This window comes from Monocercomonoides exilis, assembly GCF_001643675.1.
Source record: "Monocercomonoides exilis strain PA203 chromosome Unknown scaffold3-2548433, whole genome shotgun sequence".
Lineage (NCBI taxonomy): Eukaryota > Preaxostyla > Oxymonadida > Polymastigidae > Monocercomonoides > Monocercomonoides exilis.
Genome location: NW_027150548.1, coordinates 14253 through 85090, shown reverse-complemented (window position 1 = coordinate 85090; position 70838 = coordinate 14253). Strand labels below are relative to the sequence as shown.

General features: G+C 36.3%; 10 protein-coding genes across 10 annotated transcripts in view; 8 read left to right on the top strand and 2 right to left on the bottom strand.

Annotated features, from left to right (window-relative positions):
* MONOS_10739 (alpha-amylase catalictic domain containing protein) overlaps positions 1-1782 on the top strand; it is a 2157-nt gene extending 375 nt beyond the window's left edge. The window contains exon 1 of the mRNA XM_067863214.1: positions 1-1782. This exon is cut by the window's left edge and continues 375 nt beyond it. Within this exon, the coding sequence (XP_067735000.1) occupies positions 1-1061 (1061 nt within the window). The 3' untranslated portion in view covers positions 1062-1782.
* A 2795-nt stretch (positions 1783-4577) lies between these two features.
* MONOS_10740 (Ca2+:Cation Antiporter (CaCA) Family Protein) lies at positions 4578-5378 on the top strand (the record flags this gene model as incomplete). The annotated part of the gene is made up of 1 exon (XM_067863216.1): positions 4578-5378. One exon carries the CDS (start codon positions 4578-4580, stop codon positions 5376-5378), a length of 801 nt encoding a protein of 266 aa, XP_067734999.1.
* Positions 5379-5860: 482 nt separating this feature from the next.
* Positions 5861-14776, top strand: MONOS_10741 (uncharacterized protein; the record flags this gene model as incomplete). The annotated part of the gene is made up of 4 exons (XM_067863217.1): positions 5861-5952; positions 6007-6037; positions 6102-6232; positions 6301-14776. The coding sequence occupies 4 exons, from the start codon at positions 5861-5863 to the stop codon at positions 13772-13774; spliced, it is 7728 nt and encodes a 2575-aa protein (XP_067734998.1). The 3' UTR covers positions 13775-14776.
* A 19-nt stretch (positions 14777-14795) lies between these two features.
* On the bottom strand, positions 14796-22804 carry MONOS_10742 (uncharacterized protein; the record flags this gene model as incomplete). Its single annotated transcript, XM_067863218.1, has 2 exons — positions 14796-22298; positions 22369-22804. 2 exons carry the CDS (start codon positions 22802-22804, stop codon positions 15652-15654), a joined length of 7083 nt encoding a protein of 2360 aa, XP_067734997.1. The 3' UTR covers positions 14796-15651.
* A 3801-nt stretch (positions 22805-26605) lies between these two features.
* On the bottom strand, positions 26606-32292 carry MONOS_10743 (uncharacterized protein; the record flags this gene model as incomplete). The annotated part of the gene is made up of 1 exon (XM_067863219.1): positions 26606-32292. The coding sequence occupies one exon, from the start codon at positions 32290-32292 to the stop codon at positions 27040-27042; it is 5253 nt and encodes a 1750-aa protein (XP_067734996.1). The 3' UTR covers positions 26606-27039.
* Positions 32293-35263: 2971 nt separating this feature from the next.
* On the top strand, positions 35264-40676 carry MONOS_10744 (putative Multidrug Resistance Associated Protein (MRP)). Its single transcript, XM_067863220.1, has 3 exons — positions 35264-35809; positions 35868-35969; positions 36023-40676. Exons 1-3 carry the CDS (start codon positions 35319-35321, stop codon positions 40284-40286), a joined length of 4857 nt encoding a protein of 1618 aa, XP_067734995.1. The 5' UTR covers positions 35264-35318; the 3' UTR covers positions 40287-40676.
* Positions 40677-47757: 7081 nt separating this feature from the next.
* MONOS_15651 (putative DDE superfamily endonuclease) lies at positions 47758-49299 on the top strand (the record flags this gene model as incomplete). Its single annotated transcript, XM_067868543.1, has 2 exons — positions 47758-48036; positions 48088-49299. The coding sequence occupies 2 exons, from the start codon at positions 47758-47760 to the stop codon at positions 49297-49299; spliced, it is 1491 nt and encodes a 496-aa protein (XP_067734994.1).
* Positions 49300-53282: 3983 nt separating this feature from the next.
* Positions 53283-54071, top strand: MONOS_15650 (uncharacterized protein; the record flags this gene model as incomplete). The annotated part of the gene is made up of 1 exon (XM_067868542.1): positions 53283-54071. One exon carries the CDS (start codon positions 53283-53285, stop codon positions 54069-54071), a length of 789 nt encoding a protein of 262 aa, XP_067734993.1.
* Positions 54072-54110: 39 nt separating this feature from the next.
* On the top strand, positions 54111-54536 carry MONOS_15649 (uncharacterized protein; the record flags this gene model as incomplete). Its single annotated transcript, XM_067868540.1, has 1 exon — positions 54111-54536. One exon carries the CDS (start codon positions 54111-54113, stop codon positions 54534-54536), a length of 426 nt encoding a protein of 141 aa, XP_067734992.1.
* Positions 54537-58084: 3548 nt separating this feature from the next.
* On the top strand, positions 58085-58741 carry MONOS_15648 (putative Uncharacterized transposase-like protein; the record flags this gene model as incomplete). The annotated part of the gene is made up of 1 exon (XM_067868539.1): positions 58085-58741. One exon carries the CDS (start codon positions 58085-58087, stop codon positions 58739-58741), a length of 657 nt encoding a protein of 218 aa, XP_067734991.1.
* Between the last annotated feature and the right edge of the window lie 12097 nt (positions 58742-70838).

The following is a 70838-nucleotide window of genomic DNA, read 5'->3' as shown; positions in this document are numbered from 1 at the left end:
ACTACGGAAATGAAAGTGAATTCCGTGAATTTTTGAGAGAATGCAAAAAACGTGATATTTGGGTGATGGTTGATTTGGTATTCAATCATGCTGGTCCAGTTGGAACAGATTTTTCAAAAATTTATCCATTCAACAAAGCTGAACATTATCACGACTGGTGTGATGTTTCAGACTGGCACAATCAGTGGCAGGTTGAAAATTGCCGCATTGCAGGACTTCCTGACTTGAAACAAGAAAATACCTATGTCAAGGATGAATTGATTAAGTGGTGCAAATGGATAATCAGCAACTATTCATTAGATGGAATTAGAATCGATACAATTAAACATGTTCCAGTTTGGTTCTGGAAAGAGTTGGAGCAGAAAGTTCCTGGAATTTACAAACTGGGAGAGGTGTTTGACGGAAGCGTTCAATATCTGAAGCCTTATGCTGATGCATTTCCAGGACATTTGTCTTATCCAATGTATTATACACTTATGAACGTTTATGCATATCGTCAATCATGCTATCAGATAAGACAGCGCTTTGAAGAATATGCAAACGCAAATATTGATGTGACACTGTTGGGAGGATTTGTGGATAATCACGATAACAAACGTTGGCTGAACATTAATGGCGATTGGAAATCACTGAAAAATGCGCTTGCGTTTAATATCTTGAGCGCTTCAATTCCTCTTGTATATTATGGTTCAGACCAAGGATTCAAAGGAGGAGACGATCCCCAGAACAGAGAACCATTGTGGGCAGCTGGCTGGAACAAGAATCACGAACTGTACAAATTTATTGCAGTTGCAGCAAAACAAAGACAAAAAATAAATCCAAAGGATCCTCACGTTGAACGATTTGTTGATGATGTCTTTTATGCATTCTCCCGCGGAAGCACACTTGTTTGCACAACAAACCAATATAACACTCAATTTTCTCGAAATGTTACATATTTGCCATTTAAAGCTGGAGATAAGATCAGAGAGCTGTATTCAGGTGCCACACAAACAGTTCTCAACACAGGAATAACAATCACTATGCGCAATGGTCAACCTCAGATTTGGATAAAAGTTTAAATTTATATCAACGCTCTTTTCTGCTTGCAAAAGCAGAAAATTAAATTTATATTAATACAACCTCTACAATCGAGTTATAGAAATTTTTTTTATATTTTAAAAATTTGATTTATTGGATAGACATGTTTGAGAGGATAATGAAATATTTATTCTTTATTTTCTTTAATTTCTTTATTTTCTTTCTTTCTTTCTATTTTTTTTTAAATGTGGATTGTTTGGTTCTTGTTGATCTAAATTAACTCATTCTTTACTGTGGATAACAAACTTTTGCAAAAGAAAATGAATTGACAATAAGCATATTTGAATCAATATATTTCATTGGAAGTATTTTTGCTTCTTTTCATTTCTTTCTATCTTCTCTTTTAGACATTTATGCTTGAATTTTGTTCTGGAGAAAAACTTCAGTTTTCTTATGAGTTGATTACAAAGAACCTGAAGGAGTGTTTTTTATTTTATGAAATTTCCTCATCCACATTTCAATTTTGACAAATATATTTTATTTATCAGAGTAAGTATTTGTTGAAGAGCATTATTTTTTCGATGATATTTGGAATGTTTTTTTTTTTAAAAATTTAAAGTTTGATACAAATGAAAATTATTGAACTGAAAAGAACCGAAAAGGTTGTGATTGGGAAAAATGCTTTTGTTCAAAAAGGATTTGAAGTAGCACACGGAATGCTTTGGCTGTGACGTGTTGCTCACCATCAGCAAAAAAAAAAAAGACTCAAAGCAGGCTCCTCACTGTTCTGAACGCCAATCCATAGAAAGGCTTGCAATGAAGCACAAACAACACAAAAACGAAAAGTTTTGAATTTCAAACTGCCACAAGCATAACATCAGAACAAAATAATGAAATAGACATCTTGTCATAAAAACACAAAAAGTCAAATTTCATCAAAAGAGAAAAAGAATACTGCAAATGCACAATGTTCGATTTTTCACATCACAGAGGCTCATTTGTCTGATATTTCCCATCATCAGGCATTTTCTCTGAGCAGATTCATTTCCCCAAAAAAGTTCATCTCATGCTCCTCCCAAGCATCCAGACGCATAAAGAAGTGCATCCCCTATTTCTGTTTCACATTGCATTCCTTTTCTCTCTTCTGCAATCATATCCCCCAAAGTCATCTTTAATGTGCTCCTTTTCCATCAATGCTTTCGTCTTTTTCTCTTCTCTCTTCACCACACGCATCCAAACTGCCATCACCTCCTCACACATCTCCACAACCCCAGAATCAATATCTTCAACGCACTTTTTTCTTTTTAAATCAAATCTTCCTTCGCACATGGCGAACTCAACTTCACTCACTCAACATTGATTGTCAACTCTCCCCACAAGTGCCTCAGAGCTTTCGCCTCCAAAAATAACTGCTCTTCCACACACAGCCCAGCAGCGCTTCTGCCAAAACCCACCCCACTCCCCACAAAAAATGTTTTTCCAAAGAGATGACCCATCGCTTTCAGTGAAGTGTGAATCACGAAACCTCACTTTCTGAGCACTCAGCTTGAACTTTGCTGCTCCATCGGCTTCCCAAAAACCAGCCAATCAACGGAGCGTCTCCAGCTCCACCTTCCATCGTCCCTTTCCTCACAGCAATTGCAGGCACACTGCCTCACATTCCCGTTGAAGGAACCATGCGAAGCTTGCATTTGCAAAATCATAAAAAAAAATCAAGCATCTTCTGCCTGGTCCTTTGCAGTGATGTTTCCCTCCGCTCACTTTCAAAACATCCATCTAATTTCATATCTCTAATATCTTTCCAACATTTCCCCAGCGGCATCGCCTCCTCTTCTGCGTGATTTTCATGTTTTGTGTGCTCCTCTTCATCCAGCAGCTCGAACCCCCTTCTCACCTTGCTTTACAAAAGTCTCTCTTTAAGCTGTGCAGTTCCATGCGAGAACGTGAATCCTGAATCAGAGCCGAGAAGGTTGAAAAAACAGAGTTTTTTTTAAAATTTGTGAGAGCTGCCCATAACAAAGTTGGCGATATCTGGCTGTTTGGTATGTTGTTTCTGGCGTGAGGGGTGTTGGTAGGCGGTGCAGGTGAGGAGGAATGCCTGCATTTGCCTGCAGGTGTTTCTCGAATTTTTGTGTTTTTGAGCATTATTTTAGTCTTTGCGCTCGTCTTTGCAAGATTTTCATTGTTTTTTCGATTGTCTCCTCTGGGGATGTTTTGTGTTTGTTTTGCTGCGATGCGCAGCCACAGGATACGCTTTGCGAGGTATTGCGTTGCGCACAGCAGATATGGCGATGAAAGCTTGGAAGAGAAATGCTTCAAACGCAAAGTCGAAAGCCCAGCAAAGCGCTGGGATGTGCACTCCGTCGTGCAGGTTTTGGCCGGTGCTTTTCCGGGTGCTCCTGTTTGTTGGGGTTGTGTGCATGCTCGGGGCAGCGCACTGGCTGGTTCCAGTTCGGAACGTGCAGGGCAAATACGAGGCGATGGCGCAGCGGGAGGCGCGGGAGGCTGCGAGGAGGCAGCGGCAGGCGGACGAGGCGAACGCCACGCGCGGGGTGAACGGGACGTTTGGGGGGCAGCAGCGCCCGGAGATCAGCGAGGACGACGAGGAGGACGACGAAGACACATGCATCATCCCGAAGGAGGCGGGGCTGGACAAGTGCGGGTTTGTGAAGGAGAACTGCAGCGAGTTTGGGGGCGATGCGTTTGTGCCGTACATCGAGCTGTACTACTGCGGGTTTGGGCGAGGGCCCGGGTGGTTCTATGTGGTGCTGCTGTGTGTGATGGGGTATCTGTTTGTGCTGCTGGGGAGCACAGCAGACACGTATTTTGTGCCGTCGCTGATCCACATCAGCGATGCGATCGGGCTGAGCGAGGCGGTGGCGGGGATGACGCTGCTGTCGTTTGGGAACGGGGCGCCGGACCTGTTCTCGCAGCTGGCGGGGGCGTCGAACGGGAGCCTGACGATCAGCATGGGGGAGGCGCTGGGGAGCGGGCTGTTCACAGTGACGCTGCTGGTGGCGGTGATCACGCTGATGCGGCCGTTCCGGATGGAGGCGAAGGTGCTGTACAAGGATGCGCCGGCGTATGTGGTGAGTGTGCTGCTGGTGGTGGTGGCGCTGGCAGCGAAGAAGATGTCTGTGGGGATGACGGTGGTGTTCTTTGTGATGTATGGGGTGTATGTGGGGTTCTCTGTGGTGCTGGAGCAGGTGGAGAAGCGGGTGAGGAGGAGGAGGGGAAGGATAGTGGGGAACGGAGGAGAGGAGGGGAAGCAACGGCAGGGATCAATCAACAGTGGGGAAGGAAAAGAGGCGGAAGGGTTTGGGGCAGGGGCCGAGGCGAGCACGAGGCTGCTGGGTGGGGAGGAGCGGCTGAGTGGATACGGGCTGGAGGAGAAGGCAGGTGCGATGGCGATCAACGGGGAAGATGGGAGCGGAGGCGAGAAGGAAGAGAAGGAAGAGGAGAAGGAGGAAGAAGATTTTAGCTGGGAGTCTATTGATGGGTCGGGGGGTTTTTGGCGGAAGTTGGGGGTATATTGTGTGAAGTGTGTGAAGGGGTGGATGGAGTGGGAGGGGCGGAGCTGGGTGTCGAAGGGAGTTGCGATTGCAGAGTTTCCGTTCACAGTGCTGCGTGTGGCGACGCACCCGAAGGTGGGGCGGAACAACGTGGTGCGGCTGGTGGTGGTGTCTGTGTGCTCGCCGCTGTGCATCCTATTGCTGACGCACAGCTGGGGGAGCGAGGTGGCAGGGGGCTTTGTGGCGTGGCATGTGGGGCTGATTGTGGGGGTGGTGGTGGTGGCGCCGGTGGCGGTGGCGGTGAACTCGGCAGCAGTGCGGGAGAAGGTGGGGCATGTGGATGCGGTGTTTGCGGTGTGGGAGGTGAGCATGGCGGTGATCTGGATGAATGCGATCGCGAACGAGCTGGTGGCGACGATCCAGATGCTGGGGCACCTGCTGTCGATCTCGAACGGGGTGATGAGCGCGACGATCCTGAGCTGGGGGGATGCGCTGGGGGATGTGGTGGCGAACATCGGGATTGCGCGGGCAGGGCGGCCGACGATGGCGGTGTCGGCGTGCTACTCGGGCCCGCTGCTGAACACGCTGCTGGGGATTGGGATCTCGTCGGTGGCGATCTTTGTGCGGCAGGGGCGGGGCAAGAAAGGGGGCGGGGCGATTCCGGTGAGCTTCAGCGGGGACAAGATTGTGCTTGTGGCGTCGATCTTCGGGAGCGTGGCGTGCTCTGTTGTGTGCGGGGCGGTGCGGAGGCGGCAGTTTGAGCGGTGGCTGGGGCTGGTGCTGATCGGGTGCTATGTGGTGTTTGCAGTGTTTGTGGTGCTGGTGGAGGTGGGCGTTATCAAATGAGCACACACACACACACTCTCTCTCTTTCTTCCTCTCTTTCTTTTGGTTTTGTGATGAACATTGTTGCTCTCAACTCACATCATCATCGCCTTTGTGTTTGAATGCATGAGTGTTTTTTGTAGTGATTTTCATTCATTCTTTGCTTTGTCTTTTTTTTTTTGAATAAGTTTGTTATTCAAAAATAGTATTTTTTTTTCTTTTGCTTTCGAGTGATTCACAAATATTGCTTGGAAAAGAGAGAATTTTTTGTTCAGATGCACTTCATTTTTTCTCATTGTTTATTCAATATTTTATAAAACTTTAAAGAAAAATTCAATTTAGATTATTTATTTTTCACACCGGAAACAGATGAAAAATGACCAGTAGATAAATTAAACCAAAAATTTTTAATATATTTTGACTATTATCAAGTGATTACTAACTGGCTCAACCATAACAAATTATTCTCAAAACGAACAAATCGAGGCAAAGGTATTTTTCGCATGCATGAAGTAGATACACAGTCAGTCGGTTCAAGAAGAGTTGATTGCAGCAGCAACATGCCTTATACACGATTTGGAACAGTTGAGGATTTGTATGAACTAAATTATTAAAAAATTTCTTTTTTTAACTTAATTTTGAAAATCAGGCTATTTACTTGCCTTTACACATTCAAACACGTTTGCCTTTATTAATATTATTTTTTCATATTAAAAAATACATTCATTTATTTTTTCCATTCAGAAAGCACTTCAAATAGGGTCATTTTTTACAATTTTAATTTGTTGCCTTGAAGTGTTCCAGCTAATGTTTTTACCATTTAAAAGCGGTTCTGCAATATCTAGTGGAATTGGTGAAGTGATTCGAGTGATTGGGTTTGATTACTAAATTTTTATATGGAAATAGAGCACAAATATTTAACTCTTTCAAATATTTTTATAAGGATGTACATTGATCCATCATTTTACACTCCTAGCTTAGTAAATTTGATTGTGTTTTCGTCGCTTTTTATATTGAGCATTGTTTTGACAATTGTTGGAATCATCATTTTTTGTGTTCTTTTTCGTCATGAAAGGAAAATACATTCAATATTACTGGTTAACACACAGTTTTTAGGGTTGATTATTAGTCACATCGGAAGAACACCTTTTTTAGTTACGCTTTCAAAGCCTGTTGAATGCCTCATTGAAGTTACAGATTCAAATAAACAATATTGCGACTTTTCAGGCACAATTGCATTTGTGATAATAAATGCAATTTTTGCAGCTGTACTTATTGCATTTAATGTGCTTTATCATTTTTTTGTGTTTCAGCCAAATGGAAGAACTGGACAGTTATTCTCACAACGACGAGGAACAATTTTATCTGGTTTTATTTTTGTTATAAATGTTGATGTAGTTGTTGTAACAGTCCTTCAACGTTCATATCCCCTTATAAGCTGTGTTATTCACGCATCTGTGTTTCTTATATTGACAGTGTTATTTGTGCTTTCGTGTCCATTCCACAGACTGCGAGCCAACTGCATTGCTTCTGCTGGCCTGGGTGTTGTTTTTGGAGCTGGAGTGATGTCTGTTCTTGGTTGTGCTATGGACTTGTGGCAGCAGGGAGAATCACCTCCGCCTGTTTTTGCGCCAATCCTGCTGTTTTGGATAGGAATGATATTGCTTCCTGTTTTAGGAGGTGTTTCAGCTGCATGTGCTGCTATGTATCTGTTTAAGAGGAAACTGATTATTTTGCCGGCATTTTATAAAATAAGCGAGAAAATTGATCTGTTGCACCAAGAAACGAAGAAAACAAAAGAAAAAGAACAGAAACTGATGATCCACCGACTGAAAGAGAAGAAAGCTAAAAGAGGCGTATGCTCTGCTTTCATACGCAATGGAAAGAATGTCATTGAGCAGTCACTGTTCTCTTCGAAATATGAAACATTCTCTGAAATTCCGCAAGGCCAAATTTGTTCGCAATCAATCCTTTCTTCATTGCATGCCTTCTCTTCATCTTTATCTTTGTCTTCTTCATCTCCTTCTGCTAGATTTCCTCTTCTTTCTCGCGCAGACCAATCACATGCATATCTCCAAAAGACATTCCCCAACTCTTCTTTGCCTTCTCCCTCGCCTTCTCCTTTCTCTCAGCCATTTTCACCCCAAGTGCCTTCTTCAGCCACTCCTTCTTCCTCTTCCAACATTCTGCTTCTGTCTGATATGTCGCCCCAGCTTCTACCTCAGCCTCAGATTCAGCCTCAATTGCAGAGCTCTCTGCGCCTGTCTACCTCAAAACAGAACATCAACTCATCGCTGCCTTTTTCTGGTCTTTCAGCAACACCGTCTTCTGCCTCCTCTTTTGCTCCAATGATGCCATCTCCCCATCAAACATCAGTCAGCTCTCTTTCACCCACAGCACAGTATCCCTTTTCGTCCTATTCCAACTTTACCCCACCTGCGCGCATCGCTGTCCAAACAGCCGCAGCTGCACATTCAACGAACCTGCCGACGAACAAAACCACATCAACTGCTTCTTTGGCTTCTTCTCCTTCATATTCTTCTGCGTCCTCTACCCCAACCGTGCCAGGCACTTTGCGTGCATCTCCGTTTTTCTCTCAGAATGTTCCGTTTTCGTATACAGCGCCTTCCTGTTCCTCATCATCTTCCTCTGCTTGTTCTGCTTTCTCTCCTCCTTCTCTCGAAGAATGCTCTCCTCCGGATATCCCAGCCATTCACCCGTCTTTGGTCAAATCTATTGTCAAAACACTCGAAACACCCGAAGAAGTCGAGCAAAGCATCCGCTTTTTGTATGACGAGTCCCTCGAAACAGCCACTTGCCCTGTCAAACGAGCCACTCATCCGCTCAACTCGCCTTCTTCAAATGAATCTCCAGCATTTACTGCCATCGTCGAGTTCACTGAGTCAATTCTCCACGAAGCAATCAGAAAAGAGCGCTTTTCTGGCTCAGCAGATCTGCGGGTGACGTATGCGCTGTTTGTGGAAGAGTTCTGCAACCGCCCGCTGCGAATGGGCACTCAGCTGCAGCGGGCGATGGACATGCACCCGGGCTGGACGAACCGCTGGGTGTGCTTTGCGAAGATGAAAGAGATGGAGCGCATTATGAGCGAAGGACGAGGAGCAAGATGTGGCGGGAGCGGATCGCAAGGCCATTTGGACGACTTTGGAGATGAGAAGATTGGCGGAGAAGAGAGAGACACAGATGCACAGGGTGGACTGAGCTCGTCGTACAACATTCACGTGCAGATGCAGCAGGCAGAGCGGCTGTATCAGACCGCAAAGGCGCATCTGATAAGAGCATTTGCACTCATTTCGCGTCGACTGGTGGATGTGCAGCAGGTGATGGGCCACACGCTGAAGGCGCTGGAGAACGGGATGAGCTCACAGAAGATCTACATCAGCCTGTTGGAATCTCATCCAAACTCGCCAAATGTCATGAGGGCATTTTCACTTTTGTTGCGGGACGTGTTTTTCGATGAGGCAGCAGCTATATCGCTGTTGCAGGAGGCAGATGCGTTTGAGGAAGAAACCGTGCTGACGTCGATGCTGTCGTATGAAAACGCTGCTGGAGACAACTACATCTCACAGCTGGGCTATGGTGATCCAGAAGAGCAGCAGAATGTTGCGTTCAATGCGAACGGTGGAGTTGGAGTCTTCTCATCAGCTGGCATCGCATCGACATCATCTCTGATATCAAAGGCGTCAAGTGTGCACACATATGATCAGCATAACATGCTCAGTCAGTACAGTCTCAACGACAATTCACCACTTCCTCATACACCTTCAATGTATTCACCGAATTCTGTTCATAATCAACGCAAACAAAAGAAGAAGAAAGCAAAGAAAGAAGCTCGCTCATCCAACAGACACAAGCTCAACCTGACCGACGAGATGTTAGGTGCCAAAAAGGGAACAGGAACAGGATGGCGCATAACTTTGCCGCTGGTTGTGGCTCTGACAACAGTCTTTGGGCTGTTCCTGTTCTCGTTTCTGTTGGTGAGACAGCATTTTTCAGTGGCAATTGTATACACAGAGAATGAAAGAGATGCCATTGCGATCAGTCAGAATGTGAACTACGTGGTGGATCTGCTTCAGCATGCGATGTATGTTGTGAAGTACAACAGCACAGACTTCGACGACATGGCTGACTATTACATCGATGAAGACAAGGGCCTTGTGCTGGAGACTGTGGAAGAATGCGCTGAGCAGTTTGAGAGACTCTACACCACATCTGCTTCGTTGAGCTCATGGAAAAACGTTGATTACACGTGGGTTGAACCGAAAATGGTGAAATTGGTGACAAACGATTACGGAAGTGGAACATATGAAGAACAACTTTCAGAAGAAGAACAGGAAGGCTTGCAACAAAACAACAGCAAAAGACAAGCTGAAGAAGAAAACAAGCAAAAAAGTAAAATTCAAACAGAAAAGCAAACCAAAAAAAGAAGAAACGTTAGTCCTGCGCTTATACCTACGAAATGGCGATTGGCTGCTCTTAACCAAAAAAAAGTGAATTTATTGGATTTGATGGAGTGGAATGTGGATGTTGGGATGGAAGCATCATTCGACTCGCTGATTGCTGTTGATGACAAGAATGAGACAGACACGGAGAATGTGCCTGATGCAGAAGGCGGAGGAGAAGGAGATGCAGAGGAGCAAGCAAGAAGGTATACAGCCAACCTTGTATTTGACAGGTTGGATACAGGAAACTGTTCCAAAATATCAGACGATTTTCGAATGCTGGGTGAAATAGACAAATGCAACGAGTTTGATACAAATGCTGCAAGGAGCACAAATCCAATCAACGCAATTGATCGAACATCATTAATTAGCGAACAATTCAGTTCTCAAAATCCTTTGAGTGATAATTACGCTTTAAACAGCTTTACGAGTATTTCTGATTCTTCTGGTGATGTTAAACCAACATCACGTTGCAAAGAATCACATGGCTTTAGAAAGCCATCGGAACACGATTCTGTCAATCTGAATCGCAATAGCAATAATCCTAACATCGAGCAGACTGACAATTCAAAAGGAGACAATTTGTCAGATCAAAAATCAAAGTCTTTATTTGCATTTCAAACATTTGAGCCTGAGTTCTGTAAAAGCGATCATGCTGATGACGATTCTGCTGGTAATTTATTTTCTTTGTTTCATCGTATTTTCAGCCGAAAGTCAGCAGCATGTGCTAATACAGAAAGGGCTCGCTATTCTTCTTCCTCTTCAAGACCTTCTTCTCTTTCTCGCAAACTTCACCATTTAAAAGAGAAGCGGAGTGAATCTCCAAAAAATTATTTTCGAGGGAGAACAAATCATTCCATCGCAAGATCCTCTTTTTCTTCATCTCCATCTCAACATTTACACCATTCACATTCTTCATTGCAGAATGAAATTAACGACGTCTTCGCATCAGATGTTTCTGTGTTCCACCGTGGAATGGCTGCGCTTATCCTCAACACGCCATTTGTGTTGACTGAAGAGCTGAAAAATATCTTTTTGACTGCAAACATTGGAGTTGAGGATAATGTGCAGTCTGCGTTTATTTCAGTTATCGTTTGCCTGGTGATTGGAATGGTCATTCTTGGCATCTCGACCATCCTGCCTATCTCGCTATTTATTCGACAGCTGATCATCGAAAGGAAGGAGAAGCTTTCGCTGCTGTGCACCATCAGCATTGAGGATGCGCAGCAGATGCTGGAGAAGATAGAGAAAGGTGGAGCGAATGGGAAGTCTTCCACAAAAACGAATTCGGCCACAAGAACAACGACATCGTCGTTGGATGTGGAATCTGAGCGGAATGAAGACATAACATCAGAAGGTGATGGAGGAAGTATTAATTCAGGAGAAAAGGCAATTAAAGTGAAGATCAACAGCGAACTTTCATCGACAAATGGAGGAAGCAGTGCAAAGTTTAATAAGAACGAGAACGAGAACGATGAGGATGATGAAGATGAGAAGAATAGCAGCAATCACGGAAAGAGGAGCAGAAGATTAAAACGCAAACAAAAGCAGAAGAGAAGCAAGAAGTACAATAATAGCAGCGAGGAAGGAGATGACGATGATGATAATAACACAGCTGGTGGAGAAGAGGATGAAATGCATGAGAATTCAATAAACTCCAGGAGAAGTGATAACACTGACGAAGAATCGAATGACACGAAAATGGCGTTCAGAGACAGTTCAGATGAGCTTTATGGAACAGATGCTGGAGATGAGGATGACTATGATGACGAAACGGATTTTGGAAAAATAAATAAAGGAAAGAAAAAGAATTTAACATCAAATACTAAAAAGAAGGATGCATATGATAAAAAGAGCAAAAATCGAGGAAGAAATTCTAAAAGCCAGAAAAAATACGATGACAGCAACGAAAGTGACGAATCAAAAGAGGAATCAACAAGTAGCGATGAAAATGAAAGCAGTCATCATCGTAAATCGAGAAAGAAGAACAAAACAAAAGCGAAAGAGACAGAAATGGAAGAGCTGATTGAAGAGGACGAGGAAATAGAGATTGATAGAATCGTCCAGCGGAGGCAGGATGATGTGGAGCAGAAGCTGCAGTCCATTCACTCGATTGTGCCAAAAGGGCTGAAGGTGAGGATTATCGTGGGGATTGTTCTGATTATGTTTCTTGTTGAGTCTTATTTTGTGATTATTATGATATTTATGAGTGAAATCACCTCACGTGCTGCTTCTATTGCAATAAACGAGTACCGAAGAGTAATCGTTGTACAGATCTCCCAGTTTTCTACGATGTTCGTAGGAAACAACGTATTTCCGGAGTATGATTATGTTTCGCCTATATCCTCAAATGCAAATAATTCTTCATTTACTGAAAATTCGTCTGGCTCGTTTCCTTTTTCCAATGATTTTTATGGAAGCACAGAAACAGGTGGAAATTCCGTTGTGTATCGCTCGGACCGCTACACATCTCCAGTTATTCGCAACACATCTTTCATTACAAGCAGAAAGAACGTCCGACCAATCATTGCTGGACTTGGAAATCTCCTCATCACACTCACTATGCGATTCATGCAAGGTGCCAAAGCAGGCTCATCTACATATTTGACAGGAGATGACATGTTGGACGCTATTTCAGTGCCAAAAGTGCAAGGAAAAGACGATTTTGTGACTTGGATAATGAAAAATCCAACCGACTGTCTTGTTTTGGATGAGCAGGAGTGTTCTGAGCTGCGAACACCAGGTATTGTGGGGTTGTACAATGGATTGGAGGAGCTGCTGATGCGATATCAAGAGACAACAACAGCGCTATCAGAGACTCCGGAGGAACTTATTGACGATGAAGGAGATGATTTCAGCTTTATCATGCTGGCATCAGAGGCAGACATCCAATGGGGCATGATGCGAATAGGCGATCATCTTCTAGCGCAGATGGAGACTTATGCAGAGACATCTGAGACGGTCATCTTGTCTGTGTTTGTCACAGTGCTTGTGTTGATGTTTGTGGTAGCTTTGCTTCTATTCATGCCAATCCCTTCGGCTTTGAAAGAGATTTCACTTCTTTCTAATGCAATTGGCGATTTGGCTCATGTTCATCGGCCTCAGATAGCGCTGGAAGAAGACGGCGAAACAGGAATTGCTATTCTGGACGACGCACACAGAACAGTAATTGAGTCAATTGCAGATGTGGCTGACGCGCTGACGAACATCAAGTTAAAAAGAAGAAAGAAAACAGGCACAGGCAAAGGAAAAGACAAAGAGAATAATGAAAAGGAGAAAGAGAAAGATAGAAATAGGAAAGAAAGAGAGAGAAGAAAAGAGAAACAAGGCGGATCAAAGAAAGCAGATTCTGATTTTGAGGCGAGTGCATATAAAGAGCCGCGAGATGAGATGGATGAGCTAATTCAGGAAGAGCGAAGTTCTGTTGTGAAAATGATGATAACAATGCTGAATCATTTCACATTGGAAGAAAGCCTGATGGATAAGTATGAGTTCCCGATGAGACCGAAGATGGAGCATTATGCGGTACATATTAATCTGCTGAAGAAAGCTGAGGAAATATTCTGGAAGTTTGTGGACAGCTGGGACGATGAGGACATTGCACATTTGATTGGGAAAAGGCACAAGAGGAAGAAAAGAAGCTCGAACAAGAGGAAAGCGAATGAAGGAGAGAACAAAAGGAAAGAAGTGAATGTGAGCGAGTCAGACTTGGCGTTGCTTGCATCAACAATCATCAACAAGGACATTCAGCAGTGTGATAGTGAGCTTTCTCTATTTCTTGGGATGCGAATGGATACAGCCGAAAGTTACGGAGAGGATAAAGATGAAGAGCTGGACATGTTTGTGCCATCTGTTCCACCATCTGCAATTCGTCATTTGAATGGTGAAAATGCATCGATGAAGGAGAAACAGCAGTTTGAGGACATGATGAAGATATTGGCACTATCAAATTCGTGATATGCTTTTGAATCCAATTAAAAGATTAATTTGGTATGCCAGTTATCAAATGTGATAAGAGCAAGCGAATTATTTTTAATTCTTTCCGATTTACACCTTTGATTAGAATTTTATTTAATTTACAGAATTTCCATTAGGTTTTTTTATTTGAATTTTGTGTGCGATGCACAATGATAGAAATCAAGAATTATAATTAGCTTATGACATGTTTGATTTTCTCCAATCGTTTCATTTCATCTTTGATAGCATTTGATTTGCTAACATCGTTTTATCATTCTTTTCTTTGGCAATTCTTTATTTTTGCTGTTGTTAGTGTGATACTTTTTGTTTCAATAAAAATAATTTGTTCTTCAAATCAGTTCATTTATTTTTGCTTTGAAATGTTGGAAATTACCTTTCTTTTTGAACACCTTTCTTTTAATGAGCAACTTTTAATTTTTACAAAGTTGATGCACTAAAAGTCCGACATTTTTTCTGATAATTTGCGAAATGTGAAATTTGAGTGCTTTAATTTTGTTTTTGCTTCTTATTTTCCATCAGCGTTTACATTGTTCGTACTTTTAATGCGCTTATATTTTCTCAGTTCTTTTGTTGGACGGTGTTTTATTGTCTTTAAACGCGGAAATCAAAACATTTCAATTTTATTTTTCATTCCACTTCAATAACAACAAAGAATTTGAAGTTTTTATTCAATTTACGAAAGAGGAAGAGGAAAAAGAGGAAGAGGAGAGGAGGATGATTTTTGTGTTTCTTTTGTGTTTCACGAATGCTTTATTGATAAGTATTTTTTTCTCCACTTATGAAATATTATTTGGAAAGAACATTTTCATTTTCTTCACAGAAGTTTTCATTCAAGAATGACCGTTGTTTTTTGCGCAATCAATATTTGTTGTTCTATCTGTGATAAATTAAATCACAATATTTCTTGTTATTCATTGAAAGAGAATCAAATTTCTGATGCATCTTATTTTATCATACCAAATTAATTTCTGGAAAATAAAATTTAATTTCTTTTGAAGAATTGATCTCATCATTCGTACTTTATTTGAATTTTTCATAAATCAGGGGAAGAAAACATAACACAATATAACGCAAATTGAAATATAAAACAAAGAAAACAAAATTCTAAGTGAATATGATATGAAAAGAAATACGAATGGAAAATAAATAAGCAAATACTCTTATAAAAATTTGTTTTTTACTTGAAAAATAGATACGCAAATTTGGTACAATCACAGAAAAGATATCACAAAGAAACGAATGAAAAGAATAAATTAATGTTTGTAAAAAGGGAAAATGTAGAAAAGATTGTTTAAAGAAAAAAAAACGATCAAAATAATGAATTTCTATAAAAAATTGTTCACTTTCTCAATCAACTTCTCAAAAAGAAAAATAAACATCTAATAAATGCTGGGCTCATACAACAAGAATAAAATTTCTGAATCGTCAAATTAAATAATATGTAGTTAAACAAAAATGGCATCATATGGAAAGAAACAACAATGAAGCAAAACAGATCTTTTGGCTTAACTTCAAAATAAAGTCAGCAAAAAAGAACTGAAATTGCGTGAAAATGAAAAATACAACAATGATACAGTGAATATAACAACAAAGCATTCAATTATTTGAACAAGCATTTCCTAATAGCAATGATGATGATGATGATGACAATTGCAATCAACCTATCTGAAACTCTCATATTTCGACAATTGAAAACACTTTCCGAAAAAATAATTAAAATATAATGATTAAACAAGAAACGAATTAATTTGTTCATAAAACAACAGGATTGGGATGGTTCACACAACATCTGGACTCAATTCTTCATTTTTTTTTAAAACAACACTATCAATGTTGTTCATTCAATCATGCTCTTCTTATAAACGATCAGCAATCAGCACAAGAATAGCACGCGAGGTGCCTTTCACCTTTCCATTCTGATGGAATACCAACGACGTGACTAAGTCTCTTATTCCGTCTTCTTCCATCTGCCTTTCCACTTCTGCATCTGCAACATCTATCTCACGAACACCCACATCGCAACAACTGCAACTGGAAGACTCTTCTTTAACTTTTCTTTTCTTTGTCTTTCTGCTGCTTCTGCTTGTTTTGCTATTCGAACTCTTCGAATAGTTTATGTCGCTGAAGTTGTCAAATTCAAATTCTCTGCTCTTTTCAGCCTCAATTTCATAATATTCTCCTTCAAACAACATAATCTCTTCATCATCATCGACATTTCTTCCTTTCATATCTCTTTCTTTCTCTCTACCAACAATATGATCCTCTTCTTCATCTTCTATCTCTTCCTCATCCTCCTCTCCACTCTCTTCTTCGTTCTCGTTCACGTGCTTCCAAGCGAGCTTCTTCGTCTTCCTTAAAAGTGAATACACCGCATTCAGTGCTGGTAGCAACACAACCTCCACACACTCACAATTTGCCACTGACAGAATAGACACACAGCCTGATGTATGTACAAACAGAGAAAGCTGCTCGACAGTTGAAAAGAACACAAAGTTGTACAAACAGTTGATGCTCCACCTTCTCCACTCGAGTGGCGCATCAGGATGGCAGCAGGTGGAGATGCGGTCGAACCAGCCTCTCATTTGAAATATGCGCTGCAGCACAGCCGGCGAGCAAGAGAGGGAGAACACCAAATGCAGGATGTTCGAGACAGACTCAATGCACACGTCACTCAATGATGAATAAGGTGTGTTCTTTCGCAGAGTGTGCTGGCTCTGGTGCTCGATGAACGGGTTGTTCTGCACAAGAAGCCGTTTGGATTGGATGTTGCTTTTCTCGCTGTTCTCCTCTGCCTCTTCATCAATTTTGTCTTTTTCTTCTTCTTTATTGTCTTCATTTCCTTCATCCTCTTCTTTTCTATCGTCCTTCTTCGATTGCTTCAACAGCGATGAGAGGGAGAAAGAAAAGCGGTGCTGCTTTTGTGGCTGCAGCTGAGCAACAAGAAGAGGAGAAAGAGGAAGAACAAAAGGAGAAGGAGGAAGAAGGAAAGGATACATTGGCTCAGACACAGCTTGATTGTTGTCTGCATGTGGATGAGAGAGATTGAGATTGGATGGGTTGTTTGTTGTGCGAATGGGTTCTGCAGAAGAAGAAATGCAAACTGGCTTTGATGAAGAAGAAGAAGAAGGTGGTGGATGAGGAGGAAGAGGAAGAGGAGTGGTGGCAGAAGTAGTTGCAGTTGATTCTTTTCTATTTTGCAATTGCAATTGATAAACATCTGTTTGTTTGAAAGCAGGTGAATGTTGGGCAGAAGGTGAAGAAGACAAAGAAAGAGGAGTTTTGAGAGTTGTTTGAGTGATGACTACGCTGGAGACAGTAGGCAACATGTATTTCTTTGCCTTCTTTGTGTTCTTTTTGAGCTGAGGAGAAGAAGGCGGGGTGTCAATTGTGGAAGAGGCAGATGGATGGACAGCAGGAAGAGAAGGGGGAGTGGAAGAGCGGAGGAAGGAAAGAGGAGAGTGGGAAGAAGGAGAAGAGGAAGACGAGAATGAAAACAGAGGCGAATTGGAAGACGGAGAGAGTTTGGAAGAAGAAAGCGGGCGGAAAGGAGGGAAAGCAGCCGAAGACGAATTTGAGGGAGGCAAAGAAGAAAAAGAGGAGGAAGCAGACAGAGTGAGAGCAGAGGAGGATGTTGTTGTTGAGGCAGTTGACGAAGCAGCTGCGGTTGAGATGACATGCAGAGGAGACGGAACAGCCGGCGAAGAGTTCGTCTTTGGCTTCACAAAATATGCAGGAAAAGCATCAGAAAGAAGATTGTCTGTTGGCTTTGGTGGGATGGGGAATGTGAGGCGATCGAGTTTGGAGAGAGAATACCTTCTTTCTTTGTGCTGAGAGGCAGAACGAGGAGGAGGAGAAGAAGAAGAAGGATGAGCCTTTTTGTCATTCGCTTTTGTGTTGCTGTTTTTGCTGATGCATTTGCTGGAAAGAGCAGATGATGAAGATGAAGGAGATGTTGGTGAAGAAGGAGAATGAGGAGAATGTGAGTGATGATGATGATGATGATGATGATTGTGACTGTGAGTGTGATGATTGTAACGACATTGTTCATAATCATTTTGATTGTCGTGATGATGTTCATGTTCATGTTCATATTTTTGTTTTTGTTGATGTTGCGTGTTTGGCTGTTGTTGAGGAGCAGCAGAAACAGAACGGGCGATGCAAAGAGAGGAAGGAGACGGAGGAGAAGTTAACTTGTGGAAGAGTGCAGATGAGTTGATGACACGAGAAGAAAGAGGAGATGAGGGAGAAGAAGGAGAAGAGGTAAATGCAGAGGAAGAGGAAGATGTTTGTGGAATAACTTTGTTGATTGCAGGAGAAGCTGAATGACTCTTCGAATATGACATTTTTGAATGAGAAGAAGAAGAGGAGGTAGAAGTAGAAAAAGATTCCTTGTTTGGCAGAGCAGGTGAGACAGTTCTCTTTTCATTTGGTGTGTTGCGGTAAGAAGAGAAGCGGCGTCTGGACATTCGACTTCTGTTGATCAGAATTTGAGAGCGCAACGAAGCGATTTGTGGAGAGATGGTGACGAGAAAAGGTTCAGGCGATGTGGAAGGTGTGGAAGGAGAGGAAGGAGAAGGAAGAGGAGGGGTGTGGGGGATGTTTGGGGTGGAGGAGAGGGAAGACGGAGGAGTGGAAGAGAAGGAACGGGTGGGAGAGGAAGGAAGAGAGGAATAAAAGGAAGAGGTGGAAGAAGAAGAAGAAGATGATGATGATGATGAAGCAGATGGAGAAGGAGAAGAAGATGATGTGCTGGAGAAAGAGGAAGAAAGAGGAGAGGATTGAGGGGGTGTTGGCGTGTGAAAAGAGACAGAAGAGGAAAGAGAGGCATTTGATTGTGGAGTGAGCATAGAAGGAGAGGAAAGAAGGAAAGAAGAAGAGGAAGAAGGAGGCAGAGGAGACGAATGAGACAAAGAAGACAACTTTTGATTGTCATCTTTTGTTGAAGGAGGACAACTTGAAGCATCCAAATGATTGTTTGATGCAATTTCAGCAGAGTTGCCGTTGATGTTTGTGTCACAATTGGAAGGAGAAGGAGGCTGTTGAGGAGGAGGGAGAGAAGCTACAACTGTGCCTGGGGCAGAAGGAGGGAGGGAAGTTGGGATGAAGTCGAAGGGAAACACAGGCTGAGCAGCTGTCAAGTGGATGGTGTGGGCGAAGGAGGCAGCGATGGCAGCAGCAGACGCAGCAGAAGGAGTGGAAGACAAGGAGTTGGAGCGAATGTGCTGGCGACGATGCAAAGTGGAAGAGGAAGAGGAAGAAGAAGAAGAGAATGATGATGATGATGTGGCTTTGGCAGTAGAAGAAGAAGGAGAAGAAGAAGTCATCTCGTTTTGGTGTTTGCTTTTGCACTTTGTGAGATGGCTGGGTGAATGAAGGGGGCTGTTTGATGAGGAAGAGGCGAATGGAGAAGAAGGATATGAAGAGATTACATTGCAATTGGCAGAAGAAGAAGAAGAGGAGGAGGAAGAGGAAGATGATGATGAAGAATAAGGAAGAGGCTGAGTTGAATAAGCAAATGTTTGAGGAGAATGGATGATGGGGTGGATGGGAGAAGGCGTATGGAGCATTGGGAGTTTTGTGTCAATAGTTGCACTTTGGGAGTCATCTTGATATGGTCTGGTAAACAGAATAGAAGAAGAGGAAGAGGAAGAGGAAGAGGAAGATAAAGAAGATGATGATTGAGCAATGGCAGAGAGTCGAAGAGGAGATGAAGTGGAAGAAGAAGAAGAAGAAGAGGAAGGAAGCACATCAGCATTTGGCAAGAAATGAAGATTGAAAGAAGAAGAAGAAGAAGAAGAAGAAGGAAGCTTGGAGCTGTTGAGATGGTGCATAGATTGAGACAGTCTGAGAAGAGAAGGGAAATGAGATTGATTGGCAGAGGCTGTTGCATCTGATTGTGTTGCAGAGGAAGAAGACTCAAGCGATTGGAAATGATAGGCAGAGTTGGCGATATTGGGGGAATGGTTGGACAGAAGAGCAGGAGAAAACAAAGAGACTGAAGGAATATCAGCCACGCCAGAAGAAGAAGAAGAAGAAGAGGATGAAGAGGAAGATGCAGATGCTGATGATGATATTGGAACAGCAGCAGAAGTAGTAGAAGTAGAAGAAGCAGAAGAAGCAGAAGGGGTGTTCTGATTCTGAGTGTTTGTTGTTGTGATTGCACCAGCAGAAGGAGACAAGCCAAGTTCAGCCTGTCTTTTCTCGCAGTTCTCTTTCCATTGCATCTCTTTGGCCACTTCATATTTCATCTCTGCCTCACAATAGACATCCCAATGTTTCACCATCAGCTTCTCAATCTTGTCGCACTTGTACACAATCTCTTCCTCGACTATATCGTCTTCCTCTTCCACTTCCTCTTCTTCCTCTTCTTCTTCATCTCCACCACCGCTTCCTCCAACTCCTCCTCCTCCTCCTCCTCCTTTTTCTTCCTCCTTTTTGTCAACTGAAATGTTCCCTCCTCCTTCAGCTGGCTTCTTGATGACTTTTTCTCTGTTTAAATGTGTTTTCTTTGAAGGCACTTTCAAAGCCATCTTTTCTTTCTCTTTGAGTCTTTGAATAAAGTTCAGAATTTTCTGTTCTTTCAGTTTGTCTGCCTTCATCTTTCTCTCCTTCTCTTTCTCTTTCATCTTCTCCCTCAGCCTCTTTCTCTCTTTCTCTCTCTCTTTCTTCCGCTTTTCTGCTTTTCGCTGCTCTTTCAATGCGTAGCTGTCCAATGGATTGCTCTTCGTCAGCTGAAATGGCTCAAAAACATGTGATTGCGGATAAAATCCCTTCTCATTCAACATCTTGTGCTTTTTGCTTTGCTCATTTGTTCTTTCTTTTTTTCTCTTTTCTCTTGTCTTTTCTTTCTCTTTCTCCCTTTCTCTTTCTCTTGTTTTCCTTCTTTTCTCTTCTTTGCCATCTTCTCCAGCCAAACTGCCTTCTTCTTTTGCTGATCCACTTCTGTGCTTCCATTTCCCCTTTTCCTTTTCCTTCTTCTTTTTCTTCTTCTTCTTGTTCATCATCTCCCTTTCGTTTCCCCTGTCATTCTTCTCCTCTTTCCTCTTTTTGCTGCTTGAGTGTGCTTGCGAATGCTCTTCAGGTCGTATCACTTCGTCTTTGATGACAATTTTAGAGGCAATCAGCCATCGTCTTATGGAAGGAAAGCGCGAGAGAACAGACGAAGGCACAGAAAGAGACAAAACGAAGTTGTCATAAGAAGAAAAAGAGGAAGAAGAAAAAGAAGAGGAGGAAAAAGAAGAGGAAGAAGAGGAAGAAAAAGAGGAAGAAGAGGAAGACAAAGAAGGCAGCAACCTCTTGTTTGTCTGTATTGCCAGGTTGTTGTGTGTCATTGGGGGTGAAGGGGTGGAAGGAGGGGTGAGGGCGTCTGAGAGGGAATCGTCTGAATGGAGTGTCGGCAGATACGAAAGAGAAGTGACAGCAGCTGTTGTTGGAGGGCAGACACTTTCAGAAGGAAGAGGGGGAAGAAGAGGAAGGGCAGCTTGATCTGCTTGAGAGGGGTCGTTTTGCTGAGTGCTGGAGTCAGAGAGAGAAAGCAGAGAAGAGGTGGTGTGGGCAGAGAGGGAAGTGTTGAGCACAGAAGAGGCTGGGAGAAGACTGTGGAGAAGAGGAACGTCAGATGAAGATGGATATACGAAAGGAGAGATTGAAGAAGAAGAAGAAGATGATGATGATGATGATGGTGATGAAGATGAAGAAGAGGAAGAAACAAGTGCAGTTCCATCTGAGGGTGTTTGTTTGTTTTGAGGCAGAATTTCATCAGGAATATTGACTGAAAGTGGACGAGGCAGAAAAGGCTGCAGTCGAGTCGGAAAGGAGAGCACAAAGGAGAGTGTGAGAGGGCCGGGGAATTTGTGATGGGGATGTTTTTTGTTGCGAATGTCAGGCGCTTTCGAAGGGACGAACATTTTCTTTGCCAACTGCGAAAACTGATAGAGCTTTGTGGACATACCACTTTGGATGCTCAAGTCTCTTGTGCTGTCTTTGTGTGTCCCATTGACTGCTTCCTCTTTTGCATCGTCGTATTTCATTTTCTTTCGTCTTTTCCTCTTTTTCTTTCTGATTTCAGAGCTGCTGTGTGTATCAGCAGCATCTCCGCTCTTTCCATCTTCTTCTTCTTCTATTGCTTCGAAAGTGTTTGAATTGCATGCTGCTATCAATCTGGCATTTTCTATTCTTCTTCTTCTTTCTCTTTCTCTTTTGTCTTCTCTTACTCCTCCATCGTCTTTCTCCTCTGAATCGCTCTCTTCTTCTCCACAAAACGCAAAAGTTGCATCAGCTGGTGCTACCAACCTTCCGCTCGCTGGATTCAGAATTGGAAGCAAATAATACATCAGATGAAGAATATGCTCATGTTCCACAAGATCTGTCACTTTTTCGGGTGATCCATAACACAGCTCTGACGCGGCACACACAGCAGAAAGCGACACAGGAACACACGGATGATGCAAATATAGCCTAACGAGCGAAAATACCCCTCTGATTGTCATAAGAACATGATGTTCTGGAAGAAGTAATTTATATATATTTTGAAGGAAAAATGAAAATTTTTTCAAATATTTTGTGTTGCAAACCTCCGCGATTCGCAAGAATTGAAAGAAGATACAACGATGCAGTTAATTTAGGGATTCTGCTTGATAATGAAGGAATAGGTTGTAGATCTTCGATTATAAAATCAAGAATTCCGTTCAAAAGATCTAGATTTATCACCTTTCCTTGCATAAAAAGGACGTAGCAGTGCACAGATAGAATACGTACGTTGTAACTTTTTGTGACATCAATGATAATTGCCTCAAGATCAGAAAGAATGTTTGTGAAAAGAGCCATCTCAAAAAAAGCATTTCCAGAAGCAATCCAAGAATGCTGAACTCCTCTTCGGGCATACATGTATATAATGTTCAATGCTAAATTTTGAATAGCAGTTTTTTCCTTCTTTAGAATAATTCCCAATCTTTCAAATATACTAACGGTTACAGGAAGTTCTTTTCCTGAAAGAAGTTTTTCTCTCATTTTTTTGGAAACAAATCGAAGAAAATTTCTTCTTTGAACAGTTTCTTGAGTCAAAAGAGCTATGATTTCTATTTTTTTATTAAAGTGCAAACCAACCGAAAAATTCGAAAAATCAGGAAAATCAAAAAGCAAAAAAAAACCTGTTACTGTTCCTTCGTCAAGAAATGAACTTTGAGTCTTTTTCAAAGAAGATGATGAAACGTGCCCCATCAGAGAGAAATCAACGTTTATAAGGCAACAATAAAAAAGGAAAACATAAATGAATTGCTGGATTTGTCTTTGATCATAGACTTATAACAAAAATAAATTGAATAAAAAAGTGTGTAATCGATGAAACATATACAAAAAAACATAAATAATAAAATGCTAAACATATCTAATAACAATAAAAATAATAAAAGCAATGATGTTAGAAATTAACATGAAGCAAAAAATAGAAATTTTTCTATTCCATTCTATTAACAAAATTAAAAATCTGCGAACAAAAAGCTATTTTAAAGAAATTAATTGTAACAGCTATCAGCTAAAAATGATTTCAATTTGTCTGGAGATATATTTATAGACAAATGGTGGTATATCATCCGAAGCTGACTGCTTTTTTTGATTTAATACAAAAAGCAATTATTCCGCAAAAAATAATAATTATGCAACTAAAAATGTCAAAAATCAAAGGTATGACTTTATACACCTTTTGAAAATGGCAATTTTAAAAAAGTTATGAACGTTTCACATAATATTTTTTGAAAAAAAGCAAACCACTTTCCTGTGAAACAAAACGAGAACAAAGAAAATCGATGATATCCCCAAAAAGACGGATAAAAGAAGAATGAATAAATTGTGAGAACTGGAAATTTAATAATTTTGCAAATTTTATAAAATATAGAAGAAAAATATCCAAACGTCAAATCTCCTTCATTGGTCAAACGATTAAATAAAAAAAAGCAAATCGCTGCTCAAGCAATAAACATTAAAGCAAATAAACTCCACCAACTGTGATTAATTGCACAACCGGCAATTGAAAAAGCAGGCCCACTTAAGGTTTAATTCAAATAAAGCAATAAAAAAACAAAGATGTACCCACCATGATAAGATTAGAGCAAGTCCAACAAGTTTAAACGCTGATCGCATGTCATGAATCTAATTTTAATTTTTGTGATACTTTTTTCTGGAAAAATTTGTCCATTATTAATTTTTTTCAATGGAAAAGTTTTGGTTCAATCCCAATACAGTCTGTCCCAAAAAAATGTTGATCTGTCCGTTTTTAATGTCGATCATCCCGTTAAGTGAAATTGTCTGAAAAATCCGATTCTTTAAAATACAGATCAAAGAATAATGAACGAAGACAATGTTTTCATCCTGGATGCGCGAACAAAAGAAAAAAAAGAACAAATATCAAGAGATGTGCCTCCTCTGTCCGAATATAGAGCAAAACCAATCATTTGCCCTGTGATTCATCCTTTGGAAGAACAACTTCACCAAATAATACGGATGAAAGCCCAAATAAAGGAAAAAGAAGAGAGAGAGAGAAAAATAGAGGAGCTGTGAAATGTTGAATCCAGTGGAAAACAAAAAAAGAAAAATTCTTACACACCTGCAACTCTTGACAAAAGAATGAAACTTGCTTCTCTTTACAGGAAATTTGGTCAAGAAAAATCAGAATCATGGTACGCTAGCGAATGTACATTGACCACAATAACTACATCACGATATCTTGCTAGGTTAAGAAGCGGAATTGACATTTCCTAACCGTTAAATCAAAAAGGAAGAAAGCAAAAAGCATTCAATCAACAATTCAATGAGATGATCAGAGAAAAACTTCGAAAAGATCCTCTAACGACTTTAAGGAAATTGTCAAAAGAGATGTCAATTGCAGGAAGAACAATAGGAAGAACAACAATTCATCGCATGCTTACAGAAAAAAACGAAAATACTCACAAATATCCACTATTTTCATTCAAAAGAATAACGGTTAGACCCACATCTGGAAATACAGAGGAAAATAAATCAATTCGAATTGCTTTTTTGGAAAAGCTTTTCGAATATCAAAGAGATGGAGCTATGATATTCTTCATTGACGAAACGTCCTGGAATATTGAATGCATTCGGAAATATGGATGGTCACAAAGGGGTGAAAATGTGTTGATTCCGCCACCTCCTATTCATCAATGTTTGACAGCTATCACGTCAATATCAACAAAAGGAATGGGCTTCACAGAAATTGTGAGAGGAGTAGTGAACCATGAGTTATTTGAGGCCTGCATTAAAAAATTTCTTCTATCAATCAAAGAAAATGATTCGTCTGTTATTGTATTAGATAACGCAACAATTCATCACATTCATACAGATGAAATTGTGAAGGAGGCTGGCCATCAAATTTTATTTAATGCAGCCTATTCCCCAATTCTGAATCCGATTGAGAATGTTTTCGGTTTTTGGAAAAAGAGAGTGGAGGAACAATCTCTTTGTTGGGAAGGTGAAAACCACTTTATTTTCACTCTTCTTCAAACTTTCAAAGAGATTTCTCCAAGAGAGTTCAGAAGAACAATTTCTCATGTCGAAAATGTTATCTGGCCTCAAGTTTTGGAAAGAAAAAACTTGTGAATGTTTTTTTCATATCGTTTAATTGTCATTGACTTTTTTTCGAAAATAAACAATAGAAATCTTATCCATTTCAACATGTTTTTCTTTTTTCGAATTTTTCTGAATTAAATATAATCAGAAGGATGAATGATTAATGAAAATGTTTTGAATGTTTATATGATTGATGAAGAAAATATATAAAATGTTCCAGATTTGTTGGTGATAAGCATTAAAATGATAAAAACCAATGAAAAACAAAAATAAGATCTGATGGTATTTAAAAAAATGAAAAAAATGAAAAGTTCAAAATATCCCAATAACAGTCATTCATTATTCTCTAACTGATAAAACATAAAGGAGTATTCGTTAATTGCGTGTTATTGACATTTTAAACCAACAAACCTCATCAAACATGATTTCTTTTGATATTTTAACTGTAAATGGGCACTTATTTGATTATCAAAGGTTCGAAAGTTCGTAAAAATGAAATACTGCGTAACTCCTCGCTTTTGTCCTTGCAATTTGCAAAACGCTGAACAAGAAGAAAAAATATTGTGTAAAAATCCTTAGACAGTGACAAGAACAATAACAAAATGAATAATCAGATAAAAAGCGTATTCAATCCATAAGCTCTTACTCATTTTTGTTGTTTGTAAAATAAAAAGGCATATATATGAAAAAAGAAGCGAAAACAAAAAAATTACAAATAATACACAAATCAATAATGGTATCCAATAAATATTTCAACTTGAGGCATGATCGACATTAAAAACGGACAGATCAACATTTTTTTGGGACAGACTGTAGGTGGACAAAACCCTAAATAGTTATTTTTAAGATTATAATTTTCTTAATAAAAACCCTAAAAACCTAAATAAACCTAATGAAACAGCTTAATGCAAACATGAACAAATAATATTGTTCTTCAGTTGCACTTTTATCAACTCAAACCCTAAGATATTTTCATTTTAAAGATCACTGAATTGAAAAGCATCAAAAAATACTTAACATATTGTAAATAGCTCTCATAATCACTTTGTTAAGCAGTTTGTGAACCAATTTTTTATTTATAATTTTTATGATTTACACAGAAAAATATGTTTATTAAGGGTTATGTCCACCTATTGGGAAAGTACTAAAGTTTTTTTCTGGTTGTGTGATTAAATTTAAAAAATTTTTCCTTTGCATTATTCAAGAATGGGAAAAAAGTGAAAAAAAAAATAAATTTCTTTTTTCTTTCTTTTCATTTTTTATGTAACTGAAAAAAATCTTTGAAAAGAAAAATAATTTAAAAAAATAAAATAAAGTAAAGTAAAGTAAATAAAATTGAAAACAAAATATAAAATCAAAAATAAAGCTTTGTAATATTGTAAATTTGATTGGAAGTACAAATTCCGAGACACAAAAATCATACAACAAAAGTTGAATTTTCAACAAACTAGCAATGAACATAATTCCAAAAAAATACGTTTGACTTTCATTTAAAGAAAAAAAGAACAAATGTTCGAAAACCAAAAATTAGTTTGAGATCTAATGACAATAAAAAGCTAATAAATAAGGTTGCTATAGAGAAGATAATTGTAACAACATAATTGAAATTAAAAGAAAAAGAAATCTCTTTTTTCATTGCTTGTAACAATTATAAAATATGAAACTTAAATCAAAAACCTACATCTTTTCTTTGCATTATCAATAGCCGTTTCAAAAAGCACTTTTTCTTTCATTGGGGCTTGATCGCTATCGAGCCACACTTCAATTGAGCCAGGCATCTCGAAATGGCTCAAGTCAATTGCTCCATTAAGATCATTCTGGTCTCCCTTTTGTAGCAAGAACAAAGACAATTCAGCATCAAGTGACTGAATGTGATTGACAATCCACGTTGAGCTGAAGAGCACAACTTCTGTCAGCGGCACATGGTGCGTGTTCATTCGGTCAAGGAAGGTGACCAGCTTGCGGAGCAGCTGGATGTGTGCCATCAGATGCTCGTTTCTCAGCTTCGTTGGGTATTTGTACGACAGCATCATCTTCTCCTCGTCTGAGAAGTGGATGAACGTCGCTACGAGCAGCTGGTCAAGAAGCATTTGAACCTTCTCGTGTGGCTCGTTGTTGTTGACCAGCGCAACCAGCTGCCTCATCCCTTCCACCAGAACATAATGTGCATCGTCTATTCGTGTGACAGACGTCACAAGATCTTCACTCCACTTCACACTTTCGACTTCCCTTCTGCCAGCTACTTCTGCAATCGCCTCTGTCTGCTCCATAATCGTTTGGATATACACTGGAATTGGCAGAATAAACACAACCACAACTGCAGTTGCCATCACAGCCACCACAACAAACACAACCAGCAGAACTGTCGAATATCTCGTCGTAAACTCATTCGCTTTGCTTTGCAGCTCGTCTCCAATCCGAATGAGTGAGTCTTCTGCATCGTATAACGACATTCCCCTTATGAACAGATAATGAATGTCGTTCAGATTCAGCTCATCGTCCGGAATCTTCACAAGTTCTGACACAGCAGTTGCTGTACGCTCAATCAGCTCTGAAAGCCCGTTGAATTCAGAAGTCACGCCAGGCATGCGCTCGCCAGGTGTTGTTGTGTCACACAAAGTGCGGTTGATCAGCAGGCATTTCGTTGGCTCCACCATAATCTCGTCAATGAGTGCATCTGTTCCTTGTGTCCTTGTGATAACAATAGAGTCCAGACGCTCGTCTGACGTCACAGTATCCTCCGACGAGCCAACCAAAAAGCGCTTCGAAATCAGCTGGATGTACTGCATCTGAACACTCAGCGTGCTCTTCACATTCTCCAAGCTTGTCATAAAAGTCGAGTTTCTAAAGGCAGGCGATGACGAAATTGGGTCTTTGAAGAATACACTTTCATCGGCCACAGGAAACATGATCTTCCCTGCGACCATCGAGGCAAGCGCCGAAAGCTGCTTCAATGCCACTCGTCTGTATCCGCTGAAGATGATCTTCCCAGAATGGTCGATGGTGCCTGTGATAGCAACAATTGAAACAGCATAAAATGAGCACGCCAGACAAATCAACAGCACTGCCCCAAGGCCCAACTGCCATTTCACAGAAGTCGGAACAACTCCTCCTAGCACATGCAGTTTTTCATCCATATCCTCAATGCGCTGTTGTGCAATACGCTCTTTCTCATCTTTCTCCTCTTCCTCATATTCTCGATCTTCTTTCGCTTTCCCCTTTCCAGGCACTCCCAAGTCGTACTTGAACTGTTTAGGTGTAAGTTGCTTTGCTTTCTTCCTCATTTTCTGATTATCTGAATTTGGCAGCATTTGAGGTTGCATCTGGTCGGAAAATAGTTGCTGAGATGCAAAAGAGTTTGGCTGATGTTTTGCAAGATAGTCATTCAATACATCTAGGCATGCTTCATTTGGTGAAGAAGCAATCTCAGCCTGCTGAGTGACAGTTGGCAGCGCCAAGCGAATCGCCTGCGGTGTGTTGCAGCTCTCGTCAATGGGGTGAGCAACTGGCAGAGAAGATGTGCTGTTCTTTGTTGCGTCATCCACAATACGATCTGTCAGCGATGCTTCTGTTGCTGTCTGACTTATCGTGCCTCGATGGCTGTGTGAATGACCGTGAGAAGAGCTTTCGAGACGCTCCACCATTTTCGAGGCATATTCAGCAGAGATTGTGCAGAGCAGCCGCATCGCCTTCTTTCGCTCTCTGATGACGATGCGGATGAACACGATCATTGGCAGAATGGTGGCACACATCAGAACAGCTACGCAGAACACGAGCAGGATGATCAGCATTATCAGGTTGTGCTTTGATATGTCATTCACTCTGAAGTACTCGTCCATTGCAAGCACTTCCAATTCTGAAGAAATTGAAAGAGGAGTATTCAGCATGTAGCAAGCAGCGCCTTTGTAGAAGAACGAGAGGAGAGAATGATAGTCTGGGAACTTGATGCTGTTGTCTGCCAGATCCAGCGCAATGTCCTGTGACCAGTTGATCAGAGCAAGCAAATTCAAACCTTCAATCAGAAATTCTCTTATCAGATTGACTTGTGTATAGTCCATGTAGCAGATTACAAACGATGCCAAGTCCTTTTTCCACACAGAGCTGTCAGCTGTATCTGCAAACAACTCCTTCAGCATCTGCGACTGGCTCACGACTGTCGCTTTGTCCTCTTTCTGCTGCTCGCCGAAGCTGTCCTGGTCAAATGCCTGGTTTGCCATCCCGCTTGAGCCCATGTTTTTGCCAGCAGGCGCGATCATTGTGTTTGTTAAGGAGCTCAGCGACTGTGCCATCATGTACAGCACATGGCTCTGAAAGATGCTTAGCCTGATGGATTTGCGAGAAGTGTCCATGCAGTTTGTGGACTCTTTGAATTGGGAATCGATTTGGATGTAGGACACCAAAAGTGTCACTGCCATAAGCCCAATGCCAGTCAACACAATCGGCAGCAGCGCATTCAACAAAGTTTTCGACTTCTCCTTTTCGTCCTTTGTGAGCATGTCAAATCTGTTCTTTTTGGATCGTCTGGTGTTTCCCCTCTCTTTTCTCTTCAGCTCTCCATTTTTGGCCTTCCTCAAGTTTCTGTCATGCCCATTCTGATGCACTCTGTCTGTTAATGTTTCTGCTAAAGACGGAGAATTCGACAATCTGCCATTAAGTGAGGAACGGCTTTTGCTTTTCAAAGCTCCACTTCCAAAGCTCACTGAAATTCCATGAGCTGAATTCTTTCCTTGCTCCTCATTTCTTCCGCCTTCACCATCGCTGTCATTTCCTTTACCATTTGCACATCCACCTGCCACATTTCCCCAAGTGCTTCCCCATCCTTCTCCTTCAGCTGTTGGCAAGGGTTCATTGTCCTCGTTGTTTCCCACTGACAGCAGCTCTTCCATGTCATTCGTCTCCTCCAGCTCATCTGCCTCGTGCAGCAGCTTGTTTGCTGTCTCATCGTCGGAGTAGACGTCTCTCAGCACCAATGCCAGCCGCCGCATCACATTCGGATTGTCTGGTGACTGCTCCAACAGACGCACATAAATGTTCTCTGAATCGCGTGCATACTTCAGCGCTTTGACGATGTGGTTCATCACTTTAGGCACGTCAACTGAACGACGTGACAAAAGCGACCACACGCGGAACATGTGCGCCTTGCTAAACTCGTCATTCTTCGTCGCCTGCTGCAGCTGGATGTGAATGTTGAAGGTGTTTGACACAGACGATGTGCTGCTGCCGAGCTCTGAGTAGCCTCTTCCTTTGCCAAAGGTGCCTTCTGCACCGGCGAATGTCTCTCTTCTCCGGATGAGCGCTTCCATCTCCTTCGACTTCACGTATATCAGCCAGCGATCAACCCAGCTGGGAAACTGTTCACAGGCGCGCTGCAGCTGCGTGGCGAGGGCGTTCGGGCGGCGGAGGATGCTCATGAAGGAGGAGAGGAAAAGAGAGTACGACACTATCAGATCAGAACGCGCACTGAACTTCTCCTTTTTCAGCGCTGCGATGAATAGATTGTCCACAAACTCAACCACATCCTGTCTATTTCGGAATGTTGGATCAGACAAAAAGCTGATCTTAGTCCAAATTGCAGACGGACTGCGAACCGAACGCAGGATGGCTTTGATGATACCGACTTGGTTTGCAATGAAAGGAGAGACTGAGTCGAAGGAAGGGTTGCTCGATGAGGGAACAATATTACGAGCAGGCAAAGGGCACAAAGAAGACAAGACCGATGGAGCTGGCGAAATTGTGGATGAAGGCAGCGATAACGATGATGATGACATCGACAAAGGCGAAGAAGATGGTGAAAACCGTTGCGGCGTGTATATTTGAGAAGAGGCAGAGAAAAGCATGCTTTGAGAAGGCGAAGAAGCGACCTGCGAAAGGGAAGAGGTGCTTGGAGATTGGCAAGAGGTCAACGATTGCAAGTGCAATTGCGAGTGAGACAGTGGCAGTGTATCTGAGCTGAATAAATGTGTTACAACTGCACCGTCAATAACAATTTGAAGGCCAATTGGCTTTTTTTTGAAGCCACTTTTTTTCTTCTTGTTCTTCACGATCTTTTTATTGTGCTTGAAAGGTGTCAGCTGATCGCGCTGGGACGAAGAATCATATGTAGCATTAGCTTCATGAGGAAGAGTCTTGGAATGTTTCCCAGAAAGTGAATAGACAGGTTTGATAAGAGCAAGTTTTCTGTGCCGTATGAATGCTAACACTCCAGCGCCTGTAGCAAAAACTGCGCAAATAACAACCAACGACACGTAGAAGAATATGACACTCAAAACAGTCAGAGGCTTATTGCCATCAGATGCGCTGTTTGCTGCGAGAGAGTTCCAGACAGGCATCAGCAGCGACACAATCCCCGATCCAAAGGCTGCTCCATAAATTGCCGAAAACAAAGAGTTGGAGTGAGGCGTTGTCTGCGGAAGGACAATGACCTCGAAGCACATAAGGATAGCAAAGACTGCTGTGTGGATAACAGCAGATACTGTTGGATGGAACTCGATGAGAATTGTAACAAGAAAGGAACTGAGATAAGCCAAAGATTGGGCAAAGCACGTGGTTGCGCCCCATCGTGTGCTGTTGAGATTTGCCGAGCGCAAGTTTGCATCGAAGATCAAGCAACGATATAATCCAGAAAATACGAATAGAGATATGTGGAAAATAGCTGAAAAAACAAGAAGAGGAATGCGAGCAGTTGGGTTGCAATACGTAAAATTGTTGTTCTCACTTATTGGAGATACAGTCTCCTGAATGAGGCATGCCCAAGGCTTTGAAAAAACAATGCAGAAAGGTGCAACAAATGCGACTGACACGAGCATTCCAAGTTTATCGCTAACGTAATGGAGGGCAGTGGGTGCTCCTCCTTCTCTTTTTGCGAGTAGACAAACAATAACTCCAAGTGCAACAGTAAGAATCAAAGCTGTTCCCATTAGTGCAAAGAAAATTACAAATGATAAAAAAGTTGGTGAATAAAACGAAGGATCGAAATATAATCTAATGGAGCAAATGTTTGAAATAAAACAATAAATAAATTTAATACCCAATTTTTCGGTATACATCCGTAAAGTGCAGAAAAGGTATATCAGTTCTTCGAAGGGGAACGAAAACATATTGGAAAGCAAGCAAAATTGAAATTCCAATAATCACCGAATCCGATATTTGCCTTGAATGCTGGTTAAAAAATATTAATGAAAAAACTCAAAAATAGAAAGCATTGCAAACCAATTTATAAGGATGAAAAAAAGAAAACAACCTAAAAGATGAGAAATTCCATTAAAATGTTCATATAACAAAAAATAAATGATAGTCCAAACAAATGATCGAAAGCATTAAATCGTGCGCAAGGGACAGTATTTCTTTCTGCTACAATGGAGCTTGAAACAGATTGTGTGTCTTTTGAACTCATTGCTTGTTCCTTAAAAAAACAACAAAAATTTTGTTGTTAAAATTTGGAACAACAGAAATAAATAAATATACTAAACTGTTTTGGTTTCTTTTTAAAGAAAATCGTAAACAGCACAGAATGGAAAATCCTTTTGATATTTTTTTGCCCCATAAAAAACAATAATCTGTGAAAGAAGATGTTTGATGGTGATACTGCAAACTGAAACAATATGAAGCTCTTTATAGGAAAATTTAGCTTTTGATTATTTAATGAGAATAGTGAGTAATTTGTTGTTCCCCCATTTTAATTTGAAACATATTTTTTTTCTGACTCCCAGGAGCATTTATGAAATGAAATAAATAACAAAAATATTCAAAATATCTTTTTTGACGATTCCTATAAATAATTTTTGATTTTTCAATGTTGACTAATAGTTCTTAAATTTTTTTGTCTATTTTTCAAGATCAAAGACTTGCTCATGTTTTCAGGTCATTTTGTTTTGAGTGTTTTGAGTTATGTCATTTTTTATAAACTCAATTTTTTACACTTTTGGCAATTTTTTATTATCAATTTCTTCGGTTTTTCACTATTTTTTTCATTTCACGATATTTTCAAAAATTTTTTGATGTTATCAGTGACAATCATGATGGACACTATCAATATCTGTGGACAGTTGCATTATCTGAATAACAGTTAACAGTTGTTTTTTTGACAATGAGTCCAATTATTCCCTCATTGAATATGAACTTATTTGAATTGTTTTTATCACACATCCAACACAAAGAAGTAATTCAAAAATATTTTTCATTTTTCGGAGAAACTCAGAGAATCTTATTACTCAGAGTTTCTCTGGATATTGAAGATGCTGAGTATTTTATTCTTGGGAGCTTGTTGTTTTATTTTTGTCTGACTGACAAGTTCACATTCAATGATAATATAGTCGGGCTTATTATCAAAATGCAACTATCAACGGTTGTTGAGATAATGCTACTGTCCATTGTTATTGAAAGTGTCCACATTAATAAATATTAACTATAATACATGGGACAAAATATTAGACTTCAGACATATTAATTGCAAAATTATGCACTATTCATTGACTTTTTGAGATCAAAAAACATAATAAAAATGGGTTCATTTTTTGATATACAAGGAATGTCACATCAAATTTTTGTAATAACATCTATGACAACAATTTGCAGAAAAGAAAATTCAATCTGTCTTGAAATTTGAGAATGATTAATATAGTTATGAGTGAAGCAATTATTCAATGCTTTGTGCAAAAAAAGCTTGAAAGACTGTATTTTCCCCCACATATTCAACAAAGTTTTTTTATATTGATAGTTTTTGATTTTGAAATCAAAAAATGAAACAACGTAATATTTTTCTAATTAAATCAAAAATTTTAAATAATACTGTTAAAATAAAAAAATTATTATGAAGTGTTTAGTATCAAAAAATAGCCAAAAACATAAAAAAGATCAATTTATAAACAATAATATAACTAAAAACACTTAAAACAAAAAGCTTATGTAAATATGAGCAAATCTTTGGTCAAAAAAACTAAAAAAAAAAAAAAACCAGATCTATTTATTTAAATTATAAAATGATAAAAATATTCTCTGGAATAACATATAAAAGAATTTTTGAAATTTCTCGTTATTTCATTTTTAATGGAAGTGCTCCTGTGTTACAGAAATTTTTATGTCCCGATTTATTTATTGGGTACCGATAAATTTCAGACCCAAATTAAGCTCATTTTTTTCATCAAAAAGATTTGATGAAAATCAGTTATTGTTAGTGTTAATAATGGTGGACACTTTCAATAATGGTGGACAGTCGCATTATTTCAACAACTATTGATAGTTGCTTTTTGACAATTAACCAATTTATTCCCTCATTGAATACAAACCAATGTGAATTGTTTTAATAATTTATCCAATACGGTGAAATTCAATAATAATTATTTTATCTTTTCGGAGAAACTCGGAGAATCTAATTTCTCCGAGTTTCTCCGAAAATAGAAAATGTCTTTTTCTTTATTCTTGGGAGCAAGTTGTTTCATTTTTGAATGACTTATAAGTTTGCATTCATTGAAGGAATAAATGTGTAAATTGATGAAATGCAACTATCAATAGTTGTTGAGAAAAAGCCACTGTCCACAGTTATTGAAAGTGTCCACCATTATTAACACTAACTATACTAAAAACAAAGTCCTTTTTAAAAATCAACTGTTAATTACATAGGAATATTAAAGCGACCTTATTTTCCTTTTTTTTATGATGTCAATATTAATCACACTCAAATCCACGTTTACAAAGAATTAAACTTAGAATAGTCAATTTTTTGCATCAATAAAAAAATCTGAAAATGTTTTCCAAAAAACAGAAAAGATACCGAAAAAATTTTATATTAAAATCGAAAAACAACTATATCTGCCAATGGGTTACACATTTTGAGTGAATAAAAAAATTTTTTTTCAGCAAAGAAAGCATCAATGCTTATGGTATAAACCATTGTTTAATTATCAGTTTTAAGAATTATTAATTCAATCTTTAAAATTGTTTGATAATGTCCGAAACATCTTCCTCCGAAGTGTTTAAAATATCCTCCACATTTCCAGATGTACAAGAACGCGATTCAGAATCATCGACTTCTGAAATATCAATTGTTCAATATGCCCCACAAAAGTCCCAGGAACGATCGAAAATGACACCCCCTTCTTCTCCTTCTTCAATGACAAATCAAGAGCCATCGATGTCCGCACCTCCTGAACATGTATTCATTGAAGAAAAAAAGAAATCACAAGCTTCAAAGACTGAGATCAAACGCAGGAGGAACACGGAGGAAGCACATTGGGGTTGCTGCAACGTGTTTTTCTGTTTCTATTTTCAATTTGTGTTCCGTTGCAAGCCTATCCAGGATGAGGACATTTACGAAACACAAAAATCAGATCTCACATCATTGACAACTAAAAATGGAGAAGAATACTGGATGAAACGATATACTGATTATGTTAAAAAGTTAGAGGAGTACGATAAAGAAAAATCTAGGAATCCTAAGTATGATGATATGAATTTAATTGCGATATTTTTCAATCTTAGTATTTATTCTTTATAGCACAAAGATGAAAGAACCTTCAAAGCCGTCACTTGCTTCAGCACTGCTCTTTGGAGTTGGAACATATAAATTGGTTGCGGCAATGATATTCTTAGCACTTTGGTTTGCATTCACTCAAATTTTAAAAATTAAACAATTTTTTTTGAATTCAAAAGCTATGTGAGTTATTTCATTCAACCATATATGATGAAACTTATTCTTGAAGTTGTTGCTCGGAAGATTTTTAATCCTAACGAAACATTTCCTTATGCTCCTGCTATTATTCTAATACTTAGCCCTTTCATGTTCATAGTGAGTTCGTGGGAATTAAGAATTTTCTTTCATTATTCTGCGAATGTTAAGTCAGCATTGAGTGGAATGATTTACAACAAAACCCTTTTGCTGAACATCACCTCGCAAAGCAATGTTGATACGGGGAGACTTTTGTCATTGCTTGCTGCAGATACAAGAAATATTTGTGACATGATTTGGATGCCGTTTATGTTTGCTTTTATTCCCATTGAAATCATCATGCCATTCGTTTTTGTGTGTATTGATTTTGGATGGGTCGGAATTATGTCTCTTATCACACTCTTTTTATTCTTCCCCGTTCAAGTGTGCATATCGGCACTTTTGGCAGGTAATATGAAGAAGTATCTGAGCCACAACGATGATAGAAACAAAGTCACCAACGAAACATTGCAAGGGATGCGCGTGGTGAAGTTTACAGGATTGGAGCATGTGTTTATCAGCAAAATTGATATTCCAAGAAGAAAGCAAGAGAGAGATGTTTTGGTCTTTACATTCTGGCAACAATTTATGGGAGGGATGATAAGAGCTATGCCACCTTTGGTGAACATTGCTACGTTTGGCACATACATTGCAATTTACAATATTGATCAGTTCGACTTTCCTGTAAAAGTGATGCCAAACATCGGGTTTTTGACCATGATGACCAGAGAAACGAACATGATTCCAATGTATCTGCAAGCCACAGCAATGATTCACATTAGCCAAAAGCGAATTAGAGATTTTCTCCTTTTGCCAGAGTTGAAGAAAGAAATAGTCAATGAACCAGATGACACTGAGATTGCATTGACAATCACAAACGGAACGTTCAAATGGGGCGATCCACCAGAAATTCCTTTGTCAATGGAAGAGAAGATGAAATTGAAGGAAGAAGCTAAACACAGGAAAATGGAGAGCGCGAAGCAAATTGCGGAGAAAAAAGACAGTGCAATGACAAACTGCAAAAATCAAGAAAAACAGAAGGATAACGTTAAATCGGAACAGACACCAATTCCAACTATCTTTGACGAGGACAAAGCATCATCATCAACTTCTTCTTCCTCTTCAACAGCTGAGAAGGTAGAAGAAACAAAAAAGGAAAAGAAAGAGGAAAAGAAAGAGGAAACAAATACAGAAACAGCATCTGGTTTAGCTAAGATTTCTGAATTAGTTCCAGAAGAAGGCAATGAACCAAATACTGTGATTCAATCAACAACAATTTCTGCGCCTATCGCAACAACAGCTTCAGATGCGCAGCCTTCTGTATTCACTCTCTCAGATCAACCAAAAGATGAGAAAGGAAGCGCTCAAGAAAACACAACACCTGTAATTTCTGCTCAGTCTTCGACGCTATCCCCTTCAACAGCACCCTCAAGTTCTCCATCTCCTTCACCTTCTCCTTCAGCCACACCATCGAGTCGCAACAAGATTGCTCTGCAGTCTGTGAACATCACCCTTCCCAAGGGCTCTTTGACGATGGTTGTGGGTGGAGTGGGGTCTGGCAAGTCTTCTATCGGAGCAGCGATCATTGGAGATATGGACAGATTGGAAGGAGAAGTGAGATATCGTGGCTCTATTGCGTATTGCCCGCAGGTGGCGTGGATCAACAACAACACAGTCAGAGGCAATATTACTTTTGGATCGTTTTATGAGGAAGAGAAGTATCTGAATGTGGTGCGTGTATGTGCGTTGGAGCCTGATTTCAGGACTTTGTCTGCTGGTGACCAAACAGCCATTGGAGAGAAAGGAGTGAATCTGAGCGGAGGGCAAAAAGCTCGTATTCAACTGGCGCGTGCTGTGTATTCAGACAGAGACATCTACATTTTGGATGATCCTCTTTCAGCAGTCGATGCACATGTGGGGAGGTATCTGCTGGAGGAGTGCATTTGCGGCCAACTGAAGGACAAGACGAGACTGCTGATGACGAACAAGCTGCAATTTTTGGATCGTGCTGATAACATTATTCTTTTGAAGCATGGGCTTATCGCAGCACAGGGGAAATATGAAGATTTGCTTGCACAAGGGATTGATTTTAGCCAATTCATCATCAAAAAGAAGAACAAGAAGGATAAGAAGCACAAAGAAGGAGAAGAAGAGGAAGATAGCGAAAGCGATGGGGAAGAGGAAGAGGAAGAAGAGGGAGGAAATGAGAAGCAAGAAAGAGAAGAAGGCAAAGAAGGCGAGAAGATGGAGAAGAAAAAAGGAAAGTCACATAAACATTCTGGTCATCACAAGCATCATGCAAAGAGCGACCAATCGACTGGTGCCACAGCAAAAGATTTGGAAGGAAAAGGAGCAGAAGCAGGAAAGCAGATTATTACAGAAGAAGAGTTCGAAACCGAAGCAGTGCCAATTTCCAACTACATCTCCTATGTGAACTCGTTGTTTCCGTGGTGGGGTTTAATTATCTACATTCTCTTATCTCTTATCGCTGAAGGAACACAGATATTCCAGTCATACTGGCTGGGTATTTGTGGGAATCCTTACAAGTTAGATGTGATTCCATATGGATGGAAGATTGGCATTTACGGATTGATGTTTGTATTTGGGTTCATATTCCAATCTCTGAGAGCAATTGTTTCTGGGTTTGCAGTTGTTCGTTCTGTTCGCATCATCCATGACACTCTTTTGAAGAATGTTGTGCACTGTCCGCCTTCATTCTTTGACACAACGCCAATGGGAAGAATCCTGAATAGATTCACAGGAGATATGTCCCAGGTGGATACAACTCTCTTTGGCCTACTCATTCAAGTTGTCAACCTAATAATAGGAATCATTGGGCAGGTTGTGATTATCGCAATTGATACTCCAGTTTTCCTGGCAATCGGGCTACCAGCGCTTTTAATTTACTGCGTGATTTATGTTCTTTACGCACGTGCAGCTCGTAACCTTCAAAGACTGGAAGCTATTTCTCGCTCGCCTGTGCTTTCAATCTTCAGCGAGACAGTTTCAGGCGCAGGTTTGTCGACAATTCGAGCATTCCATTTGGAAGAAAGTTGGAGACAGAAATTCTACAAGGCAAATGATGATTGGGCAGTTCGGTTTGTGCTGTACTTAGAAGGAAAATCATGGGCTGATATGTACACGCAATTTGTAACAATCATATTCACAACTGGTGTGATTATTCTGGGATGGTTCTTCATGGAGCCTTCCAATCTGAGCGTGGCTATCACCGCTTCGATGACATTTTCGTTCTTGGGCTCATTTATGGTGATGGAATCTGTAGATCTTGAATCTAGAATGACGTCATATCAGAGATTGGATTTCTATTCTGCACATCTGCCTCAGGAATTGGAGTATTCAAAGATCAACAAGAAGGTTGCTATTGAACCTCCTGCTGACTGGCCACAGAAAGGGAATGTTGATTTTGAGCATGTAACATTCAGATACCGTCCTGGCCTTCCGTATGTTCTGCAGGATGTGAACTTCTCGTTTACTGGCGGAGAAAAGATTGGGGTGTGCGGGAGGACAGGTGCCGGGAAGACATCTCTGCTGTTTGCGCTGTTTAGACTTGTAGAGTTGGATCCAAAGCTCCAGCCCATAATGATAGATATGGAGACAGGAAAGCCTGTGGATGTGCCCGATGAAGAGCCTAACAAAGGAAGGGTTTTAATCGATGGCATCGACATCTCTAAGGTCGATCTCAGCAGAGTGCGGAGATCAATTGCAATTATACCGCAGGACCCCACGCTGTTCACAGGGACGCTCAGATACAACCTGGACATTGGGAGCAAGTGCAGCGACGATGAGATCTGGGAAGTGTTGGATCTGATTGAGATGAAAGAAGTTGTTTTGGGAATGGAGTTTGGGTTAGACACGCAAATGTCTGAGGGAGGAAACAACTTCAGCTGCGGACAGCGCCAACTTATTTGCTTTGGAAGGGCGATGCTGAATCATTGCAAGATTGTTGTGATGGACGAGGCAACAGCAAATGTGGATGTGGAGACTGATGCAAAAATACAGAAGACCATCCGCAGAGTCTTTAGTAGCCAAACGATGATTATCATTGCTCACCGTCTGAACACCATTATGAATTGTGATAGAATAATGGTGATGGACCAAGGGCATGTTTCTGAGCTTGACTCTCCTGCGAACCTATTGGCGAATCCAAGTTCCGCATTTAATGGTCTTATCCAAAGTCTTAGCGAATAGAATTTTTATGTATATTCATTTAATTTCATATTTATTGCAAATCTTTTTTTCAAAGATTTCTTCCTTTTTTTTCTTTGAAAATCATGTGAATCGAATATTTTTGTTTCGAAATCAAAAATATTCACTGTTGATATTTTCTTAATTTGATACATTTAAATTTCTTCTCATTGCGATATTTTATGTATGCCAGTAATATATGTTTTTACAATTATTTATTCCAAGTCTTGAACATACTTCCCATTTCATGTTTTATGTAACATTAGATTAAAGAAATGCGCATTTTTCCTTTTTGCTTTCATATGTGCTTTTTGCTACTGAGTGCTTGTGAATGTCATATTATTTCATAGTCAAACACGAAGAAATTACAATTTGAAAAAATTTAAAAAGTACAATTTTAGAATCCTTTTTTTGATGTTCAATGCACCTGAAAAAAATAAGAAATATCAGAAAGTTTTCTTTATCATTTGGTTTTGATTGCAAAAATGTTGAATTTCAAAAATTATTTGTTATTTTTCTTTTCTTCAAAATATGTTTCATCAGTTTCCCTTTAATTGCCCCCTTCTTTTCAGCATCGAGCAACGCCGATAAAACTCTTATAACTCACGTTCTATATGCGCATCTGAAAGAAGAGCAAACTTCTTTCTTCTTTGTGAATATTCAAATGTGTGGTGGTCAGGCATGTGCAGGACAGTGCTTCAAGAAATTGTTGAGAGAAGAAAAAGCGTCAAAACGAAATCCAATCTGCAACACAATTCTGGATGGCAGCGCGTTGCAATTACCAAGAAAAACTGAAAGAAAGAACTGCAATATTAACTATCAATTCATTTATTTTATCAACTTCATGCTCTCCTTCATCTTTTTCAACTCATCATCTGAAAAAGCTCAATTATCTTTTCCACTTCAAGAACAATCTATAAAGCCTGTTGCAGCTTCCTTTGGAGAGAGATAGGATGATGTCTCTGTAATTGCGTTCGATTGGTAAATGGATAAGTGAGACAAATGAACGATGAGGTGAATAATTGCCAAGTGCTAAGTTAAGGAGAGGTCATTGAGAAGAGTTTTGATGGATTTGAGCAGGTCATGTTTGAAGTTGTTCTCAGAATTGAAGCAGAGATTCTGCTGTTTGTGCTGGATAAGTGAGAAGAGACTGAGGATGGAGAGTGAGAAGAAAAAGAAAAAGAGGGAGAGAGTGATGCGAAAGAAAAGATGCGAATTGCAGTTATTCGACAGCGTTTAAAGAGTAATAATCATTTCACTCGAAAAGCTTCAAAGAAAATAATAGGGGTGCATTTCAGAACTGGCAAGATTGCGAGTTAGTGAAGTCAAGGAGACGAAATGCATTTAAGAGTTTTCAACGCTTTTCAAAAGATGGCAAGAGATATTTCGTTGAATTGTTGCTGAATTTTTTTTAAAAAAAGTGTTAGTTGACATTTTTTAATATTTGTCGAGGAGTCTGAATTTCTTCTAAAAAGCGAAGTTGATTTCTATGTTGGACTTGATCTGAGCTGTTGTTTGCATTCGATTGAAAGAAATTACTTCTCAGGAAGAATTAGAAATTGTCATTAATTTCTTAGTTCAGCACAACATTTGCGCTTGTTCTTATTCATTAACTATCAAACATTATTCTTTTTTTATCGTATTCAATTCCTCAACCTCGACATTCCAACCAACAGCTGGGAATGGAGAAAATCTTTGCAGTCGCTATCAACTTCATTTTGAATTGTTGCTCATGCATCTTCTTTTCTCTCCACTTATGAAATTGATAAGATTTTTGATTTTCTCCAATTCTTCAAATTTGATTTTCAGTGAGTGACGCTTGAGGATGCTGTCGAATTTTTTTATCAGGAACAGCAAATTTCACTTGACTTTATAATTATGATTCAAAGGTTGGATGATATTAAATGGTGCTTTCATCGAGGGTATTATTGTGTTTTTCAAGTTGTATCAGTCCATTTTGATTGCAATTCAACATGCATCTATTAAGATGGAAAAGATTACTTTACAAAGATCTATTGAATGAGTTTATTTAATGAGGAGCAAGAAGTTTTATTTGCAGAAAAATAATGAGTAAGTTGAATCTTTAAGAAATGATTAGCTTTGTTGAAGATGACTTTTATGAGGAAAAATGCGAAAGAAAGAAAATAAAAGCATAAACGAGCAGAAAGAACTCACTTCAAAACCCTGCAAAACAAAAAGGAATATTTGACATTCACATGAACAATCACAAAATGGATTTGGCAATGTTGAATAAATCCAAGAATTTCACAGACCTTTTTAAAATTTCATTTTTGCTAAAAAATAGCAATAGCTCAAGTTGTTCTTTTTCAACGAACTTAATTCTTTTCATTTTTAATCAATTACTTTTTCATGCTTCAAAATTGAAATAAGAGTGCAACTTCATTGAGAAAAAGAAACATATGGACATAATCTTTAACCTGAAGAAATATTTTCAAAATAACGAATATTTTCATATTTTAACTTAGTAACATTGCGATGACAAGGATGATTTGAGAGAAATGAAAAAAAAAAATGGAAGTATTATCATCTTTTTGTTGGTTGTTTTCTTTATCTTTCTTTCGACTTTTCTCTGTTGTTTCCTTCAATCTCTTCTCAAGTCCAACAATTTGTTCAAACACTGTTGACTTTCTTCTTTGTTCTTCTTCTTATTATCTTTCAGATCTTTCTTTCTCTCATTTCTTTTCTTTTCTTTTCTTTTCTTTTTTGTTTTTTGCATTTATTTCCAATCATCCAATAACTTTTTCAATCTTCTCAATTCCATTTCCTCTCCGATTCTCCTCTCAAAACTTAATAATTTTTATTTTTTCATTTTATTCCTTTTCATTTTTTCCTTCTTCTCGGCATTGCTTGCATTTTCTTCATTTCTTTTATATTCTCTGATATGGATACAAAATGAAGAAAACCTCTATCATATGATTTTGTTGTTGATAATGAAGTTGTTGCATGATATGATAATATTGTGGTTGGAAGAGGAAGAGGAGGAAGAGGAAGAAGATGACGATGAAAGTTCAAAAGAATATTTCCATTCCAAATCATCAAAAGCGAGCTGTGAAATTAAAGTTCCAAGACTTCTGTCTGCTTATTTATCAAATCCCATATGCGCCAGATGGAAGACGATTGACACAATCCTCTCAAGTTTTGATATTCTTCAAAAACATGGGCTGTAACAGATGCTTCTCATTTTCATTTCACCCGTCTCAATTTCATGAGAATGTTCAACGATGCTCAACTGATTAAAACTCTGCAAAGCTCAGGTGAGCCTTTCAATAAAAAACCTAAATGTTCATCAAAAAATGCTATTCTCTAGTTCCATTGCTATTCATTGTTCCCTTGGCTTTTTTTCGAAAAATATCTCGCTTTCGCATTGTCATCCGCTTTCTTCCCCCCAAAACACCAAAATTTGTTTTCCTCATCATTTACCAAAATACCATTACAACTTGTCTGTTCTTCCTTTTCCGCAGAACTCCATTTTCTTTTGCCTTCATTCAATAAAACATCAGTTGAATTTGTTTTCACCTCTTGTTCCAACAAAAATTATAAAAAGCACAGTACTTGCATATATTCCTTTATATCCCAATGGCTACATAATAATCTGCTCCATTCTCATCGCATTGCTCTACAAAGCGGAGATTGGCCATTTCAACAATAACTCATATTCCTGCACTTTGGAGAAAATACGGATAGAAACATCTTCACAATATATAGATAAATACAAAATACACACATGATGATATTTTCATTCAAAATTTAAATTTTCGCATTTCGTTTGTCTTCCGATTACTAAAAATAAACAGGATGAATTTCATCGCTCGCAATGTTTTTCCAGTGATTGACGTTAGCATGCGAAATAATAACACCTATCCTGCAGAAAATATTCGTTCGCTGATCTCTCGTAATTCCAAAGGATAATCCCGTTCAAAGATTATTATTCGATCATTAAAACCATTACAAATAAAGACAAAAGGATAAAGAATTGTTTCTCTTCATAATCCTTTGCCGGTATGTCAACAAAAGAAAAAATAGTATAAACGCAGATATTTTCATGGTTGCTTTAAGTGTAAACTTGCACCAATTTCTCCAATCAATGATATAAACATTCAATTTGAATGATAAAAACAACATGAATTTCTCACTGCAATGAATTTTCAAAAACTCAGACGAACAACACAAAAAATTTCATAGGCATGGAATCGTTATTGCTTTTGAATTCTTGATGATCGTTATTTTTTTCTTTATTCTTTTTCATCAAAGAATTGTTTTCCGAGATGGAACATTGCTCTGATTCTGAACAAAAACGGAAAATCGAAGAAATTAATGAACTGATTGATGGAATGAACAAAGATGAATTCGAATCCATTTTCACTCCATAATTGTTCAACAAAATTCGTAAAATGATTGAAGGAAAGAAACTTTCAATGGGAAAATCAATCTTGCTTTTAAAGAGCATTGGATACTTCAAAGCATTGAAAGATATGCATATTTGTGGAGTTGGAGAATATTCGTTGCAGAAAAGCTTTGAAGAGATGATTATTGATGAAGATCAGTAAAAAGATGAAAAGATCAAAAAGCTTTTGATTGATCTGTGTGAATGCTATCTTTTGCTAAATTATCAGTTCGATTCGAAACTGTTTTCAATTTGTGTTCCCTGTCTTCTGAAAGTTGCATTGAAGAAAGAGAGAAACGAGGAAACACAAAAAGAAGTGGAAATGACATTGCTAGCTTTGAGCAATGTTCTATATTATGTATGAGCACTTCTTTTTCATTTTTGACGTTTTTGAATCTCTCACTTTCTTTTAAAGGATATGGGGCAAGAACTGAATTTGAATGAGATAAAAGTGATTATCCTACATCATCAGGAACATCATAATCTCACTCGCCTTGCCTATCAATCTGCTTGGCAATTTATGATTAACCGATTGCTCAATGATAAAAGCTTGGAGGGAGAGGTTGTTAATTGAACTGCATTTTGGAAGAGACGCGGCAAGAGAATTGGAAGAGTTGACAAAGTGTGTGAATTGGAAGGGAAAAGAAAGAGAGGAAATGAGCCAAGATGAAGTTAAAGTTGTGCTTACAATAATGAGATGGTTACGAAAATCGGAGTTTTTCTTTCGCTTCTACCGATTGAGGAATGAAGAATTTGCTGAGCTAATAAGCAGAAATTCACGCTTGTTGCATTTATTCATTCAGAGAAGCAGTAGGGAATAGAAACGTGGAAATTGATGATTTGTTGAAAGGAAAGGCTATTGATGCTGTTTTGGTGGAGATTCAGCTTCCAGCATATAATCTCAATTTGATGAATTGTTCTTTTCTTTTCTTTTTGAATATTTCAGATCGATTGAATGGGCTGATTGAAGGCAAAATGGAAGAAGAGGAACGAAAAGCATTGAAAAGGAAAGCGTTTGAAAAGATGGAAGAAGAAGGATATGAAGATACCATTACAAGCCTTCATGAAGTACTTGATTTTCTTCACAGAAAATATTATCGTGGAGCATCGTTGGATATTTCAGATTATTTTGTATTCGTTTGAATCATAAGTGCTTTTTCTATTTCTGACTTTTCGGAAATTGTATTTGTTCAGCCAGAAAAAGAAAGGAAACAGAAGAAGAAGAAGAAGAGAGGAGGAAATTGACAATAAACCTAAAAGAGTATTTTTCTTCTGTACGGGCTATGCCAATTCATTCTTTATCATCATCATCATCATCATCATCATCATCATCTTCTTCTTCTTCTTCTGCTTCTTCTTCTTCTTCTTCTGCTGCTTCTCTTTCTTCTTCTTCTTCTTCTGCTCCTTCTCTTTCTTCTTCTTCTTCTTCTTCTTCTTCTTCCTCCTCCTCCTCCTCCTCCTTCATATCCTCCTCCTCCTCTTCTTCTTTCTTCTTTCTTCTTCTTCTTCTTCTTCTTCCTCTTCCTCTTCTTCCTCTTCTTCTTTCTCCATCTCATCTATTTTCCTCCTTTTGTATGTTGTCTTCACTTCTCCTTTCATTTCTCTCTCTAATTCTTCCACCAGCTCGTTCTCTGCCTCATCCAACGAAAGATCTTCTTCTTCTCCTTCTCCTTCTTCTTCTCCTTCTCCTTCTTCTTCTTCTTCTCCTTCTTCTTCTTCTTCTCCTTCTTCTTCTTCTTCTCCTTCTCCTTCTTCTTCTTCTTCTTCTTCTTCTTCTTCTTCTTCTCCTTCTTCTCCTTCTTCTCCTTCTTCTCCTTCTTCTCCTTCTTCTCCTTCTTCTCCTTCTTCTCCTTCTTCTTCTCCTTCTTCTTCTCTTCCTCCTTTTCCTTTTCCTCTTCCTCTTCCTCTTCCTCTTCCTCTTCTTCTTCTTCTTCAACTTCAACTTCACCTTCTTCTATTTCTCCGAAATTTTCTTCTTTTTCTATTCTTCTTCTTCATCTTCTATTTTTAATTTCTTTTTACGTCAACAATCTTTGTAATTCATTTTCTTTATCGTTGAAAGCTCATTCATCAATTTTCCACTTTTTTTATAAAAAAAATCAGAACAGATAATAGTTATAAAAAAAAATTAATTGTTCATAAATGATTTTGGTTTTTCTTGATCAAAATTTAAACTTTTTCAAAGTGGTTATGGGCTCAATTATTTCGATAAAATGGATGTTTGTTGAAGATATTTATTGAAAAGAAAAAAACACATTGTTATAAAATGAAGAATGATTTTTGAATCAGATAACTCAATTAAACACAATTTCACTATATTTTGGGTTTGTTTTTTTGAAATGAATCATAATAAAAAAAATAATTATTACTAAAATCAGTGGTTATAATTCAACATTTGTTTCTTTTCATTTATTTCTTTATTCAAAGAAAAACATAACATGAATTGGTTATCTGGAAAGATAAAGAAAATTTAGAAAAATAACGAAACAACTTTTTTTTTCCGAAAGCTGAATAAGATGAAAAGTATCAGTTGGAAAGAAAATATAACAAAATGTATATTAGTGATAATTTTTTTGATGTTGAGATACTGAATGAAGAATTGTGACGCTCAGATTTTTCGATAAATAGCAAATATAAAATGAATATGTTTCACTTTCATAAAAAATTTCATTAGGGTGATTTATTAACCCGAATATTTTTTTTAACCCGAACATTTTTTTTATTAATAAGTTTAATCAACCCACTTTTCATATTTTATTAATTGTTTTTAGTATATAAGGAAAAGTCAGAAGTCAGAAATTAAGATCAAATTACTATACCTAATCTCTGATGGGGGGGGAGATGGGGGGGTTAGCTCCTCCATCTCTGATTAGTGCCTCCCCTGAGGAGATTAGGTAATAGCAACGGGGCTGACTAAGTTAGAATTTGATTGAAAATTTTTTTTTGATTTTTTTTCATTTCAAAAAAAATTTTTTTTAAAAATTAAAAATGATCATAACCAAAATATATTTTAAAATGAGTGTTGTAGAAAACAAAAGACAACAAGGATTAAAGAAAATTAGAAGTTTAATGAGATCCTTCCAATATCGACATATTGAAAGTAGATTAGAACGTGTTGCAACGATTATTTCTAATGGAGAAGCTCGGGTTGCTGATGCTGTGAACATGAAGGAATTTACTCGCTCGTCAATTGATAGAGCAGTTGTAGCTGTGGAAAAAGGAAGAAAAGCAGGACAGAATGGAAGACCAGAATTATTCAATAAGGAAGAAAAGGAAACTATATTTGGTGTGCTAAAAATCGAATGTGAAAGTGGGACAAGTTACAATGCTGCACAAATGAGGAAATTAGTTTGTCACAATTTTTAATTTGTTGTTTTTATTTATTTTTTATATGTTCAGATGAACACTGTTATAAATGATAGGAAAAAAGATGATTTTGATGAAGAAGATGAAGAAGTGAACATTTCCAAAGCATATCCTTATCAATACACAAAAAGGAACCCCGATCTCAAAGCTTCTCATCCTCGAAATGTCGACATCCAAAGGCTCTCCGCATCAAATCAACAAACTCTTCTTCCATTTTTCACTCTTCTTCAAAACCTTCATGATCAACATCATTATTCTAACTCTCTCATCTTTAATATTGATGAATCTTCTCTCCGACTCTCTGATTCTTTCTCTTCTCTTGTTTTCCATCCTTCCGACATGCCTGCCGGTTTCTCCAAAACTCCAATGAACATGCCGAATGCAACTCTCGTCGTTGCAGCTGCAGCTGATGGCTACTCCCTAAAAAGCATCGTTCTGTGGCCTTGTCGGAAACTGCCAGATGAACTGCGCCTTGTTCTGAGTTCGCAGTTAGATGTTTGGGGTGAAAATGAAGGCTGGATGACTGAAGCGCTATTCCTCAAATATGCTGAAGAAGTGTTGCTTCCAGGGATCACACAAAGAAGAGAAACTTTGAAAAAGAATGATGAACGTTGCCTTCTCCTTCTTGATTCTCATTCTTCGAGAGCGCAGCCTGACTTGTGGAAGAAGTTCGCAGATTCTTCAATAGATGTGGTCACCTTCGTACCCCACACCACTCACATCGCACAGCCGTTGGATCGTGGAGTGTTTGCTGTTTTTAAAAAGACAATAAATGCTAATTATGAAGCGCCTTCTTCTTCTTCTGTTGTTTTGCGACGAGAAGCGCTAGCTGATGTGCTTCCACAAGCCTTACAAACTTCTTTGTTGCCTTCTACAATCAAATCATCTTTTGCGAAGAGCGGAGTACTGTCACATCAGTGGCACGAAGTGTTAGCGAAGCTGCCAAAAGAACCTTCTGTCACTCTGAAAAAAAAAACAAAAAGGTTTGATTATTTTGGAAAATTAATTACCGATGAAGAATTCTTAATAGAATGGAAAAAAGAAAAGGATGAAAGAAAAGAGTCAAAAAATGAAGAAAAAGATAATGAAGAAATTGAAAAGGCCTTGTTTGAAGATGAAAAACCGAAAAAAAGAAAATTCAACCCATTGAAAATTTTAAATGATGATTTTTCTGATGATGAAAAAAAAGAAAGAAATACTCGAAAAATTGTCAAACGAGAGCTAGTTGATTATATTTATTATTAGTATTTTTTAAAAAACGAAATCAATACACAATACACAAAAATAAATTTGTTTATTTTTTATTCGGGTTTTCAAAAAAATATTCGGGTTTATAAATCACCCTATTATATTTTTGGGTGAAATAGCACAAAATCTTTCATTTTTGGTTTTCAAATTTCTTGAACACATTTATTCACTTTTGAATCTTTGAGACTTGTGTTTTTCAACATCGCAATTCATTTTCATTTGAACGAACTTATGTTACAAGCTTAAGAGAAAGTTTTTATTGATTGGAATGTGATTTTGTTTATATTACAATTTATTTTTTTGAGCGAATAAAGAAAAAATAATGAAATTTAATAGTAGGGATGTAATAAACACCGCCACACATACACTAAATTTTTTTGAAAAAAAAACGAAAAAGAAAAATTCAAAGTTTCGAGTTTATTGGTAAAAAAGTTAAAAAAGTGGTGTTATTTATAGATAAAAGGAAATAAAAAAAGAAAATCTCTGGGTTCGTTGGTGCGATTTTGTTTCTTTTAAACTATAATGAGAAACACCCACACACCTTCCACCCTGCCACTCGCTTTTATTCTTCGATTGATGTGCGGGGCTGGAGGGATAGTGGGGACATAACATGAAAGTGCAAATGGAAAAATAATGTTCATTTTTTAAAAATCAGATCTTTAAATGAATCACAATAACATAATAATCGATAAATATTTTGGAAAAATATTTTTCCAGACTAAATTTTTATTTATGTCATTTAGTCAATTCCAACTTATTCGCTCGCTTTTGGCCTGAGACAAAAACTCAGATTCAAAAAAAAGAGGAATTTTGAATGTGCCAGAGAGAGGAGAAAATTAAAAAACAAAGCATTACTTGTGAAGGTGGTGTTTGTGATATATCAGACGTGGTGGGATAGATTGAGGGTCTAAATAGCTTTAAAGCAAAAGAAAGTTGTGAAAAATGATGTGAAAAAGAATGCCTTTTTTTTTTTTATTTTTTTTTTATTTTTTTGTATTATTTACATAGTATTTATCATTGCTCTCGATAAAATTTTGATGTCAGAAATTATTTTTGATTTTTCTTGTTTTTTAAAATCAAAAAATAAACATACAATTTTTTTTTTTATATTTGTACTAAGGAATGCTATTATTTTTTGGTGTTTTGAATTTTTAACATCTACCGAATGTTAAAATTTCTGACAAAAATTGTTCCACATCCAATGAGCAGTTCCCAAATGATTCAAAACTTGCTTCCGAAGAGAAATAGTCCCATGAACAGCGAAAAAAAATTGGAAACAATTGTTATTGAAACGAGGTCTCGATATAGAAGTTCATTAATTCAAATGATTTCGAAATTTGAAAAGGATCAACAGAATGTTTCAACTTGCTTGGAGGATAACGAAATTGAGAAAAGAAAAATTTTTGTTGTTGATGACGAATAGGAAAAGGATGATAATGCTGACGCATTCTCAAAATTATCAGATGAATCTGAGTCGTGTGATATAAGCTCCAAATCTTTCGATGAAGAATTGGAACTCGAGAAAAAATAAAAAAAATACCAATTAAAATCGAAAAAAAGTGGTGTTGTAGATCTTAATAATGAAAATTCGAAAAGAAAAAAAAATAAATTCACCTGAAACCGAGAAGATCAATATGAAATTCAAAAAGGAAAGCAAGGCAAATGATATATCAAATATCACAAAATCTGGAAAATTGCAACAAATAAAGCGAACTGGAGAAAAATAACATGACAAAAAGAAAAATTCGGAGTTTTGAGTTTATTGAAAAAAAAGTCGAAAAAGTGGGGTTTTTCACAGAAAAATGAAAATAGAAAAAGAAAAACTCTGGGCTTTCTGGAGCGATCCTGGTTTTTTCATTCTATATTTAACTCCACCAACATTCCTTCCTCCACACCACTCGCTTATATTCTGCGATTATCAGTCACGTAACAAACGTTCAATGACGTTTGCTCCATGACTTTGGTTCCCGAATAAAAGCTCGTAATGTTTTCCGCATATTTAAATTTTTTTCTTTTTAATTTTTTAGAAATAATTTGTTCATATTTATTATTTAAAGCATCGATTTTTTAAATATTGAATTTATTTTAATTTTATCGAAAAAACAAATTTCCCTTTACCAACTTTTTTTCTTAATTGTGTAAAGGGATCACATTTTTTTGGTGTTTCAATAAATTTAACATCAGATCCAGTTCGATAAAATGTGTTCCTTAAATCGAATAGTTAATCATCCATACGCGTCTGATCATTTTGACAACAACTAACCCTCTTTCACATGCATGATGGTTAGGAATGAATCAAATTCAAGTTCAACATATGATCAAATAACATCCGAAAATTCAGCAATATCCAACCAACAATTGACAGATAAATCTTCTTCAATTCATAATTATTTTACACATCACAATGACACTTTTAAAAAATAATAAAAATTTGTCTGTTGAAAAAAATAAATCATCAAGCTTATTTGTTTCTAAAATTGAAGATAAAAATTTGAGAAAATGAAAATGATAGAAAAATTATTGATCTGTCAGAGGGTAAAGAACATTGAGAAAAAAATTTTTCAGGTTCGATATCCAAAAAAATTCGCAGATTTAATAATCGACAAAGAACAAATAAAAAACTCATCATCTTCGACAGAAAATAATAAATCGTCAAAAATAAACATCAATTTTTTCTTCAAAACAACTTCCACATAATTCAATTGATTTGAGTTATAAATCAAATCTGTCATCAATTCTTGATGTGAGAAAAATCAGCGAAGATGATAATAGAGTTGATAATTCAAAAATCTTCTTTGCCACATAAAAAAGAAAACAGTTTGAAATTCAAGAAAATAAGGAAAAAGATGAGTATTTGAAATTTTGAAAGATGATAATTACTCAAAAAATAATGATGATGAAAATGAAGATGATGAAAACATTGATGATGATGAATTGAGAAATTCATTCAAGCCCACTTTTTAACGAAGAAAGATCGATGAATTCGATGATATGGATATTGAAGATTATGATTTGTAATGTATCAAATCATAAATTAATACACTCTTGTTTCTTTTTTATTTTTAATTTTTCATTTTGATAACTGTATTTTTCAGGTTTGATAGTGATAAGTCATACATTTTTTTTCTATTCAAACTTTCCTGAGTTTTTAATCTTTTTTATTTTGATATATTCACCACATTTTGTCATGTCTTGTTATTGAGACATTGGAGTTAATTTATAAGACAATATGAAAAAATATCATGTTTTTCAATGAAAAAACCAACTTTACAAAAAAAGTTGAAAAATCGAAATTTTCATGTTTTCAACTAAATTGATATATTCAAGCAATTTTGAAACTATTAAAAGAAAATTTTTACAAACATCAATGAAAAAAAATTAGCAATAAATCTTGGGTGTAATCATCAGATTAACTCATTGTGAAAAAATCGAAAAAATATTAATTTCATATTCTCCTCAAAAATGAAAATTACAACTTGATACACCAAAATCAAGTTTAAGATGGGAGTGTAATTTCTCTTGGAGGGAAAATCATGGGTTTTCCAATAACTGATCAAATTTGAACTTCGATTTTTCACATTCACTTGGAAAGAATGAACTTTTCAAAAATTTATTCAAAAAACAACCACAATTCAATAGCAAGGAAATCTTATGAATCAAAAAAAGAAAAAAAAAAAAGACAATTGTTGATAAATAACTGAAACAGAGGAAAAAGCAAAAGTTAATGAAGAAGTTGAAATACCGATTTCTTAAGAAAAATAGAGCATTGTTGATGAAATCTTCACCAAAATAACAGTTAACAAATGTTTGATTCATTCTATTGTCATGTTATAATTCACGTTATTCTTTTTATTGTTATCCAGAGCCTGAGCCGTCTGTTATCACCAATATGCCAGAAGAGGAAGATGAAGAACTTGTTGCTCGAGGCGAAAACAGAAGAAGTTCCAAACTGATACGAGAAGCATGGTTTGGTGAAACAGATGATAAAGACAGCGAAAAAGGAGATTCAAAGATGGATGAATCCGTTTTCCGCAAAAGGAGCAGAAAGACAAAAAAGCCAAAGCATTATGAAGCAGAGCTTGAGCGTGAAACAAACAGTTCTTCAGCATCTTGCTCAGCAGCTGCACCAAAAAAAATCATCCGTTCCTTATCCAAAGCCAAAAAAAGTTAGCGCAAAAGAAGATAAAAGAAAGAGACCATTTCAAAATATTTCAACGCAAGCTGAACATCCAAACTCTTCTTTTTCTTTAAGCGTTATGACGGAAGAAGATATTTATTTGATGATGGATGTGAAGTTTAAGCAATTGTTTCAACAATTGAAGCTGTCTATCTTGAATGCAGAAAGGAAGAAGCTTGATAAGAAGGAAGAAGAACGCTGCAGCTGTGAAGGAGATATGGAGGAGCATTGCGCAGATGGTGCAGATATAAAGGAGCATCATATTGGAGGAGGAGTGTTGGAGGAGGAATGTGTAGTTGGAGGAGAATCTGAGGAGCACTTTAATCGAGGAAGAACAGTGGAGGAGCATCATATAGGAAAAGGAGGGTTGGTGGAGCATGACTCAGTTTGTGGAGACTTGGAGGAGGAATGCACTGCTTGTGCACATATGGAGGAGCAAAATCAAGGAGGAAGAAAAATGGAGGAGCTTCATATTGAAGGAAAAGACGTGGAGGTGCAATGTTCCATTGGAAAAGAAGTGGAGGAGCATAAAAAAATCAGGGGCAAAATGGAGGGGACAAAATGTAGCTTTATAGAGATGGAGGAGGATTGAAGAACAGGAGAAGATTCTGAACATCACAATGTTGGAAGAATGAAATTGAAGGAGCAAAATAGAAGAATGAAGGATATGGATGAGGAAATGAATAGCGACGAAAAAAGGAAGGAAGAGAGGAGTGAAGGAAGCAAGAAGAATGAGGAAAAGAAGAGGAACAAGGATGAAGAAGATTGGAACGAGGAGATGATGATGACGATGACGACGATGATGATGGAAGAAGTCAATGATGAAGCAGAAGGAATGGAAGAGTTAACAGTGGTGGAAGGAGAGGAAAAGGATAAGGATGGACAAAAGGAGAAGGAAATGTTTTATTCTTCAAGTGCTGCAGAAGGTCGTGAATGGGAAAAGTTCAAGGACCAGTCTGCAGCACTTGAGAAACAAAATGTTCCATTTGATAGGAAAAGAACAAAACACGCATTTCTTGAAAACGCTCTTTATGTGTTCAGCAAACAAAGAATTTGAAAATATTTTGTAGAACAACTTCCTTTATCAAGTTCAACATTAAAAAAAATACACTTGGGTTTTTCGTTAATATAACTCGTTTGCTCATTGTTTTGGCTTTTTCCCATTTCTTATGAATAAGAAATCTATTTGATGGTTTTTGCAAACTTAAGATCATGATTGGAAAGACGAAATATTTTTTATTTTTTGTTTTAATGAACAATCTTTGAAAAACTCACAAAAAAATAGTTCAAAAAATTTAAAGAAAAAGATTCGCAAAATAAATTGAATGGAATCGTTTGAGTACTTAAAATTAACAAATCATCTATTTATTGAAATGAAAAAAAAAAAAATAAAATAAAATAAAACTGTAATCTTTCAAAAATAAAAAGGATTTTCTAAATAATTGCATTTCTGATTATTTCATTGACAAAGCTTCAGAGGCATCTTTGTTTTTATATGCTCTTCACAGAGGAGCATGAGCAATGACATGTGGAGGTGTTGGATTATGTGATATCAGGAATGTCTTTATTCAAAATTTTGATTCAACATTTATAAAAATCATTTAAATGAGAAACAAAAGAAAAACAAGATCTCGATATATGTGTGTGAAAATTTATAGAAATCAAAACTTTTTTCGGAATGTTGATTTTCTTAAGGTGGTTTGTCTTTGAAAAGTGATTAAGCATTCCAATGTTAAATCCTGCATAACTATTTTAAAAACAAATATTTTCACTCAAATAAAAATGAAGAAGTTTTTAAAATTAACTTTTCATTTTTAATCGTTCTTTTATCGATATAAAAGTGATATCTTTGAATTTATTTTTGAAAGAAAAATGATTACAAATATGATCAATCAAATTTTCACTCTGGCAAAAAGAAATGAGGCAACTTTCAAATGGAAAAATTTCTATTGGAAAATCAACACATTTTATCATATTTCTTAATGGATTCGTGTAAACTTATATATATGCATTTAAATTGAAGAATGATAGATTTTGTTAAATTGGCATTCGAAAAAAAATAGAACTAGATTGAAGCAAAGACAAGAAATGGAAATCTCACGACAATCAATATTTGAATTACGCTCATAAAGGAGATGTTTCCATTGGTTTGCAACTTTAAAAGAAGGAATAAACAGAAATTAAAAAAGATGCTTTAATGAAAACGAGTCCTCATATAGCAGGATGGAATTCTTTTGCAAAATACGAAATAATGAATATGAAACGAGTTCCAAAAAGAACGATTACCGCAACAACAAATAAAATTTTATACAAAAGTAACAAATCAGTTATAGAAAAGAGAATTTTTCCAATTGTCAAAATCTTCATGGAATCAAACTTGGAACTTGAAAATGGAATGATAACATAATTATTGTTAATTTTGTTTTTGATCAAATTTTGAACAAATTGAAGATGGAATAAGAAAAAAACTGCAATTCAAACCGAACTTGTCGATTCTCATTTAAACTGGCTTATTTCAAACATATAAAAAAATTCAATTTTTGAAAATTCAACAATATAAAAGGAATCGCTTAATGAGATAATAACTTATCGTTTCTTTTCTTTGATCGAAATGGAATTTAAGAGCAAAAGTTTGGAGTGAACACTTGTTATTTGCTTTGAAGATGAATCCATCTTGTCTTGATGATTTTGTGGAGATTTATTGGAATATTATGAAAGAAAAAAATTCGTGAAAAGGGTTATGACAGAAAATCTTGTTAATATGGAGAAACAAAGTTTGACAAAACAAAAACTTGAAAAAAAAAAGACGAAAACCGAAAAAAAAGAAAAAAAAAAGATGAAAGAAAAAAATGAGATTTGGTAAGAACATAGAAATAAAGCTGAGAAATAGGTTGGAATCTTCAACTTTCCAGAAAATTATAATTTTCGATCGTTACGAAAAATGAAAAAACTACAAGAAAACAGAAAAACAAAAATACATGGGAAAAACGAATAAATAAAAATTTATTCACTTATTTTTTTTTTATTCAACTTCAAATAGTAATTTTTGATTCCTATTTTTGATCAATATAATCATGATAACAAATATCAAATGAAAGTTGTGTCATTTCAAATTATCAATTGATACAAAGGCACTTCAACCATAATGGAATTTTGATTGTTTTCAATTTTTGTTTACAAATAAAAATTATTTTATTAAAAAAAATTATTATCAAACTTAAACATTTCAAAGTTTATCCTCAGAAAAAATCAAATAAATTTGATGTTCATAAAATGGGAATAATTTCTAATTTCGAAATCATCTGTAAGGAACAGATAGTTGTTCGATTTCTTTTGTTGAAATAAAAAGGATTTTAATTGATTAATTGCTATGAAAAAATATTTATAAATTAAAACTTGATAAACATAATATTTTGACAGAATAATTGATTAATATCATTTTAAAAAAATCAAAAAATAAAAGAAATGAAAATTTTTAATTTCCTCGTTTTTTTAAAGAAAAACTATCAATCACAATTTAAAAAAAAATTTTTTTTTTTATTGATAACAAATTAAAATGCAAACACATATAACTGAACACTAGTTGTTCATGATGCAATCCATATGTTCTTTTATTTCAAAATTGATTTTTTTGTTTTCGAATTTGTTTCATTATTTTCGAAAATAAAAGATTAATTCTAAAATATAATTATTATTTTTTTAATAGGAAGAATTTTAATTCATGATCAAAAAAAGAATATAATTCAAGCAAAAAAATTTTTACGTAACATCAATCACATTGCTTCCACTTCACTGTCATTTCAAAGCTTGCGGCCACAGACGAACACTGCATAATGCGCATGTCACACATCATCCTTACACTTATTGCATATTCAAAACATTTCAAAAATTGGTAAAGGAAATACAGTCAAAACCCGATATAATCACATCGGTTTTTGCACGACTTTTTGTGACTATATCCGATTGTGATTATAAGCGATGTGACTTAACACAGAAAAAAATGAAATTTAATTTAAAAATAATTGGCAAAATGAAAGTATATCGGAACTCTCAATTTTGCACAAAAAAATAGTGAAAGTCATTTATATTATATATTGATGCAATATGCAAATTTTCAGCTATCGGAAAGTCTTTTCAAAAAGTTTTAAAAAAACATGGAAAAGTCAAAAAAATTCTAATCTATGGTTTATGATTAAAAAAAGTTTTATGGCAAGATCTGAAGAGGAAAAAAATAGTCAAACAGTATTTCGATTGAATACGATCTTCCATGATAAAGAAGAAACGTGGAATTGGTTTTTTAAACGTTTTCAAGAGTTCACTACCAAGGATTGCCCTAAATGCAGAAGCAAAGGGAGAATCAGGGAGGAAACAGAAGGTTACAAATATCTTTGGTGTCAAACTTGCCGAAAAAAAACCTCAATATTTAAAAATTCCGTATTTTCCAAAATGAAACTTCCAATAAATATTGTTTTGCAAATTCTATTGTACTATTGGATCGGAATTGAATAAAAACAAATTCATTTGCTGACGGGTGTTTCATATCCTACTATTGGTTATTGGACAAGCGTTGTGAGAGTTGTGTGCACACAAATTTGGAACGAAACGATGCAGAAATTAGGAGAACCGGGAAAATACGTCGAAATAGATGAGGCTGTTTGGAGGAGAAGGAAATATGGAAGAGGAAGAAAGAAGGATTTGCTGTGGATTTTCGGAGGAGTTGAGAGGAAGGAAGGAGGAGGAGCTGGAACAAATTTTGTTATCATCGTGCCAGACAGGAAAAAAGAAACATTGATCCCTATTATTCAAGAAAGGATATTAGCATGCACAACAATTATTAGTGATAAATGGAAAAGCTATAATTGTCTGAAAGATATTGGTTATGAACATATTACGGTCTGTCATAAAAGGAACTTCAAAGATCCAGAAACAGGCGCATGTACCAATACCGTTGAAGGGTTGTGGAGTCATTTAAGAGCGTTTTTTCCAAAGCATGGAGTAAGGAAAACATTCATTGCCGATTGTTTATCCATGTGGCTTGTTCAAAGGAATCTAAAACCAAGTTTTGCTGATATTTTGCAAAAAATGATTCATTTTATTCCAGAAGAAAAACCAATTCGTGCTGATGAAGAAATTGATTTTTCAGAAAATGAAGAAATTCCTGATGCTGACGACATACTGCATGGGCCGCGTGATGATGAAAAAGAAGAAGATTCAAATAGCGTTGATGACGGAGAGGATGCTTCTAATTATTCTGATGAATAAGCAGAAATTTTCATTTGATCAGCTAGAATAAAAAATTATTGAAAGTTTTTTTTAATCGTTTTCCGACAACTTTTTTCACATTTCAACACTTTATAAATACAAAAGAAATCAATGGAAACAAGAATAATCATAATTTGAAAGTTCCGATATTCTTTTAATTTGCCAAATAATTAATTTTGGGTCTATTTTTGATTTTTGTTAATTCTACACAAATACGCTTTTTTCAATTATCTGAACTATTTTGATCATAAATACACATAATTCAGACTTATTTGAGCATATTTTTGAAAAATCAAAAAAATCAAATTTTTGATCAAAAAAACCGATTTTTCATTGAAAAAATCACACATAATAATATTAAATGTGATTATATATTTTCATCACTGTGATTATATGCGATGAAAAATGAATGAAAAATTGTCCAAAAATGTCAGTGCATCGAAAAATGTGACAATAAACGAATGTGATTATATTCGATGTGATTGTGTCCGGTTTTGACTGTAATTCAATTTAACATTATTTCTAAATAGGACAAACCGATCACGTTCAAAATTGGTACATGCATACATTATTTGATGATTCATAATGCATTGCATTTTGATTGGATTCTAAAACATTTATGAAAAGGAATGACAGAAATTATCGAAAAAAGTCATTATTTTCGAAGAAAAGAAAATTGTTTATTCACACCAAGTTTGGTGTAGCGTGCATGTGGTTTTACATCCCTTCAACGGCATAGGTCTAAATTGTACCAGTAGTGAATATGATATAATTTGATGAATATTTGAAATATTATTGATTGTCATAATTAATTAACACTGTACTATCAAAAAAATTTCAAAAATCTTTTATTAAAAAATAAAACAAAAATATATGATCAAACCCATAAAAACACTTTTATTTTTTTCATTTTTTATTTTTACAAACGTATTGTGACAGTTAAATTGTTAATAACCGAATTAATGTTCACATAAAATAAATTTCTTCGTGTTTCAATGATTTTATTTCATAAATTTGCTTTTCGTTGGTTGTGATCAAATTATATTAGAACAATGATGCATGCTTGATAATTAGAAGTTTTTAACAGAGAACTAAATTATAAATGAAGAAAAATAATTAATTAGGTGAGAATGGGGTGGATCGAAGACAACAGGAGAAAGCGACTCGTGCACTGATGGAAAATCGAGTGGAGGGGCTATTTTCATGTACAGCAAGGGAAATGGAGAACTATCTGTTTCACATTGTCTGTTTAATAACTGTTTTTCATTCAGTTGTGGAGGTGGAATTATGTGCCTATCAATTGATTTTGTGGATATCGAAAATAATGTGTTCAACGCCTGTACAGCACAAAATCAATATGGAGGAGGGTTATATGTGAATTGAATTTCTACGTGTGCTCAGATCAGAGGATGTGAATTCCAGAATTGAAAAGCAAATAGCTATGGAGGTGTTCTTAATCTTAATAATTTTAACGTTTCAGGAATAGGATGCATTGAAGCAGAAAATGAAGGAGGAGAGAGTGCATGTGTATTCGACTGCATTTTCACTTCATGCTCACTTTCTGGATCAAATGGAGGAGGCCTGTATTGGGCTACTGTTCCTTATCAATTCAAAATGAGGAGCGTTCAGTTTATCTCCTGTACAGCTTCGTCACAAGGTGGGGGAATGAGACTGGATCCAAATCAAGCAACAGGGCTAGTTGATAGGTGCTATTGTTATTTCCTTTTCTTTCATGAATGCAAATGCTCTGCTAATATTCCATATGGGCATGATTTAGAATTTGCAGATTATTACAATGTTTTTTTGAGCACAGGAAATCCGTTCAAATAATGCTCCACCACAAACACAGATGAACAGAGGGCGTGCTGTGCATACAATTATACGGGAAGCAACTGGTCTGTTCAGCACACGGAAAAGAAGGATTAGCTGAAGAGAGGGATTCTCAACCGATTTGTCGCAGTGAGCGGATAGCAGCACAGACCAGTTGTGCGAAACGGATGAGATTACTGCATTCCATGCCATTGACATTGCAGTCAATTGGAGTAGAACACAGACAAGTTAAGTGGTTTCTCTGTTGGAAGGGAATCATTGCAATGAAGAGACAGCAACAATTAATTTTGGATTTATGAAGATTTCTGTTTTGGGGAAAGGGAAGGAAGTAAGTGTGATTGGGACGAATTCACTTTCTTCATCTTCAAAAACGCTGTTCAGTGTGGCAAGCGGGCAGCAAGCGGTAGGGCATGTGGGAATTGATCACTACGCGACAAGAGATTCTTCACCGAGCGTATTTGTGGTGCCTGTGGAGAGCGAGGCTCTTTCTCCGGAGGATGTTTTGATCTCGTAGAGTGTTTGTGGAGAATGTGTGACATGTTCATCTGTGTTTATGACATTCTTCTCATGGCTAAAGATGGTTGATGTCGAGATAAAAAATATGAAAGCGAATCGACCTCTGTTCACTGAACTATCATCAACAGAATCAATATCAGGAGAAAGTCTTCTGGAAATTTGACAATACGAAATGTGAATCGGACAACAGGAGATGAAGTGGTGATGGCAAAGAGGATAAAGAGAGGAGAGACATTTATGGTGTGGAATACAACAATTGAAGGATGTGAGTGTGCGAATGGGAATGGAGTGGGAATAAAAGCTGAGTTGACTTCTTCAACAAGCCAAGTTCGCATTGGATATCATTTTCGAAAGACGGAGTGATATTGAATTCTTGTAAGAAAATATTTCTAAATATAAATGAAGACTTTTTCAAATTGTCTTGATATTTCACATGTTATTCAATGCATTCTTTTCAAACCTTGCAATTTGAATATTCAAAGAAAATATAAAACAATATTCTGATTTGTTCTTTTCTTTAAAAAGAAGATGAAATGAAAAAAACAACAAAACAATAAATGCAGTTAATAATCAAAACATAGCTCAAATACATTCATAAAATAAAAAAATGAAAAAATGAAAGTATTTTTATGGGTTTGATCAAAAATTTTTGTTTGCTTTTTGAATTAAAAATTTATGAAATTTTTTTGATAGTACAGTGTTAATTAATTATGACAATCAATAATATTTCAAATATTCATCAAATTATATCATATTCACTACTGGTACAATTTAGACCTATGCCCCTTCAACAGTCTCAGCATCACATTGGGAACGTTTCATGAGGTTTTGGCGGAGTTTAGCAAAAAATTATTCAAATTATAATATGAACAAAGAAGATAAGAATATAATGATGAGAGGTTTCAAAATAATAAGGAATAAAAATTTTATTTAATATTTGTGAATGGCCAAAGGCAATAATATGCAAGACAGTTCATTGCACAAACACACCTTTTTCTTTTCATCTTCAACTCGAGCACACTCAACTTCGTCTTTACTTCGCTTTTGTCTTATGTTTCGTGACTTGAAGAGCTACCACTTTAAAAACATTTCAGAAACAAAATTGTCATCAAAGTGGTCCTCTTCATCCATTTTCCTCTTCGTTCATTTTCTTTCCTTTTATTCCCATTCGAATTAAAGGTGTGTTTTTCTTCTTTGTCTTCTCTTTCTAACTTTTTCGAAATATACTTTGTTTTCTTCAAATTCATTTTTCATTTCTTTGTCTGGAAAAAGCTAGTCATTTAAGAAAGGCGACTTCTTGAAATTCACCTTTCATTTTATTGACAATTCTTGCTTGTCATCGAAACTGCTTTTTTCAAACATATGAAAAAAATGTTTGTCACCAATTTTATTTATCTTTAATTATTTTTGAACAACTTCAGTTTTCCATTTTCATTTTCAATCAATCTCAACATCTTCAAATTGTTTTATTCGTTCATTGTATTTCATTCAAAACATGTATCTTCATTTTTCTCCTTTATCCTTAATTTTTTCATTTGAATTGTTGGTTCAACAGTCGATGGAGAGTTCTTTTTCAATTGACCTGTTCAATTGTCATTTTTTCATCTTTGAACAAAGCTCATAAGCTAATTCTGAAACAACAACCTCCTCATCAATGAGATTATGTGTAATGAAAACATTAGCAACTCAGGCATGCACTCTCAATCTGTCAATGTATTTATGATTTTTCTCATTTTGAATTTGAATTTTCTTAATTTTTTTTTTGAAAACCACTCATCGTTATTCTTTTATTCAAACATAATTTTTAACAACTTTTTTTGAACTTTTCCTTTTTCGTTGGAAGAATAAGATCAATTCAAAAGATTGCTTTTATTTTTCATTTTAATCTTTTTCAAGGTGTTTATATGCATTATGATATTTTTTTTTTGAACGAAAAATCAATCCCGTGAAATGTTCGTAATTCTGAAAGCGTTTCATCAATAATTGGCTTGTTCTCCCACTTTCCATCATTACAACCAGCCTGGAAGCAATCATGGCTTGCTTGACAACGCTTTTGATGTAACCCGCATTAGGAATTTTGAAAGGTTTCCAACCTGCAATAAATACTGTTTTTTCTAATATTTCTTTTTGCTTTTCTTCTTTTGCACCACATTTATTCAGAGCCGAACAAATAAAGCCGCTGCGGAAAGAATGAAAGCAGAAGAGGCTCCTCGGATAGCCCGCATTAACCGCTCGAGTTTTGAAGCGTTCGCGCATGGAGTCGGTGATGATAGGTCAAAGCAGTTCTTCAAGGTTTGCTCCACTCTTTTTTTCCATCCATTCTGATAACGTTGTTACACATCTTTTCCTTTGATAAGCAGACAGCCAATAAACAGGATCATCTCCGCTTTCTTCCTCCTCCAATCCTTCAATTGTCACTTCGTGCCTCCAGTTGGATGAGCCCTTTGTTCGATTATGTCGAAGTATGCATAGAAATTTCTTTGTTTTTTCTGATTTAATTACTCTTGTTATGTCTGATAGATGCACGTTTGCCAAAGTGATAGCCCGCGCCCCAGTGTGGATGGCCACCAAGTACAGGGAAGCCTCCATCTTCTTGGACTCCAGTGATGAAGGTTTGAATTCAACTATTCTTGAAACATCCTTGATTAATGCTGGTTCTTTTCCATTACATTCTTTTCCACATTTCTAGCGAAACGAAGACAACGCACGACTTCTCTCATTGCGATGTTTGGTTTTCTATTTAATCTTTTTCCTCTTTTTTCAATATTTATACTTTTCAAAAAAGGTACAATGATGTTTCCAATATATGATAAAGGATGCATGCATTCCTTTTCACAGAAAAGGACAAATGCGAATGCGAGATTTGGTGAAAGTGGCCATGGTTTTTCCTCAACAACTTCTGCATATTTAATAAGCAACCTCTCCACCCAACAGTGCTTTTTTTGTGTTGCTTTTGACAATAGTGTTTTTATCTTCATGTATAACTTCGCACCATCTTTCCCCACTCTCATTAACACAGCGCACATCTTCGTGGGAAACTCATGGGAAATATACAATTGTTGAGATTGAGAGGTGGATGTTGTTGTAGCAGAGGAGGAGGATGTGGAGGAGGATGAGGAGGAGGAAGAAGCGGATGAAAATGTTGTAGTAGAAGAGGGAGATGAATCAGAGGAATTGTTTTGATGTGTATTGTCTGAAGTTATCATTGCTGATAACACATCAGCTCTTTCTATCAAGTGCTTATTTCTTTTCTTTGCACTGTCATGAAAAACATCCGTGTCCAATAATTTCATTTTCAATTCCATTTCTTTTTCATCTTGCTTTTCTTCAATACTTGAATGAGCTTTTTCTTCTATGTCATCTTCCTCAAAATTCATTTTCTTCCGATTCACCGGAAGAATCCAAAAAACCCAAATTACAATCAGAACTTTCATTGTCCGAGTCACTATTTTCATTTAAATTATCTTCTCTTTTTTCATCCTTTTCATTTTCACATTTCACTTTTTCTTTTTCTACAGATGCAGAGTTAATTTCTTGTGTTGGAAGGAGTGTTTTGGTTGTTTTGTGAGGTGTTGAGATTTCAGAAAAATAAGAATTATTTCGAAGAGGAGTGGAGAAGGGGAGAGAAGAGTGATGTGTTTGTGGAGTTTTTTGTTTTGTGGGAGAGAGGAAGTGTTGCATCAGTTTCATCATCTTTTTGCACACTTCCTCTCTTGCGGTATATGCTTCATCTGGGACGAGTGCATCTATTTTTATTTCTTTCTGATAATCAAAATTTTCCAGTGTAAACTTTTGTGTTTAGATTTTTTGAAAATAAAATACAAATATCACAACATTATTTATATATTTTAAAATAAATATTAATAAAAAAAACTCAGATGGACAATCAAATGCTCTGCTTTGTGGATGTTTCGGAGAGGTAAAAGAAAGAGAAAAATTAAAAGAAAAATTTTGTGTTGGAGATGATAAAACAGTTTGTGAAGAGTAATTATCTTGTTCAATGATAAAGAATAAACAAAGCTGAATCAGAAAAATTCAAATAACACTTTGTTGGTGTTTTGTTTTGGTTATAGTATTATTTTAAATAAAAATTACAAGCATTAAACAAAGAATTTTGTTGATTTTTGTCCGCATTATAAAAAATAACATAAAATATCGTTTTTTCTGTAACTTTCAAACTATTAGAAGGCTCATAAACTGTTCTATTTAATATTTCACAAGTTTTTGTCTGATTTAATCCAAACCTGCAAACTTAAATGAACAATATTTCCTTCAATTGTGACTGAATGGTTCGAATTTTGATGGAACTTTAGCCTTCTTTTTGTAATTTCAACCAGGAAGCAATCCACATGTGAATCCTAAACTGTAACTTTTATTTGCACTTCTGAAAAACCTTGACGCATGTTATTAACAATGTTCCACAACCCACTGCAAATAGAAAAAGTGAACAATCCGAATCAAAAAAAAAATTTGCTTGGATGGTTAATTATTATTACATAAGCTACATCATCCAATAATGCTGCAATTTTTTCTTTGCCTTCTTTTTTGAAACATCTGCTTTTCCTTACAGAAAAAAAAGATCGAATTGTTTGTTTCAAATTACAACAAAAGTCAAATTTTTTGTCAGTTGAAGATGTTGCGATTTCAAAAAGGAAATGATGACATTTTCAACACTTTTTATTGAATATAAACATTCAATGAAGAGAAATTGAATGAATGAAGAAATTGTCGAAGATTCTATTGGAAAAGGTTGGCTTTTAAGTAATTTGGCGTATGACACGTATAGTTTTTCCTCCCATTTATATTTGCGATGGAGAGAAGGAGAAAGAATTGAAAATTGTTGAGTGTATCGATGTAATGTTAACGGTTTGCTTTTTTTAAGGTTTTTTGTAATTTTGTCTTCCTTTTTGTTGCTATCCCGCATTCAGTAAAAAACTCATCCCAGTTTGATGGAATTTCGAAATACGGTTTATCCAATTCTTCAGCTTCTTTATCTTTTCAAATATCGCAAAAAAATTGTAATTAATAAAAATGAAATCAACAAGATAAATATGCGAACAAAAAATTAAAAAAAACCTTGACAATGATTGCTTTCAAGCTGTTTAAAGTTGTCTAACTTTTTGGTTCGGATATTAAAAAGCTAATGTTTTGATTGAGATTATCAAAAATTAGAATTTGATATCTTTCAATTTTATTATGAGTTGCAATATTTTTTCGAGAAATTATTGATAACAATTCCATATAAATAAATATTTTTTTCGCTTAAGAATAACTCTTCAACAAAATATCTCAATATTTCATTTATCTTTATCAATGCATTATTTCTTCATTTCCTTGAATTAACTTTATTCACATTTTCATTAACTTCAATTATTTCAAATGGTTTTATCTATTTGTTGAACTTTTTAATAATATCTAAAAAATCACTAAAATGATAATTATATGTAACAATGATTCTTATCATTTTTATTTTGATAAATCAATTGAAATCTGTGATTGAAACAATTCAATTCTTTAAAATTGGAATCAGAAAATATTTCTAATTTTTTATTCTGCAAATGAAAATCAAAAATTAATTTGAATTTATTATTATTGAGATTGCAAAAAATATATATCAAATGAAAGATAAAACTATGTTCTTTTTTTAATGTGAAACTCAAATCATTGAAAATCTTCATTCACAAGAAATCTTTTGTTTTGGTCCAACTTTTTCCCAAAACCAAACTTTGTCTCAGTTGAATAAAAGTGATTTTTATTTTTTATTTAGAAAAGTTGATCATATCAAACTATTTAAATAATTTTATTTTTATTTTTATATTTTTTTAAGAACGCTCCATGCAATATACTATCAAAATAAAGAAATACATCAAATTTGTTGTTTCGCTTCGTTTTCTATTATTTCCAAAATGAATAATATTGTCAAAATAGTTCAATTGTCATGTGAAAAGTTATTTTTTTCAATTTAATTTTGAAATAATTAAACTTCAACGGAAAATATCTCAGGTCAATAATTGTATTGTTCAAAAAATGAGTGAAAACAAGAAAATGCAAAATGAAAATGAAGCTGAATTGATTCCACAAAAGAAGAATTACGAAGTTTCATTGAAGATTTTTATGTTAATTTCACAAAGAAAGCTTTCTTGATTTCTTATGAACTTCTTCTTTTTTATTTCATTGACTTTTTATCTTTTTTTGGAACAAGTACCACATGAAATCATATTAGAACAAAATGATTAAAAAAATGAGCTTTTTCCTAAAGTCAAAAAAAGAGAAGAGCTTAAAAATCTTTCGCGAAGCTTGACAATGCTTTTAAGTTGAAGAAGATATAAAATAAAATGAAGATTTCTTTGAAGACAACAATGTCATTGAAAATCTTGTTATTAATATTAGAAAAAACAGCTAATCATTCTAAAAATCCAGAAGAAATTCTTTTTTAAGCTCAATTGTTAACGAAAGCGCTAATAGTGACAGACACACAGAAGATCCAAACCACTTCACAAATTCATAATTATTTCCAATCAAACATCAGATACGCCACTGAAAATGAGCGGAAAAAAACTTCTAATGCTTCACGACTGAACAAAGCGAGTGAGAAGTAGACAGTGACGAAGAAAAAGACTCATGAAAATATGACTATCCATGTATTAAGATCTCGCAATAACAGGACATATTTTCCATTTGAAAAAAGATGAAAATCGATGAATCAAAAACAGAAAGAACTGATTTCTGTTGCAATGAGCAATCAAAGAAAGAATTGATTTTGATATTTGGCACCTTGAAAACAAATATCAATTCTTTGCATTTTCCACTGAAACAAAAAGAAATTATTTCTTTTTAAGAGTATCCCACAAATGGGTGTCAAGTGTCCAGTTTGAAGAAAACTGAAAATGAAGCAATTCTATGCTTCCTGTTCATTTTGGAAGAAAGAAACGAAGAATAAGAGGATAATACTAAATAAGGTTCAACATGTGGAGGAGGATGCCTTTGATGGGCAAATCGAGGAATAGCATTTTCTTTGAAAAACAGACAATAATGAAAAGCGTTTTTTCAACAGAATGAACAACATAATAAATTTTTCGCAAACAAAGAAAACAGAAAAATATCGAAATAAATGCAGCATTGATGAAACTGAGGAGCAAGAGTGGAGGAATAAACAAATGGTGGATAATTTATTAACTCTCAAAATGCTGGATGCAGAATTAGCTGAAAAGAAATCACAAGAATAACAACATTTACAAAGGATCGTGCTGGAAGAAAGTGGGATGTTCAAGACAAAAGAGGATGAGTTGAATGAAAGCATTACTGAAGAGGTATATACGGGACAAAACGCAAAGAAAGGAAAATATTTTTAATCAACAAAAATTGATATGACAGACACAAAAAAGTGAAATTGACAGCTAATGATTGAGAAACATCATTAAGAAAAATGAAAGACAAATATTGGACGATAAGGATGGAAATATTTATGCAGGTGAGAGGGAAGATGAAAATATGGAAGAAAGAAAGAACGGTTCTCAAAGATAAGAAGATATGTCAGAAATCTCCAAAAAGCAGCATTTTGTTTCTGATAATTCAAATGATCGTCCAACAATATTGGGTTATTACAGAATCTTGATAAAAACAAAATGAATAAGCACATTAATAAATCAAGAGTTTATGCAGTATCAACATTGAAAAAACACACATGAATTTTGCGATTGTTTCATTTATTTGTAGATTCCCTTGATTTCAGACATTTTCCAATGGAAAATGAATTTTTTAATGGATTTCAAAGATTTTTATGCAAATAAATGCAGATGCTGTGTGTGGTCTATCCAATCTGTGGTTATCCCTTCGTTGAAAAGAATTCAATGTTTAATGCTCAACAAACCAATTGACAGAACTTTCGACAATGAAATGAATAAAACAATAATGGAATTGAGAAGGGACAAATCATTGAAACATAGAGGAGAAGGGAAACAACCTCTTGTAACGTAAGATGTGAAGTTTTTGATTGAAAGCATTTCAGATTGCTTTGAGGGGAAGGCGGAGGAAGCATCGTTATTTTTATTTACTCTTCATGTTGGAGCAAGAGCAATTACGTGCAGAAATGAAAGGTTGTGTGACATTAGAAAAGTTGTGAAAGAGGATGATGGAAGTGTGTTTGTAAATGTTCGATTAATGAGGTGCAAAGGATCATCAAATTGGAATCATCCAGTGACATTAGAAAAACTATCTGAGGAAGACAAATCTCTTGATGCTGTTTATTGGTTGAGAAAGTTTATTCTGAACAAATTTCATTTGGATTTTGATAATGAGTAGTTGTGGCCAGAGAAGGAAAATGGAGATAAACTGTAATGGATGGATGGAACCGAAGTAATGAGAACGAGGTTGAAAAAAAGATGAGAATTTGCAGGTTTTTCTCCAGATGAACTTTTATTTCATTCTTATCGGAGTGGTTTTCTGTGCTCAGCAATAATAAAAGCAGGTACACACAGAGAGGAAAGAGCGGCTATATTCAAAATATGTGCAATGATAACAGAGTGGATCCGTTTCTCAAAAATTTGAAATGACAATTGTGAAACGAGTTGCGACAAGAACAATAATTGCAACAAGAAATTTCATTAAAAATAAGAAGGAGAATAAGTCAGTTGTTGATAAGAAAATGTTAACAATTATAAAATTTTCACAGAATCTAACTTCGGACACAGAAGAAGAATTATGATGTGACACTTTTTTAATTTTTATTCAACAAATTATGAACAAATTGAAGAAGAAGATGGACGGAAAGCGCAATTCAACAGATACGTGCATACACTTGTTTCACAGAGCTCTTTCTTAATATTCAGAAGAAGATCCAGTTTTGGATAAGAAATCGAAATTGAAACATCTTTCATTATTGGTGAAGAGTGAATCAAGATCACATTTTCAAATGAAATCAAATGCACGGAGTGAAATTGCGAGGAAAAATCTGATATTCATTTGGAAATTGATTCCTGTTTGTCATGATGATTCAGTGGATATTTTTTGGACTTTTTTTGAAAGAAAAGAATATGTAAAAATGGTTGTGAGATAAAATCAAGCTAATATTGAGAAACAATGTTTGACTTAACAAAAACTTGAAAAAAAAAAAAGATAAAAACCGAAAAAGAAGAAAAAAAACAAGGATGAAAGAAGAATACGATATTTTGAAAGAAAATAGAAATAAAAAAGTTGGATGGATTAGAATTTGTGAACATCTTGAAAACAGAACGCCAGGAGACTGTTCTGACAGATGGAGAAACCTTCTGAAAAAAAAAGAAAGAAAAGAAAAAAAAAATACAATTGATTTTTTTCTCTTTTAAAATACATTTTATACATTTTTGTTCATTTTTCCACATTTTTTTTGATATTGATTTTATTTTTCACCATTTATTTTGATGTTTCATAAATAATGGCAATAGAAAATGAAAAATGTGAAACATTTATTTATCGCCTTCTCAATATTGAATATAAATAATTAAAGTGTGAAAACTTTTTTTTTGAAAATTCAACGTTCAAAAGAATTAATTGTGAAAAAGAGATTGAATGATTGTAAACAAATTGTTATTACCCGAAAGATATTCAAACATGCTAATATAGTTGCATAAGTTTAAAGTGACTTCAAGGAATAGAAAAGAACTGCCGTTTTATTTTCACCAATCCGTGAAAACAGATTAATCCAAAACACATATCGGAATTTTTTCATCTCCGCAATCTTACATGTCTTATTCATCCTTTCAATTTCACGCGC

Bases quoted from the DNA above. Each gene is read 5' to 3' on its own strand.
- MONOS_10744 (XM_067863220.1), top strand. From the start codon at position 35,319: ATGTCCGAAACATCTTCCTCCGAAGTGTTTAAAATATCCTCCACATTT. The intron at 35,810-35,867 runs GTATGATGATAT...TATTCTTTATAG, and splicing joins GAAAAATCTAGGAATCCTAA to CACAAAGATGAAAGAACCTT. The intron at 35,970-36,022 runs GTTTGCATTCAC...TGAATTCAAAAG, and splicing joins ATGATATTCTTAGCACTTTG to CTATGTGAGTTATTTCATTC.